The sequence below is a fragment of the Nicotiana tabacum genome, chromosome 9 (assembly GCF_000715075.1).
Source record: "Nicotiana tabacum cultivar K326 chromosome 9, ASM71507v2, whole genome shotgun sequence".
Lineage (NCBI taxonomy): Eukaryota > Viridiplantae > Streptophyta > Magnoliopsida > Solanales > Solanaceae > Nicotiana > Nicotiana tabacum.
Genome location: NC_134088.1, coordinates 124,809,780 through 124,872,908, shown reverse-complemented (window position 1 = coordinate 124,872,908; position 63,129 = coordinate 124,809,780). Strand labels below are relative to the sequence as shown.

Genomic DNA, 63,129 nt, shown 5'->3' with positions numbered 1-63,129 from the left:
ATGTCAAGTAACAATTAAGTCACATAAATCAAATAAGCATGTAGCAAATATAGCATAGATTCAAGGCATAATATTGAGCAAGGAATATGAGAGAAATAATTAATATAATAATTAATTCATGATTTAAAATAATTTATGAATTCAGATAAATGTGCAAACAATCAATTTGACGACGTATAGGCGCTCGTCACCTCGCATATACGTCGTTACACATGAAATTCACGTAACAATAATTCAAGGGTTCTATTCCTTCAAGTCAAGGTTAACCACAATACTTACCTCGCTTCGCAACCAAATTCAAGGTTCCAATAAACCTTTGCCTCGCGAATTGATGTCCGAAAGCTTCAAATCTAGTCACAAAGAATTCAATATTCTCAACACGAATCGTAGGAATTAATTCCATATGAAATTACTAATTTTTTGGATTAAAATTAAAAATTTATTTCAAAAATCGACAGTGGGATCCACATCTTGAATCCCGAAAAAACTCACAAAATTCGAATACCTGTTCCGATACGAGTTCAACCATACAAAAATTATCGAATTTCGACATTGGATTGACATTCGAATCTTAAATTTTCGTTTTTGGAAGATTTTATAAAAATTTAATTTTTCTTCCATAAATTCACGGATTTATGATGTAAATGAGTATGAAATAATGAAATATAACTAATTTCGGATAAAGAATCCTTACCCAACTCAAACTCGTGAAAAATGCCTCTGAAATCGCCCAAACCTGAGGTCTAAAACTCTAAAAATGAACAAAAATATCGGACTCCGGACATATATATATTTTGTCCTGGCAAGTCGCATATGTGAGATGCGACTTGTCTCAAAGTTTTCAAGCCAACAATTATGATACCAACATTCAGTCAATCGATCATAACTTTCTGTACAAATGTCCAAATGATGAATGGTTTATCTTTCTGGAAACTAGAATCAAAGAGCTACAACTTTCATGTTTTGATAATTTCTAGATTCTTTATAGATTGCGAAATAAAAGCATCCAAAGTCAGCCCTGTGCATCAGAAATTTCTGGTGATGCACATTGTCGGGCAAACAAAAACTGCATTACCAGCCCTCAGTCAATTGATCATAACTTTTTTGTACAAATGTCCAAATGTTGTATGGTTTATCTTTATGGAAACTAATATCAAAGGGCTACAACTTTCATGTTTTGATAATTTCTAGATTCTTTATAGATTGCGAGATATAAGCTTCCAAAGTCAGTTCTGCGCATTAGAAATTTCGAACACTGCTGTCAAAAACCTGCAGTTAAAAATGACCTAAAAATGGTCCGAAACCACTCTGAAACTCACCCGAGCCCTTCGGAGCCCCGTCCGAACACACCAACAAGTCTCAAAACATATTATGGATCTACTCGAGGTCTCAAATCACATATAACAACGGCGAAACTACAAATCGCGCGTTGATTCAGACTTATGAGTTTATGAAATTTTCAATTCTATAACTCGCGCCGAAACATGCCAAATCAATTCGGAATGAAATCAAATTTTGCAAGCAAGTCATAAATGATATAATGGAGCTGTTCCAATTTCTAAAATCGATTTTCGATCCCGATATCAATAAAGTCAACTCCCGATCAAACTTTCCAAAAATCTTCTATTTTTCAACTTTTGCCAAAATGCGCCGAATTGTCCTACGGACTTCCAAATCCAAATCCTGTTACGACCCGAAATTTCCCCCTTTGGACTGTGATGACGCCTAATATTTCACTTGCTAGGCAAGCCAACGTTAGAATAATATTAACCAATTTTTAAACAATCTTTAAATTTATTAATATCAAAGAACGATTGCGGAAGTAATGTCTGAAATATTGTGAATAATCTATAAAAAAACCAACAGTATCTAAATACCATCCTAGAATTTGGTGTCACAAGTGCACAAGCTTCTAGAATAATATAAATAAAGGTCTGAATAAAATAAAGTTGTCTGAAAACAAACTCACAACTAAAGTAAAGTAGACGGGGACTTCAGAACTGCGAACGCCGTGCAGTTATATCTCAAGTCTCCTCTGAGTAGCTGAAATCCGAGCAAGTCTATGGTACGCCGCTGGGACCAACTCCAAAATCTGCACAAGAAGTTCAGAGTGTAGTATCAGTACAACCGACCCCATGTACTGGTAAGTGCTGAGCCTAACCTCGACGAAGTAGTGACGAAGCTAAGGCGTGTCACTTACATTACCTGTACGCAATATTAGTAACAACAACAATAATAGAAATAAATCAGGTAACTCATTTATAATAATTGAAGCCAACTCAGCAGTCATAACCAATTATCATTTCCATCAATTCTGTTGCAGCGTGCAACCCGCTCTCACAATATATTCACATTCAATTTTGTTGCAGCGTGCAACCAGCTCTCACAATATATTCACATTCAGTTCTGTTGCGGTGTGCAATCCGCTCCTCCAATATATTCATTTTAATCAAGTCTATTGCAGAGTGCAACCCGATCCCCCAATATATATATATATATGTATGTCGACTTTTAAATAAGTTTGTTGCGGCGTGCAACCTGATCCTCCAATATGGACTTTTAATAAGTCTGTTGTGGCGTGAAACCCGATCCTCCAATATGAACTTTTTAATAAGTTTGTTGCGGCGTGCAACCCGATCCTCCAATATATTCATTATAATTAATTCTGCTGCGGCGTGCTACCCGATCCTCCAATATATTCATTATAATCAATTCTGTTAGAAGAAATTTCCCCAATAAATACAATAATTAATATAAAATTATAAGACAACAAGCATACAATAATTATGATTTAATTATGAAACAAACAAAGGCAAATAGAAAATTATTATGGAAATCAGAGAGAAAATATGCAGTTTAATATTTAATATGCTAAATGTCACATAACAATTAAGGCACATAATTCAAATAGCACGTAACAATTAATGTAGGAATTCAAGAATTAATATTTGACAAAGAATAGGAGAGAAACAATAATAATAATAATAATTAATTAATAATTTAAAATAATTTATGATTTTTCAAGTAAGCAGACAAATAATTAATTTGACGACGTATAGACACTCGTCACCTCACCTATACATCGTTCACATGCAATTCACATAACAAATAATTTAAAGGTTCTATTCCCTCAAGTCAAGGTTAACCACGACACTTACCTCGCTTTGCAAATTTCAATCAATTACTCGACCACAACTTTTCCTTTTAAATTTGTCTCCAAAAGTTTCAAATCTATTCGTAAACAATTCAATATACTCAATACGAATCATAGGAATTAATTCCATATGAATTTACTAATTTTTCGGATAAAAATCCGAAATTCATTAAAATATTCGACAGTGGGACCCACTTCTCAAATCCCAGAAAAACTCACGAAATCCGAACACCCGTTCCTCTACGAGTTCAACCATACAAAAATTATCCAATTCCGATGTCAAATGGACATTCAAATCTAAATTTTTCATTTTTGGAAGATTTTTAGAAAAATCTAATTTTTCTTTCATAAATTCACTGATTCATGATATAAACGAGTATGGAATCATGAAATATAATCAATATTGGATAAGGAACACTTACCCTAATATTTTCCGTGAAAATCGCCCAAAAATTTGCCTTAACCGAGCTCAAAACGACCAAAATATGGAAATAATATCGGACTCTTCGATTTATACACTGCCCAGGCATTTACGCACCTGCGGTGCCTGGGCTCGCATTTGCGAAAAAATCTCACATCTGCGAAAAGGGGCTGCCAGGCGAGGCCTCGCATCTGCGGAGGAAAAATGCGCACCTGCGCTAACCTCCGCTTCTGCGATTATTGTGTCCGCTTTTGCGGATGCGCGGGTGCGTGCAGGTTTCCGCACCTGCGGACTTTTGCCAAGCCACGCCCGGGAACATCTGCGATGGAAGGCTCACTTTTGCGAGCTCGCACCTGCGGTCAAAAATCCGCAGGTGCGATTACAATAGAAGGCAAAATTTCAGATTTTACTTAAATCCAATTCTTGTTTCGATTTCGATTCGAATCACACTCGGGTACTCGGGACCCCGTCCGAATATACCAACAAGTCCTGTAACATAATACGGACTTACTCGGGGTCTAATATCACGTCAAACAATGCTGAACTTACAATTCACACCCCAATTCGAACTTAAGAGTTTTAAACTTTTCAATTTGCAAATCTCATGCCAAAACATATTAAATGAATCCGGAATGACTTCAAATTTGGCATACAAGTCCTAAATGACGTAATAGAGCTATTCAATTTTTCAGAATCGGATTCCAGCTCCGATATCAAAAAGTCAACCCCGTGGTCAAACTTAAAAATCTTTAGCCTTTGAATTACTAGTTTCCGTTAAATGGTCATAACTTGAGATAGGGACCTCCAAATTAAATTTCGGGCATACGCCCAAGTCCAAAATCACGATACGGAACTACCGAAACTTTCAAAATACTGATCCGGGTCCGTTTGCTCAAACTGTTGACCAAAGTCAACTCAATTGAGTTTTAAGGCTTTATTTCACATTTTAATCCATTTTTCACATAAAAACTTTTCGAAAATTTTTACGAACTGCGCACGCAAGTCGAGAAATGATAAATAGTGCTTTTCGTGATTTTAGAATGCAGAATTACTTATTAAATTTAAAGATGACATTTTAGGTCATCACATTCTCCACCTCTAAAACAAACATTTGTCCTCGAACGGAGTTAGAAAAAAAATACCTCAGCTGGTGAATAAGTGTGGATATTTACTCCGCATGTCCGACTCGGACTCCCAGATAAATGCCTCTACCAGCTGACCTCTTCATTGCACCCGAGTTGAAGGATAACTCTTAGACCTCAACTGTCGGACGTGCTGGGCTAGAATAGCCACCGGCTCCTCCTCGTAAGTCAAATCTTTGTCCAAGTGGACTGAGCTGAAATCTAACACATAGGACAGATCACCATGATATTTTCGGAGCATAGACACATGGAACACCGGATGAACCACTGATAAACTAGGTGGTAATGCAAGCCTGTAGGCTACTTCACCCACCCTTTCAATAATTTCAAAGGGTCGGATATACCTAGGGCTCAACTTGCCCTTCTTTCTGAACCTCATTACACTTTTCATAGGTGAAACCCGGAGCAGTATTCTTTCTCCAACCATGAATGCAATATTACGAACTTTACGGTCGGCATAACTCTTTTGCCTAGACTGAGCTGTGCGAAGTCGATCCTAAATAATCTTGACCTTATCCAAGGCATCCTGTACCAAATCTGTACCCAACAACCGAGCCTCTCCCGGTTCAAACCAACCAACTGGCGATCGGCATCGCCTTTCATATAGTGCCTCATATGGAGCCATTTGAATGCTCGACTGGTAGCTATTATTATAAGCAAACTCCACAAGTGGCAAGAAATGATCCCAAATTCGATTCCGGGCATAAGCCCAAGTCCCAAATCACAATACTGACCTACCGTAAATGTTACAACACTGTTCCGGGTCCGTTGGCTCGAAATGTTGACCGAAGTCAACTCAGTTGAGTTTTAAAGCTCTAATTCATATTTTAATCAATTTTTCATATAAAAACTTTTCGAAAATTTTTACAGATTGCGCACGCAAGTCAAGGAATGCTGAATAGTGCTTTTCGAGGTCTCAGAACATAGAAATAAATATTTAAAATTAAAGATGACATATTGGGTCATCACATTCTCCACCTCTAAAACAAACGTTCGTCCTCGAATGGAGTTAGAAAAATACCCGAGCTGGTGAAAAGGTGGGAATATCTATTCCACATGTCCGACTCAAATTTCCAGGTAGCTGCCTCAATTGGGTGACCTCTCCATTGCACCCGAACTGAGGGATAACTTTTAGACTTCAACTATCGGACCTACCGGGCTAGGATAGCTACCGGCTCCTCTTCAAAAGTCAAATCTTTGTTCAATTGGATTGAGCTGAAATCTAACACATGGGACGGATCACCATGATATTTCTGGAGCATAGATACATGGAACACCGGATGAACTACTGATAAACTAGGTGATAGTGCAAGCTTGTAGGCTACTTCATCCACCCTTTCAAGAATTTCAAAGGGTTCGATATACCTAGGGCTTAACTTGCCATTCTTTCCGAATCTCATTACACCTTTCATAGGTGAAATCCGGAGCAATACTCTTTCTCTAGTCATGAATGCAATATCATGAACCTTACGGTTGGCATAACTCTTTTGCCTAGACTGAGCTGTGCGAAGTCGATCATGGATAACCTTGACCTTATCCAAGGCATCCTGTACCAAATCAGTACCCAATAACCGAGCCCCTCCCGGTTCAAACCAGCCAACTGGCGAACAACATCGCCTCCCATATAATGCTTCATACAGAGCCATCTGAATGCTCGACTGGTAGCTGTTATTATAGGCAAACTCTGCAAGTGGAAAGAACTTATCCGAAGAACCTCCAAAATCTATAATGCAAGCGCGAAGCATTTCTTCCAATAACTGAATAGTGCACTCTGATTGTCCGTCTATCTGTGGATGAAATGTTGTACTCAACTCAACCCGCGTGCCTATATCACGCTGTACAGCCCTCCAGAAGTGCGAGGTGAACTGCATACCTCGATCTGAAATAATAGACATGGGCATACCGTGAAGGCGGACAATCTCACGAATGTAAATTTCAGCTAACCGCGCTGAAGAATAGGCAATTGCCACTGGAATGAAATGTGTTGACTTGGTCAACCTGTCCACAATGACCCATACTGCGTCAAACTTCTTCTGAGTCCGTGGGAGTCCAACAACAAAATCCATAGTGATACACTCCCACTTCTACTCAGGTAATTTTACTTCTGAAGCAAACCACCATGTCTCTGATGCTCGTACTTAACTTGCTGACAATTCAAACACCGAGCTACATATGCAACTATATCCTTTTTCATTATTCTCCACCAATAATGTTGCCGCAAATCTTGATACATGTTGGCGGCACCCAGATGAATAGAATACCGGGAACTGTGGGCGTCTTCAAGAATTAATTCACTAAGCCCATCCACATTAGGAACACAAATACGACCCTGCATCCGCAAAACTCCATCATCTCCCACAATAACCTGCTTGGCACCACCGTGTCGCACTGTGTCCTTAAGGACAAGCAAATGAGGATCATCATACTGTCGCTCTTTGATACGCTAACATAAAAAGACCGAGCGATTGTGCAAGCTAGAACCCGACTGGGCTCCGAAACATCTAACCTTACAAACTGATTGGCCAAAGTCTGAACATCTGCAGCTAGCGGCCTCTCACCAACTGGAAAATACGCAAGGCTGCCCATACTCACAGCCTTTCTACTCAAAGCATCGGCCACCACATTAGCCTTTCCCGGGTGATATAAAATGGTGATATCATAGTCTTTCAACAACTCCAACCATCTTCTTTGCCTCAAATTGAGATCTTTTTGTTTGAATAGATACTGTAGACTACAATAATATGTGAATACTTCATATGACATGTCGTAAAGGTAGTGCATCCAAATCTTCAGCGCATGAACAATGGCTGCCAATTCTAAGTCACGAACAGGATAGTTCTTCTCGTGAACTTTCAACTGCCGTGACACATATGAAATCACCCTGCCATCTTGCATCAATACTGCACCGAGTCTAATACGAGATGCATCACAATACACCGTGTGCGATCCTGAACCTGTGGGCAACACCAATACTGGCGTTGTAGTCAAAGTAGTCTTGAGCTTCTGAAAGCTCAACTCACACTCGTCTGACCATCTGAATAGAGCACCCTTCTAGGTCAGTCTGGTCAATGGGTTTGCTATAGATGAAAACCCTTCCACGAACTGGCGATAATAACTTGCCAGACCTAGAAAAATCTGAATCTCTGTAGCTGAAGTAGGTCTAGGCCAGTTCTGAACTGCCTCAATCTTCTTAAGGTCCACTTTTATGCCTTCTGGCGATACAACATGCCCCAAAAAGGCAACTGAGTCTAACCAAAACTCGTATTTTGAAAATTTGGCATATAATTGATTATCCCTCAAAGTCTGAAGCACAATCCGAAGATGTTGCTCATGCTCCTCTCGAATGCCAGAGTAAATCAAGATGTCATCAATGAATACAACCACAAAGGAATCCAGATAGGGATTAAACACCCGTTTCATCAAATCCATAAATGCTGCTGGGGCATTTGTCAACACAAATGATATCACTAGAAATTCATAATGCCCATACCGAGTCCGAAAAGCTGTCTTAGGGACATCAGATGCCCTAATCTTCAACTGATGATAGCCAGACCTCAAGCCAATCTTTGAAAATACCTTGGCACTATGAAGCTGATCGAATAAGTCATCAATTCTTGGCAATAGATACCTGTTCTTGATAGTAGCCTTGTTCAACTATCGATAATCTATACATATACGCATTGAACCATCTTTTTTCTTCACAAACAACACTGGTGCACCCAGGGCGAGACACTAGGTCTAATGAATCTCTGATCAAGCAAGTCTTGTAACTGCTCTTTCAATTCTTTCAACTCCGGCGGGTCCATACGGTATGGTGGAATAGAAATGGGCTGAGTGCCTTGAGCCAAATCAATACAGAAGTCAATATCTCTGTCGGGTGGCATCCTCGACAAATCTGCAGGAAATACTTTTGGAAATTCACGAACAACTGGTACTGAGTCTATAGAAGGAACATCTGCACTAGGATCGCAAATATAAGACAAATAGGCTAGACACCCCTTCTTGACCATACGCCGAACCTTCATATAAGAAATAACTCTGCTGGTAGAATGGCCAGGAGTTACTTTCCACTCTAATCGAGGTAACCCCGACATGGCTAAGGTCACCGTCTTGGCATGACAATCCAATATAGCATGATAAGGTGACAAACAATCCATACCCATTATGACGTCAAAATATACCATGTTGAGAAGTAGAAGATCCACACTAGTCTCAAGACTCCCAATAGTAACCACACACGAACGATAGACATGATCTACCATAACAGAATCTCCCACCAGCGTAGATATATATACAGACGCACTCAGAGAATCACGAGACACAACCATATATAAAGCAAAGTAGGAGGACACATAGGAGTAAGTAGATCCTGGATCAAATAGAACTGAGACTTCTCTATGGAAAAATGGAATAATACATGTGATCACGACATCGGATGACTCGGCCTCATGCCTAGTTGGGAAAGCATAGAATCGGGACTGGGCTCCACCAATCTGAAATACATCTTTGGGATAGGCCATAGCTCGCTCGCCTCTACCTCTAACAGTCTGACCTCCACATCTAACAGTCTGACCTCCACCTCTAACAGTCTAACCCCTTCCCCTAGCTGGTCGGGCGGGCAGTGGAGCAACCGATACCGGTATGATGGCACGAGAATTCTATTGAGATCTATTACTCAACAAACTAAGGCAATGCCTCCTGATGTGACCAATGTTCCCATACTCATAACACCCATCCTGCTGTCATGGCTGTTAAAGCTGAAGCTGACCCGAACTGGTCGGATAGCCGCCATAGTAACTCTGGAGTGGTGGTGTACTAATAGGAGCTGAATGTGCACTGAATGATGGCTGTCTAGGGTAAGGAACATAAGGACCTTGACTCCCTGAAGCACGTGAGAAGTCTGAAGTGCTGAATAAAATGGCTTGGGAGGATAACCCCTACCATAAGTACTCCTTCCTCCAGATGAGGCGCCTCTGAAATTACCGGAATGACAGGCCTTCTTATCTGACACTGGCCCCCTCTCATGTGAAAGAACCATCTCGATCCGCCTGGCAACATTAGCAGCCGTCTGAAAATAAATCTCACTCCCGGTCTCCTTGGCCATCTGTAGCTTGATAGGTTGAACGAGTCCATCAATGAACCTCCTCACCCTCTCTCTCTCGGTAGGAAGCAGAAAAAGAGCATGGCGAGCTAGATTCGCAAAATAGGTCTGATACTGAGTGACTGACATACTGCCCTGCTGGAGGCGCTCAAACTGCTTGCGGTAATTCTCCCTCAGTATGATAGGAAGGAACTTCTCTAGAAATAACTGCGAGAACTGCTCCCAGGTAAGTGCAAACGAACCAACTAGTTTAGTAAATATATAATCTTTCCACCTCTTGGCGGAACCAGTCATCTCAAACACAGTAAAACCAACCCCATTGCTTTCGACTATTCCCATGTTCTGCAATACTTCATAGCAGTGGTCAAGAAAATCCTGTGGGTCCTTAGAAGATGTACTACTGAAATGGATTGGAAATAGCTTGGTAAACTTGTCCAACCTCAACAAAGCCTCGGAAGACAAAGCATGCCTATCACTGGCCTGTGCTGCAACAACTGGTTGAACTACCCCAACTGCATGGGCTACTAGAGCCTGAGATTGGTGAGTTGTCTGCCCCAGAGCGGGAGTAGTGGGAGTTTTTACTCCTCCCCCAGCCTGTAAGATGGCTGATGCCACTGTAAATGTACCATTTTGGGCCACACCTTCCATAAGACTCACTAAACGGACTAGAGTGTCCTGAAGTACTGGAGTGGCTATGAATCCTTCCGGAACCTGAACTGGTCCAACATGTACCGTCTGAGCTGGAACCTCCGCTTCTAAATCCACCTGAGGTTCTACAACAGGTGCTATTGCTCGAGCTCTAGATTGAGCTCTGCCCCTACCTCTACCTTGGCCTCTGGCGCGACCTCGGCCTCTACCCCTAGTCGTATCTCTCACTGGGGGCTCTGGCTCCTTTCCAGCTGTAGATGCAGTGCGTGTTCTCGCCATCTACGAGAGGACAAGAATAGAAGAGTTCAATCGTCAATGATAGAATAAAATCGCACGACAGAGTAGAATTGAAGTGAAATTGTTCCTAAACTCCATAACCTCTGGAAGATAAGTACAAGCGTCTCCGTACCGATCTTTTAGAATCTACTAAGCTTGCTCTTGACTCGTGAGACCTATGTAATTTAGTGCTCTGATACGAACATGTCACGACCCGAAATTCTCACCTTCGGGACCGTGATGACGCCTAACTTTTCACTTGCTAGGCAAGCCAATGTTAGAATAATTTTAACCATTTTTTTAACAATCTAATTTAATTAATAATAAAGAAACTAATAACTAGAATAAAATCTGAAATAAAGTGAGTAAACCATTGTCACGCCCCAAAACCGAGGAGCGCGATCGGCGCTCAACCGAGTGAACCCGGCCGAGCAAGCCTATTAGATTTCCTTCTACCCAAACTCATTCATGAATAAAGAGAATATATATATTCGTTAATCAAATAATAAAGTGATCATATCTGTAATACCAATTTCTTACCATTAGTTACTTTAATCAAACAATAACGTGATCACGTCTACAATACCAATTCATTTCCAATAGCTTCATCATTTTTAAAGTCTCAACGGACAGGTAATACAACCACAACATAACATATTTTGTCTTCCCCAACACCAATACACAACCCACACTATATCTACAGAGCCTCTATAGATAAAGAAGAGTACAATGATAATGCCGGCAATAAGGTCCCGCCTATACCCCAAACAAAATACACAAAGAACAAAGGATTCATGACCCCGGAATGAAGTGGGGCTCACCAAGTCAGCTGGGAAGAAGGTGTACTGCTATCACTGATCAATGTCTCCTGCTGTGGAACCACCTGCATCCATTTAAAGATGCAGCGCCCCCGGAAAAAGGGACGTTAGTACCGTCGAATAGTACTAGTATGAAAACTAAACACCAATTTAAGAATTTAGAAATACAAGATAATTATGATGAACCAGTGCAGCAATAGAATAATGTAGATAACTGTCTCAACCATAGCAAGCTTATTAAAAGCTATCAACAACATTTATAGGATTTAAGATGAGATCCTATGTAACCATCTTCACACAAAGCGGCCCCGTCGCCTCACCCGATGTATGCAGATGGAGGTGTACGTACAATACCACAACTCTAATCAAGCGGCCCTGCCGCCTCACCCCAATGTATGCGGGTGGATATATAACCACAATATTAAGAACTTATACAAGGCGACTATGCCGCCTCACCCCAATGTATGAGGGTGGATATGCATCAACGATACCAATACCAACACAAAGCAGCTATGCCGCCTCACCCCAATGTATGCGGGTGGAAATGCATCAACGATACCACTACCAACACAAAGCGGCTATGCCGCCTCACCCCAATGTTTGCGGGTGGAAATGCATCAACGATACCAATACCAACACAAAGCGGCTATGCCGCCTCACCCCAATGTATGCGGGCGGTGGTGCAACAACAATACCAAAACTATACACAAAGCGGTCGTACCGCCTCACCCCAATGTAAGCGGGTGGAGGTGCAGTCCCACAATACCATAATCCCTACACAAAGTGGTCATGCCGCCTCATCCTAATATATATGCAGGTGGAGGTGTATCACAGTCACAATCTCTATACTATAATTCCCACACAAAACGGTCATGCCGCCTCACCCCAATGTATGCGGGTGGAGGTGTATCACAATCACAATCTCTATACCATAATCTTCACACAAAGCGGTCATGCCGCCTCACCCCAATGTATGCGGGTGGAGGTGTATCACAATCACAATCTCTATACCATAATCCCCACACAAAGCGGTCATGCCGCCTCACCCCAATGTATGTGGGTGGAGGTGTATCACAATCACAATCTCTACACAACTTGACATAATACCTTTCACATAAATCACGACTAGAAATTATAACATGTGGATACGTAATCCATGGTTTGGGACACATCCTCAATTTATAATGCAATATGATAAGAGCATTTGAAATATGTATTGGACATATATCTTCATCACAAAACTTATCGGAATACTTGATTTATAATCAACATCTCGGAACTCACAAGGATAATGAGAATTCCAACTCTTAAAGAAGAGTTTAGCCAGCATACCTCAAATTCTTCCCTTAATGATACTACAACGATGCACTACACTAATCAACTTCAATCTACAATAACAACATCCAATGAGACCAATATTAGTAACAAATCCCATAGGTTCAATGTATTCATAAATTTCATCGCCAAGATTACAATTCACCTTCTCCCTTATTTTCTCAAAAGTACTATTCATGCCATGAACTAGATTTTTATAATCCAATCTTTCAACCCTTAAAACTTGCAACAAATGCTTCAAATACTTCTAACTACTCATATTAAATGAGTTTGAAGCATTGGAATTACCTATAGTAGATCAAGCTTGAAAAATCACAACTTTGGTGATTTTTGTGTTCTTGAGGATTTGATGATGAAATCTTGTATTTGGATGTAAGAATGATGTTAGAAATCATGTATATTGAGTAATAATTAACCCAAAACATCATTAACAACTTACCTTGGTTGATTGGACTTGATTTGAGCTCAAAATCGTCCCTTCACCTCAAGAACCCTAACTCCCAAATACTCAAAATATCCCCCTTCCCCGACCTTGTATTTATAGGCCCAGATTTCTAGGTTTTGGATGCGGCCCTGGATGTTTCGCATCCTCACTTCACTCCTCTTTGAAGCTCAGATGCGGACCTGGACACTATGGCAGCACTTCACTGCCAGCCTCTCTTTCGGACGCGGCTTCGGATGCTTCGCATTCGCAGGCTCCTCCGCCAACCTTTGGTAATTTGATCATAACTTCTTGTAGGAATGTCCGAATGATGAAGGGTTTGAAGCATTAGAAACTAGATTAAAAGGTCTTTAATATTATAGGTATATCACCTCATAAGTCATTATACTTTGGTAGCAGCATACATTTGAAGTAGGATCTTGTGCGAATTGAGACATCCTTTCCACTTAATGTATCCTACTTGTTCCACACGAATTCTTTCCATTCATAAAACTCCTTAGTATGTTTCAACACACCTTAAACATATACGTTTCATTTAGAAATAATGTGTTTCTATCCCATGAGTCTCCTTTAATACTCTAACACGTTATTCCCAAATACCGTTGGCGTGCTTTAAAATATTAAATCGTAAATTTTTTGGGGCCTTACATTCTCCCCCGCTTAGGATCATTCGTCCTCGAATGAGGGTAAAAAAAACCTTCATTAGTATCTTACGCTACTCAATTTGTTTCATACCATGTTCGAGCAACCCCAATTTGACTAACTCCCAAAATTTTCAAAACTTTCGCCAGAGTTTCCCTTGTAACTAGGCCTATCCACATGTCAGAGAGCCCCAGAAACACATCCTAACAACATATACGTATTCCAACGACGTAACATAATGCAAAACAACACCAAATGTGGTCTCATAAGCAATATATATCCAGAAAGGAACACCCTCAATGCCAATTGTTCACATGATACAAAATTCATAAAAAGTAAGTTTTATAATTTTCCTAGATCACGACTTAAAATACATGGTCATTCAAACAAATAAGGATACTTTTTCTTCATTTCTTCCGCGGCCTCCCAAGTAGCCTCTCCAACCTGTTGGTTTCGCCACAACACTTTTACTGAGGCAATTTATTTATTCCTTAATTTTCGGACTTGCCGATCAATAATAGAAACCAGAATCTCTTCGTAATTCAATTTCTAATTTACCTCAATAGTCTCAACCGGAACAATGAGTGTCAGATCTCCAACTACTTTCTTCAACATAGACACATGAAACACCGGGTGCACTAATGACATCTCATGTGGTACCTCAAGCTTGTACGCCACCTCACGATCCTCTGAATGATTTTGTATGGTCCGACATACCTCGGACTCAATTTTCCTTTCTTACCAAATCGTATTACACCCTTCATGGGGGAAACTTTCAAGAATATCCAATCATCTTCTTTGAATTCCAAATCCCTACGACAAACATCCGAATAAGATTTCTGACGACTTTGAGCATTCTTCAACCGTTCCTTAATGATTTTAACTTTTTCCATAGCCTGATGCACAAGGTCTGGCCCTATCAAATCTACTTCCCCAATTTCGAACCACCCAATGGGAGATCTACATCTCCTACCATATAAAGACTCAAATGGTGCCATCTGAATGCTAGCATGATAGCTATTGTTGTATGCAAATTTTATAAGTGGTAAATAATCATCCCAACTACCTTTGAAGTCTAGAACACAAGCACGCAACATATCCTCAAGCGTTTGAATAGTTCGCTCTGCCTGCCCGTCAGTCTGCGAGTGAAAGGCCGTACTAAGATTCACCTGAGTACCCAAACCTTGCTGAAATTTCTTCCAGAAATTAGCAGTGAATTGTGATCCCCGATAAGAAATGATGGAAACTGGGGTGCCATGCAACCTGACTATTTCTTTGATATACAACTGAGCATACTGCTCCACTGTGTCGATAGACTTAACCGGCAAAAAGTGTGCAGATTTCGTGAGTTGATCCACAATCACCCAAATTGAGTCAAACTTGCGCGGAGTATGCGGTAATCCTACCACAAAGTCCATATTAATCATTTCCCACTTCCACATTGGAATTTCTATGTTCTGTGCCAACCCGCCGGGCCTTTGGTATTCGGCCTTCACTTGCTGACAATTCGGGCATCTTGCTACAAAGTTCGCCACATTACTCTTCATATCATTCCACCAATAGACTTCCTTAATATCATGATACATTTTTGTAGAACCTGGGTGCACAGAATACCTAGAAGTGTGAGCTTCAGTCAAAACTCTTTCACGGAGACCATCCACATTTGGAACACATAGTCGCCCTTGGTACCTTAGTGTACCATCATCCATGCCAAGAGAAAAGGCCATGGTCTTATGTTTATGAATTCCCTCTTTCAATTGTACCAACAATGGGTCGTTGTATTGTTTTTCTTTGACTTCCACTACAAGTGATGATTCAGCCCTATTTTGTACAATTACCCCTCCTTCACTAGAGTCCGCAAGACGAACTCCCAAACTAGCCAATCGGTGGACTTCTTTGGCCAATGGCCTTTGACATGCCTCCAAGTGTGCTAAGCTACCCATATATTTTCGGCTGAGAGCATCTGCCACAACATTAACCTTCCCTGGATGGTATAAAATATCAATGTCATAATCCTTGAGTAATTCAAGCCATCTTCTCTGCCTCAAATTCAATTCCTTCTGTTTGATAATATATTGAAGGCTCTTATGGTTCGTGAATATATCCACATGGACCCCATATAAATAATGACGCCAAATTTTCAATGCAAATACCACCGCCGCAAGTTCTAAATCATGTGTTGGATAGTTCTTTTCATGATTCTTTAATTGCCTAGAAGAATAAGCTATCACCTTTCCATGTTGCATTAATACACACCCAAGCCCGATTCTTGAAGCATCACAATATACCACAAATCCATCTATACCCTCTGGTAGAGTCAACACCGGTGCCGTAGTCAATCTTGCTTTCAATTCTTGGAAACTCTTTTCACAAGCATCTGGCCATTGAAACTTAATTGCCTTTTGCGTCAATTTAGTCAATGGAGAGGCAAGAGTAGAAAACCCTTCCATAAACTTTCTGTAATACCCAGCTAAGCCTAAGAAACTACGAATCTCTGTTGGAATTGTAGGCCTCGGCCAATTTTTCACCGCTGAAATTTTCTGAGGATCAACCTTAATTCCCTCACTAGAGACTACATGACCCAAGAATATAACCGATTCAAGCCAAAATTCACACTTTGAAAACTTTGCATATAACTGGTGCTGCTGCAGGGTTTGCAAAACTACCCTAAGATGATCGACATGATTTTCTTGACTTTGTGAATATACAAGAATATCGTCAATAAACACTATCACAAAAGAGTCGAGGAATGGCTTAAAAATTTGATTCATAAGATCCATGAAGGCTGCTGGGGTATTTGTTAGCCCAAAAGACATCACCAAAAATTCAAAATTCCCATACCGGGTCCTTAAAGTTGTTTTCGGAATATCCCGCTCCCTGATCTTCAATTGGTGATACCCAGATCGTAAATCAATTTTGGAGAAATACTTAGCACCTTGCAATTGGTCAAACAAGTCATCTATCTTTGGCAGTGGGTATTTATTTTTGATTGTTACCTTATTAAGCTGCCGATAGTCAATACACATACGTAGTGACCCATCTTTCTTTCTTACAAAGAGAACAGGTGCGCCCCAAGGAGACACACTAGGTCGGATGAAACCCTTTTCTAACAAATCTTTCAATTGTTCCTGACTCATTAACAAGTATAAAACACTTTTGCAAACCTTACTCTTAGTTTCTAGTGTCGTTGACCTTGTCATGTATATTGCCACGTACAAAGAATTTACATTTCCTAACCTTCCACATTATTTTTGTACTAGTGGTTTATCTTTTGCATTTCCTTTCAGAGAATCACGTTATCCCTTACCACTTTTCTAGACTACACATGTCTTCAACAAAATATCCAAACATCATAGCTACATGGCCCTACTCTCGTTTTATTGCACTTAAGTAGCCTCACCATGGTCCTTTCCTCCCCACTTGGGGTGAATGTTTCACATTTCGACATCAGTCTTGAATTTAGCAATTTGACGGAACATGTTTCACATCTCTAGTCCTCTTGTATATGATTGACTATTAGGGATATTTAATTCCCCATGGTATTAACCTCATAAGTTCTTTACTCTTATTCAGCCACACAGGCCTGGGATCCAAATCCCTCATGTCAATATCCTTTTTGGAGTGTAACACTACTTCGCACATTCCTGGGATTTTTATAATATTCATAGTGCTAGGGTCTTCTCATTGTGGGTTCACTTAACTCTCCTTTCATAACTTCTTGTCTCCCATGAGAGAACTACACATTTATCATTACTCTCTAGGCCATGCCTTTCATATATCACGTGCCTATGTAACAAATTTACATCTTAGAATCATACACATAGTTCCCACACTATTCACATGTACTAGTTAAGCTTAGGTCTCATTTATCACGTCAATGCCTCTTTGGAGGTGGGTAATCACTTCTAGCACTCTTCTCATATAAAGTATGCTCATGGTAATATATACTTGTCTCATATGGCCATACCATTTATTCAACATGATACATGTGCCATCTGTTTAATATTCATACCTTTACCCATTCGTCATGTCACATGACAACATTACATGGAATAAACCAAAAGAGCATTTAAACTTACCTCGAACCTCAACGTATGAGTTAGAGGAAGAACAATTTCACAACCAGTTTCATCGCACGATTCAGAATATCAAAGAAGGGTATTATTCCTAAATGCCCATGTAGCATCCTAATTATAGATGTGGTCGACAACACACCGATAATAAGGACTCTACTAGACACGGCTCCGAGACATTCTAGGACACTTTAAAACCTTAGGCTCTGATACCAAGTTTGTCACGCCCAAAAATCGAGGAGCGCAATCGGCGCTCAACCGAGTGAACCCGGCCGAGCAAGCCTATTAGATTTCCTTCTACCCAAACTCATTCATGAATAAAGAGAATATTTATATATATATCTCTTCGTTAATCAAACAATAAAGTGATCACGTCTGCAATACCAATTCATTTCCAATAGCTTCATCATTTTTAAAATCTCAACGGACAGGTAATACAACCATAACATAACATATTTTGTCTTCCCTAGCACCAATACACAACCCACACTATGTCTACAGAGCCTCTATATATAAAGAAGAGTACAATGATAGTGCCGGCAACAAGGCCTCGGCTATACCCCAAACAAAATACACAAAGAACAAAGGATTCATGACCCCGGAATGAAGTGGGGCTCACTAAGTCAGCTGGAAAGAAGGTGTACTGCTATCACTGATCAATGTCTCCTGCTGTGGAACCACCTGCATCCATTTAAAGATGCAGCGCCCCCGGAAAAGGGACATTAGTACCGTCGAATAGTACTAGTATGAAAACTAAACACCAATTAAAGAATTTAGAAATACAAGATAATTATGATGAACCAGTGCAGCAATAGAATAATGTAGATAACTGTCTCAACCATAGCAAGCTTATTAAAATCTATCAACAATATTTATAGGATTTAAGATGAGATCCTATGTAACCATCTTCACACAAAGCGGCCCCGTCGCCTCACCCGATGTATGCAGATGGAGGTGTACGTACAATACCACAACTCTAATCAAGCGGCCCTGCCGCCTCACCCCAATGTATGCGGGTGGATATATAACCACAGTACTAATAACTTACACAAGGCAACTATGCCGCCTCACCCCAATGTATGAGGGTGGATATGCATCAACGATACCAATACCAACACAAAGCGGCTATGCCGCCTCACCCCAATGTATGCGGGTGGAAATACATCAACGATACCAATACCAACACAAAGCGGCTATGCCGCCTCACCCCAATGTATGCGGGTGGAAATGCATAAACGATACCAATACCAACACAAAGTGGCTATGTCGCCTCACCCCAATGTATGCGGGTGGTGGTGCCACAACAATACCAAAACTATACACAAAGCGGTCGTACCGCCTCACCCTAATATAAGCGGGTGGAGGTGCAGTCCCACAATACCATAATCCCTACACAAAGCGGTCATGCCGCCTCACCCTAATATATATGCAGGTGGAGGTGTATCACAGTCACAATCTCTATACCATAATTCTCACACAAAGCGGTCATGCCGCCTCACCCCAATGTATGCGGGTGGAGGTGTATCACAATCACAATCTCTATACCATAATCCCCATACAAAGCGATCATGCCGCCTCACCCCAATGTATGCGGGTGGAGGTGTATCACAATCACAATCTCTATACCATAATCCCCACACAAAGCGGTCATGCCGCCTCACCCCAATGTATGTGGGTGGAGGTATATCACAATCACAATCTCTACACAACTTGATATAATACCTTTCACATAAATCACGATTAGAAATTGTAACATGTGGATACGTAATCCATGGTTTGGGACACATCCTCAATTTATAATGCAATATGATAAGAGCATTTGAAATATGAATTGGACATATATCTTCATCACAAAACTTATCGGAATACTCGATTTATAATCAACATCTCGGAACTCACAAGGATAATGAGAATTCCAACTCTTAAAGAAGAGTTTAGCCAGCATACCTCAAATTCTTCCCTTAATGATACTACAACGATGCACTACACTAATCAACTTCAATCTACAATAACAACATCCAATGAGACCAATATTAGTAACAAATCCCATAGGTTCAATGTATTCATAAATTTCTTCGCCAAGATTACCATTCACCTTCTCCCTTATTTTCTCAAAAGTACTATTCATGCCATGAACTAGATTTTTATAATCCAATATTTCAACCCTTAAAACTTGCAACAAATGCTTCAAATACTTCTAACTACTCATATTAAACGAGTTTGATGCATTGGAATTACCTATAGTAGATCAAGCTTGAAAAATCACAACTTTGGTGATTTTTGTGTTCTTGAGGATTTGATGATGAAATCTTGTATTTGGATGTAAGAATGATGTTATAAATCATGTATATTGAGTAATAATCAACCCAAAACATCATTAACATCTTACCTTGGTTGATTGGACTTGATTTGAGCTCAAAATCGTCCCTTCACCTCAAGAACCCTAACCCCCAAATACTCAAAATATCCCCCTTCCCCGAACTTGTATTTATAGGCCCAGATTTCTGGGTTTCGGATGCGGCCCTGGATGCTTCGCATACCCACTTCACTCCTCTTTGAAGCTTGGATGTGGACCTGGACGCTATGGCAGCACTTCACTGCCAGCCTCTCTTTCGGACGTGGCTTCGGATGCTTCGCATCCGCAGGCTCCTACGCCAGCCTTTGGTAATTAGATCATAACTTCTTGTAGGAATATCCGAATGACGAACGGTTTAAAGCGTTAGAAACTAGACTCAAAGGTATTTAATTTAATAGGTATATCACCTCATAAGTCATTATACTTTGGTAGCAGCATACGTTTGAAATAGGATCTTGTGCAAACTGAGACATCCTTTCCACTTAATGTATCCTACTTGTTCCACACGAATTCTTTCCATTCACAAAACTCCTTAGTATGTTTCAACACACCTTAAACATATACGTTTCATTTAGAAATAATGTGTTTCTATCTCACGGGTCTCCTTTAATACTCTAACACGTTATTCCCAAATACCGTTGGCGTACTTTAAAATATTAAATCGTTAGAAAAACTTTTCAGGGCCTTACAACCATAATACTAGTGATGTCTAAATACCATCCCAGAACTGGTGTCACAAGTGCACGAGCTACTAGAATAATACAAATAAGGGTCTGAATGAAAATAAAACTGTTTGACAGAAATACACAGCTAAGATAAAGTAGATAGGGACTTCAGAGTTGCGAATGCCGTGCAGCTATACGTCAAGTCTCATGTGGATAGCTGAATCTGAGTAAATCTACTGTACGCCGCTGGAACCAACTCCGATATCTTCACAAGAAGTGTAAAGTGTAGTATGAGTATAACCGATCCCATGTACCCACCTCGACGAAGTAGTGACGAGACTAAGGCAGGTCACTTACATTAACCTGTACGCAATAATAATAATATCAACAATATAGGAGAACAAGAATAGAAATTAAACTGGTAAATCATATAAAAAATCAAGCCAACTCGGCAGTCATAACCAATTATTACTTAAATTACTTTTCGTTGCGGCTTGCAACCCGATCCCACAATATATTCATATTCAATTCTGTTGTTGCGTGTAACCCGATCCCACAATATATTCATTTTTATTTAATTCCATTGCGGCGTGCAACCCGATCCTCAATATATCTTTTCAATCAATTCTGTTGCGTCATGCAACCCGCTCCTCCAATATATTCACTTTTATTTCTGTTGCGGCGTGCAACCCACTCCTCAATAATATAATTTACCAATTCTTGTAAAAAAAATTATTCCAATAAATGCAACAATTAATATAAAATTGTAAAACAACAAGCATATAATAATTATGATTTTTTTAGAAATAAGTGATGATAAGTAACAATTAATTATAGAAATTAAGGAGGAAATATGCAATTTAACCACGACACTAACCTCGCTTCGCAACCAAATTCAAGATTTCAATAAACCTTTGCCTCGAGGATTGATGTCCGAAAGCTTCAAATCTAGTCACAAACAATTCAATATTCTCAACATGAATCGTAGGAATTAATTTCATATGAAATTACTAATTTTTCGGATTAAAATATGAAATTCATTTCAAAAACTAACAATGGGACCCACGTCTCGAATCCCGAAAAAACTCATAAAATTCGAATACCCGTTCTGATACGAGTTCAACCATACAAAAATTATCTAATTCTGACATTGGATTGGCTTTCAAATCTTAACTTTTTATTTTTGAATTCTTTTATAAAAATCTAATTTTTCTTCCATAAATTCACGGATTCATGATGTAAATGAGTATGGAATCATGAAATATAACTAATTTCGGATAAAGAATACTTACCCAACTCAAACTCGTGAAAAATGCCTCTGAAATCACCCAAAACCGAGGTCTAAAACTCTAAAAATGAACAAAAATGTCTGACTCCGACCATATATATTCTGTCCAGGCAAGTCGCATATGTGAGATGCGACTTTGTCAAAATTTTCAAGCCAAAAATTATGATACCAGCCTTCGGTCAATCGATCATAACTTTCTGTACAAATGTCCAAATGATGAATGGTTTATTTCTATGGAAACTAGAATCAAATGGCTACAACTTTCATGTTTTGATAATTTTAGATTCCTTATAGATTGCGAGATATAAGCTTCCAAATTCAGTTTTGCGCATCAGAAATTTCGCGCACTGCTAACAATAACCAGTAGTTAAAAATGACCTAAAAATGGTCCGAAACCACTCCGAAACTCACCCGAGCCCCTCGGGACCCTGTCCGAACACACCAACAAGTCTCAAAACATATTATGGACCTACTCGAGGTCTCAAATCACACATAACAACGACGAAACTATAAATCGCGCGTCGATTCGGACTTATGAGTTTATGAAATTTTCAATTCTATAACTCGCGCCGAAACATGCCAAATCAATTCAGAATGAACTCAAATTTTGCATGCAAGTCATAAATGACATAATGGAGCTGTTTCAATTTCCAAAATCGAATTCTGACCCCTATATTAATAAAGTCAACTCCCGGTCAAACTTTCCAAAAATCTTCTATTTTTCAACTTTCGCCATAATGCGTCGAATTGTCTTACGGACTTCTAAATCCAAATCCGAACATGCGTCTATGTCCGAAATTACCATACGAAACTATTGGAATCATCAAAATTCTATTCCGGGGTCGTTTGCTCAAAAGTCAAATCTCCGGTCAAACTTTAGAAATTCAAGCTTTATAAAATCAAACCTTTTATTTTTTTTAATAAAAAAACTAAAGGAAAACGTGCCTACGTACCTCGGAATAACTTCAAAATTTGTACATAAGTCAAAAATATTATTACGAAGCTGATCGAACTCTCGGAATCTAAATCGGGATCCGTTATTAACAAAAACCCAATTATGACCAAATTTAGGAATTCTTAAACCTTTAAATTTCTAGTTTCCGTTAAATGTCGATAATTTGAGTTAGGGACTTTCGTATTCGATTTCGGGTATACGCCCAAATTCCAAATTATGATACGGACCTACCGGAACTATCAAAATACTAATCCGTGTCCGTTGGCTCAAAACGTTGACCGAAGTCAATTTAGTTGAGTTTTTAAAGCTCTATTTCATATTTTATTCAATGTTTTATATAAAAACTTTTCGAAAAAATTTACGGACTGTGCATGCAAGTCGAGGAATGCTGAATAATGCTTTTCGAGGTCTCAGAATACAAAAATAAATATTTAAAATTAAAGATGACATATTGGGTCATCACATTTACTCCACTTGAACTCGTATATACTAAATCATGTTAGGTAAAGATGTATATTAATTAACTATTATTAAACGACAAATTATTTATCAAATTCATACGCTACACACTTAATAATTTAATTCATGCATTAAGTATGAGTAAATATTTTTTTACAGCAGGCATCATCCGAATGACTCAACAACTGCAAGAACCAAACCTGCCAATAAAACCAAATTATGCAATTTTCTCTCCAAACATTAATAAAAATATGAAAAAAGGAAAGATGAATCTATTTTACAAACTCACCCCTCAAATATAGAAGCATATCCAAGATTTAAAATTTATAGTTCTTAAATTGCTATTGAATTCATAACTCGTTGAGTGCAATTAAATATTTTTAAATATTTAATTTTTTTTAATATAAATATAAAATCTAATCAAAAGCTAGTGGGTTATTCATAACACATATCTGCTTAGTATACATTTAGCTCATAAGCCTTAGAAACAGTTTGTTCATATACAACACCGCCATAATGTTAGAGCTAAAGAAAAACTTGTTTTCACCAACTTTCAAGGCTCCATCTTTTAGGACTCAAAAAACCATGGCATTAACTTTTAGTATCACATTCATGTTTGTTACCTGTGCTGTCTTTTTTGTGTTCAATAATCCTTCACTTAACAGTTCCTCTGTTTGGTTCAAGAAAATATTGGCAAAAAGGTCACATTTTTCCACATTTTTCTCTCATTATAATTTTTCTTCTGTTTCTCAAAATGGGGTTTCAATATCACTTGATAAAACCAATATCTCCCAAAATGGTCAAAAGGGTTTTAATAATAATGAGAACTTACAAAATATGACAAATGATAAAGATACAGGAAATGAAAAGAATGAACCTTGGTGGGGAAAAATGAGTCATTGTGATATAAATGGGTGAAAGATGAATTTGGACCTTTATATGAACCTGGTTCATGCCCTCTTATTGATGGGCCATTTGATTGTTACAAAAATGGAAGGCCAGATAATGGTTATGAGAAGTTCAGGTGGCAGCCTAATCACTGTAATATTCCAAGGTAATTACCAAAACTTTGATGAAAAAAACTATGTTTTGGTTTCTTGATTTGTATGAAGGGTAGCCTTGGCGTAACTGGTAATGTTACTGCCATGTGATTAGGAGGTCACGAGTAAGTTGTGAAAACAGCCTCCTGTAGAAATGGAGGGTAAGACTGCCTACAATTGTCCATTGTGGTCCGGTCCTTCCCGGACCCCGCACATAGGACCTTAGTACATTGGAATGCCCTTTTCTTGATTTTTATAATTGAGTTCAATTTAGTGGATGTTCCTTTTTTGATATGGTGTTTTGATTCTTTTTGAAGGTTCAATGCTAAAGAAATGTTGGAGCTGCTGAGAGGAAAGAGATTAGTTTATGTTGGTGATTCTTTGAACAGGAATATGTGGGAATCAATGGTGTGTTTGCTTAGAAACTCTGTTGAAGACAAGACCAGAGTTTTTGAGGCCTCTGGTAGACATGATTTCAAGAAAGAAGGTGCTTACTCTTTTATATTCTTGGTAAGGTTTTCTCCTTTGACTGTTGACTTAATTAACATAATTCTCATATTTGTCGAGAAAGACTTAACGTAACTGGTAAAGTTACTGCTATGTGACCAGTAGGTCACGGGTTTGAGTCGTGGAAACAGTTTTTTGCAGTAATGCAGGGTAAGGTTGTGTACAATAACCCCGTGCACAACGGGAGCTTAGTGCACCGAGCTGCCCTTTTTTTCTCGTATTTGTCAAAAAGTTAGCAAATCTTAGTAAAAAGACATATTGAAAGGGGTGAGAGGAAGCCTAAATTTCAGTAAGAATGTTGTCCAAGACTTGTAAATAATGAATCTAATTTGCTGGAAACTTAGTTTTATGGTATGAATGACAATGTGGCATAGATTTAATGAACAAATTAGGTGTCTTGTATGCCAAATGTTTATGATGATTCATTAAATGAAGCAACATCATTAGCGAGGATTCATATAACCGACCCCATTTGCTTAGAATTCAGGCGCAGTAGTAGTAGTTGTTGTTATTAAGCTTTTGCAAATGAGAATGAAATGTGCTGATTATTTGAAGGATAACAGTTTTTTTATAAGAGTTCTATATTATATGCTGCAAACAAAGCTTATGGTGTGATTGGAAATAGAGCTAGATTTGATGTCTTGTGTGTCAGATATTTATGTTGATTCATTAAAAGCAGTGACATGATCAGTGAGGATTCACATAGCCGTCCCCAACTTGCTTGATATTAAGGCGTAGGAGTTGCTGTAGAACAATATTGATTAGACTTCTATATTACCTTAATAACCAACCAATTTGGTTTCATTAAGTCCTTGAAATAATTTGCTAATCTGTTGCTGATCAATATTTGAGCAGGACTACAATTGTTCAGTGGAGTTCGTTCGTTCGCCTTTTCTGGTTCAAGAGTGGGAAGTACCTTGTTGAGAGGTCATGCAACAAATACAAAGGCGCTGACATTCTTGTATTTAACACGGGGCATTGGTGGACTCATGAGAAAACATCTGCAGGGTACCTTTCTGTTTCTTCATTTCTATTTGGATTTATGCATCTCTTTTTGCTAAATCTATGAATAGGAATAGGATATCTATTTTCATATATATATATATATATATATATATATATATATATATATATATATATATATATATATATATTTCCTCGCATAAATTTTTGATGTGGTCGGTTCTTTCTTTTGAAAAGACTACCAAATCGTCCACATAAGAATCACATATATGTCACTGAAAATTTCTGTCGTCGCTCTTTGATTTAGCCATGTGTTGACAAACTTTGTAGGAAAGGTTACTATCAAGAAGGTAGCCATGTTTATGGTGAACTAAATGTAGTCGAGGCGTTTCGCAAGGCAATGACAACATGGTCAAGATGGATTGAGACCAATGTAGATCCAATGAAAACTCAAGTTTTCTTCAGAGGTTATTCAGTCTCTCATTTTAGGTAACTGTATTCTATGTTGCTCGGATTCTTCAAAAATAGTGACCGGTGCGTGTCGGATCCTCCAAAAGTAATGCATTTTTGGAGGATCAGACACATGTGCGACAATATATTTGGAAATTCTCCTGTAAACTCTACATAATGAGAGCTAAAACTTGAAAATGACAAGTAATCTAGGCTATTTTTCTGATGCATTTGCAGTGGAGGGGAGTGGTATTCTGGCGGAAAATGTGACAGTGACATTGAACCACTGAAGGATGAGAAAGAATTGTCGCCTTCTCTGTATCCGCCAATAATGGGAATGTTAGAGAATGTGATCAGGTGGATGAAGACGCCGGTCTACTACTTGAATATTACTAGAATGACAGATTTTCGCAAGGATGGACATCCATCGGTATACAGAAAGCCAAACATGACAGACGAGGAGAGGAAGTCGACATTAAGGTACCAAGATTGCAGCCACTGGTGCCTTCCTGGTGTACCAGATACTTGGAATGAGCTCCTATACGCGCAACTTCTGATGAAACATTATCAGAAACAACAACAACAACAGCAGCTGCAGACTGGTTCTTAGGTTAAAATAGCTTTGTCAATGTGCCAAGTTTGCAGCCATTGGTGCCTTTACTGATGAAACATTAATAGACATATCACGGGCAACAACATCGCGTAGGTTCTTAGGCAAACATAGCATCACTAGTGTAACAGCTCAGTGCACAAAGCTCCCTTTATGCGTGGGTGTCTGGACCACATTGAATTTATTGTATGTAGCCGTCTTACATTTATGTAAGAGGCTATTTTCACGGCTTGAACCCGTGACCTTCTGGTCATATAGTAGCAACTCGTACTGTTGCTTTATAGCGTCACTAGTTTGTATATATGATATAGTCAGACAGAAAGTGCCTCTGTTGTTTGTAGTTTTTGCTCATGGGAAGTGAGGGAAGTACAAGATATACTCTTCTTTCCTTCTTTATTTCCAGTTAGATAGGAATAGAAGAGAAAAGAAAATCTAACTCTTTCCATGTCAGTTATCATACTCTAAAGTATGTCCCTTTTGTGCTTTTGGCCTAAATTGTCTGAAAATTGTCTGAAGTATGTTAGTAGGATTTTCTTGCCATTGATTAATATTTGACTTCAGATACCTGTTAAAAACTCTTCTTCTCAAGTTTATCAAAACATCAAGAAGCAATATTGTCGTCTCAATAATACAATAATTATAGGTAGGGGTGTTCATGGTTCGGTTTGGATCGGTTTTTTCCTAAAAAAGAACCAAACCAAGTAAGTCGGTTTTTCAAATTTTGGAACCAAACCAAACCAATTAAGTCGGTTTTTTATTGATTCAGTTTTTGTCGGTTTTTCGGTTTTTTCGTTTATTTATCGCTTTTTTCTTAAATATATGACATATACTACCAAACACATATTGCGGTGACTACATTTTCAACATACATATCAAACCAATTGCTCTTTGAGAAATCTATCATTTATCAAGATATATTGATGATAATTGAACCAAATAATAATGAATAATTTTAGGACTCAATTAAAAATAAATTATTTTTAACATGAAATAAATTCTTGTACTTAGCAAAAGAAAATTATCAATCAAACTAGAATGTAAAGGCAAATAACTAAATTATTATAATAGCAAAAAAATAGACTAAAAGTGAAAACTTTTAAAATGTAACATAAAATTTTAGAAACTTTGTATAAAAATATACATATATATAGGTATAATAATAAATTTTAAATAATTATTTCTATATTCGGTTTGGTTCGGTTATTTTTTTTATTAAAACCAAAACCAAACCAGATTTGGCCGGTTTTTAAAATTCAAAACCAAAACCAAACCGAAAAAGTATCTGTTTTTAGTCGGTTTGGTTCGGTTTTCGGTTTGCTTCGATTTTTCGGGTTTGTATAAATACCCCTAATTATAGGTAGTAATCTACAATAAACATTAATTAGTAACCGCATAAAAATGATAACTATTCTATTATCGGTGGACAAGAGGAGTTGCTCAGATGGTCAACACCCCCCACCTACAACCCCATGATCGTGGGTTCTAGTCACTAAAGAAGCAATATAACTCCAACAAAGAGGATCAAAGGGGAATCAAATGGGGAGGGGAATTAAAAAAAAAATAAAAAAATCTATTATCGGTGACTCATATAGTTATCATCTGCTAGCAGATATTAATTAAACTAAACTGAAAGTGTAAAGTCATTTAAGTTGTTATATATTGTCTCATAATATATAGTATTGTATTGTATTGTACTATATCGCTTTGATGTATACAATATTTGGATAGATTGTATTGTTTTCCGTCGCTTCATGATGTAATCTACCAACAATATGAAGATTAAATTTGTAATATTATTAAAAAAAAAAGTACAAGGTAGAATATATAAAAAAGTAGGGTAAAAGATAAAATATGATTATTTAATAATATGGAAAGGAAATATGAGAGGAAAAAAATAAGGGAACGACGCGATCACACTAAATCGATCGTTCTATAAAGTGACACTTTTCGTCGTTACGTAACGAGGATTTAACGTTATAATCCAAACAAGCTGTTAATTCTTGAGCATAACGAAACCCATGCAATTTTGTAGCCATATACGTGTAGATCGAAAACAATAAATACAGAGCTTTTGTGGAAATAATTAAGCAGCTGCACTTTCTTAAATAGTTCTTAGCACGTGTTTCTTTTGATTGTGATGTGATTTCATGATGTTACATTATTTAACCAATTCATTATTGATTAGGAGAAGTTAGTAAATTTGGAGTAAACATAAGTCCGTAATAATACCTATTTGACATAATGGTAAAATCAACATGTATTTATCTTTTCTTAATCATATTGTTTTTTCAAGCTAAGTTTGACTATTTTCACTTAAATTCATCGTACGTAAGTGAGATGGTAAAATCAAAACGAATTTATCTTTGTCTTGATCATATAATATTAAAGAAACTGGTGTCGAAAACATATTCGACGTTAGAATCGATTTTAACATCCTAATATCATTCTCAGAAGAGAAATGACTTTTTCTATATCTATATCTATGCAACTAGTTCTTTTTAACTCCATCTTATTGGGAAAAAAAGAAGATAAACAACGACATACACTTATCAACTCGTATAAACAACATACACTTGTCAACTCGTATATCGAATCTACTTTGCTTTATCCTATCATTTTTCTTCCTTTGTGATTCAATCACAGCTGATATTTAGTCAATTGTGGTACGTCGTACACCAATAACTCCTATTCTACAAAGCACAATCAAATCATAATTTGAACAGTTTTTCTGTCAAAATTAGAAAATAAGGGACATTCAATAATTATTTCTACCAACAGTTTTGGTCCATGTAATCACAAGGTAGCCTATTGAATTCCTACGAGTTGATCAAATATTTCTTAGGACTAGACATCCATGGTCCAATCTTATAGATTCAATCAATGCAAAATTAAAATTCTTAACTAATTTTCTTCGCTTTGTTTTATTAAAATAGTGACATATCTGGCGGCTAATTAGCTGTCTCCCTATTTTCTTCATAATAACTAATTTGATAGTGACCAGCCGAGTAGTGGTATTAATAATCTGTGTTCAAAATCAAAATCAGAAAATTAGAGAAGGAAAACATTAGTTCAATAAACAAAATATAAAACAATTTCGAGCACACAAGTTGCTTGTGTGTCCTTAAAGAATTTAACCCACTCACTAGTGCCCAAGGTTATGAATTAATTCCTCCAGGATAGAACATAATAACTATTTTGTGATAGCGGCACTACAAATCACAGAACTTTAGCAAACTCAACAAACGGAGCAAATCACACTTGACACTTATATTTATTTGAAAAATAATACAACAATGTAGAAAGAGGGGAGAAATTTTCAGATTTTTCATGTTTCAAAAATGAGGCCAAACCTATAAATTTATAGATAATGAAAGGGTGAGATGAAGAGGTAAAATCCAAGAGGTGCCTCTTCCATTTTCCATTTACACTCTTTAAATAAAAATCCAACAATCCCCCACATGAATTGGGAATGGCTATATGATGAAAATATGCATAACAAATTGCGTGATTCGCAAGTAAGGATTAATTGCATCAGGATAAGTAGGTTTTCCTTTGAACTTTTCGTAGTGAACTTATATCGGATATACTCGGTCAATCGATATCTTTGATATCTTCAAATCATCGAGTTTTGGTGTATACCTAGACAACTATAAGTCACACAATCAAACCTTAACCGTCTTTAGTTCTCATTGTTGTGTTCGTTTTAGCCATGAACTCCGCATGGTTCATAAGTGCATAGAAAATTTGCCTTACTGAATTCTCCTTGAAGCGGCTTACACTTCACACTTACATAGGTGATTCCTAAACATATTGTAACGACCCGACCGGTCGTTTTGATTTCTAGAATTCTGTTTCCCTAAATAAGACTTCCCGTACATGCTTTTACTGTTTTATGACTTGCGGGGATGGTCAGTTCCGGATTTGAAAGGGTTCAGCTTGAAATCGGAACACTTGGTTCCTTATGTTGGCCTTATAAGGCTAAGTTTGACTTCGATCAACATTTTGAGTAAACGACCTCGGAATCGAGATTTGACAGTTCCAATAGGTTCGTATGACAATTTTAGACTTGGGCGCATGTTCGGATCGAGTTTTGGATGATCTGGGAGCGTCTTGACGCCTAATAGTGAAAGTTGGCTCTTTGAAGGTTTTACAAAAATCTTTAAATTTGGTTTGGAGCGGGTTTTGGTGTTATCGAGGTCCAAACGGAATTCCGATATAGGGAATAACTCTGTAATATCATTTAAGACTTGCATGCAAAATTTGGTGTCAATTCGAGTAGTCTAAATACGTTTCGGCGCATTTTGAGTGAATAGAAGAACTTGAAGTTCACAAGTTTGATTCAATTGGTTTTGGGGTGTGATTCTTAGTTTTAATGTTGTTTCGGGCTTTCTGAGAGCTCGAGCGAGTCCGTTTTATGATTATAAACTTGTTGGTATCTTCTAGCGGGGTTTCGGGCCCCCCGAGTGTCGATCAGACGAGGCTCAGACCAACTTAGGAGCATGGAGCCACAACTGAAGCTCCCAGATCTGTCATAATCGCACTTGCGTTTGGCCAGCCCTGGAACCGCAAATGCGGAAGATTGGGCGCACCTGTGCGACCGCAGGTGTGACTAGGCCCGTAGAAGCGGCCCCTTCTGTCCGCAGATGCGGAGACTAGCCAGGTGAGGGAAAAGCGCACCTGTGAGGCATTTGTCGCAGGTGCGAGATCGCAAATGCGGCCAAGGCACCGCAGGTGCGAAAGTCGCTGGGCAGTGAGGGTTCATTTAATACAGACTTAGGCCATTTTTATCACATTTTCTCTCACTCTTGGGCGATTTGAGAGCTTTGTAGGTGGGGATTTCGACCTAGCTTTGTGAGGTAAGTAATTTCTACTTAATGTGAGTTTAATACATAGATTATGGATAGATCTTAACATAAAAATTTGTAGAAATCAGGGGTTAGATGAAAAACCTAGGTTTTGATTAAATTGGGATTTTACCACGAAAATGATTATGGAACTTAGTGAAAATCATATATTTATGTTCCTATGGTTATGGGTAACAACTTTCTTCGAAAAGTTTCGGAATCCGGGCACGTGGGCCCGGGGATGAATTTTAGGAATCTTGAATTTAGGGTTGGATAATTGCTTTAATAGCGGGGGTATGAACGTTTGAGCGTAAATTGATTAATTTATATAATGTTTGATAAATTATGAGTCGTTTGGCACCAAATTTGGAGGTTTGAGCACGTTCTTGAATCGGAAAATGGGCTTTAAGATGAGGTAAGTCTCCTTTATAACCTTGTAAGAGGTAAGTTTTTCCATAGGCGAATTAACTAATATATGTGACTATTTGTGGGGGGCTACGTACGTACGAAGTGACGAGAGTCCGTGCGTAGCTACTACTTATGCTAAAGTCCGGGTAGTCTAGGACCCCCCATCATGCCATACTTGAAATAATTGCGCCTTTACTTGTCGATTGAATTGCTTAAATCATAATTTCCAAAAATTGTAAGAGGATCCCAAAGGGATAAGTTTCACTTAATTGAGGGTATGGATAGAACACTTGACTGCAATTGAAAAACTTGTGTTTCTTTAAGTGTTTTCTATTATGGGAGCGGGCCGAACGCCTCAGCAGATTAAATAGATGTATCTATGGTTCACGTCGTTCGACCCTCGGCAGTGCAAAATTTAAATATCGTTATGTTGGTTCGGGCCGTACGTCCTCGACATTAATTGCGCATGAATATTATTTTGGGATTTTATACTCATATTTGATATTTCTCCAATGTTTAAATGGAAGATAAATTTGGGATTAATAATTGTGAAAAAGGGTATTTTCCATCACTTACTGTTGAGTTTTAGTATATTTATTGTAAGCTATGCTCAATTATGATTTAAATTTATTATTATTAGCCTTAGTAAGTGTCAAGTCGACCCCTCGTCACTACTTCTTCGAGGTTAGGCAGGATACTTACTGGGTACATATTGTTTTATGTACTCATGCTACATTTCTGCATTTAACTGTGCAGGATCTGAGGCAGGAGCATTTGGATATCCATTCGGAACACATTCTTGATCTGGGTTCGAGATTCCACGGTGAACTGCCCTTCCTAGTCGTTCAGCAGCATGCCAGAGTCCCCCTATTATTTTGTTTCTATCTATTCCTTTTCAGGCAGTAGGATAGATATCTTTTGTATATTCTACTAAGTTGCCCATATACTTGTGACACTAGATCTTGGCACGCCTTAGTAGACTTGTGATTTTGGGTTTTGTTCTTACGGTTATTAATGTTCTCGCTGTTTTCATTTAATAATTTAAATCGGTTTTCATTAAATCTTTTAAGTAAAAGAAAAAAAAAGATCACTATGTGGGAAATCATTAGGTTATTAATTGTTGGCTTGTCTAGCAACGGGGATGGACGCCATCACGACCTGATATGGAATTGGGTCGTGACACATGTAATCCCATAGATACACTATTTGATATACCATGTATCAAACTTAGAAACCATTAAAAAGCCTTAAAGTTTTATCCTTGATACTGAACATTGTCTCATCACGAGAATGGATCAAATATTTTTATTTGACAATGTTGAACCATCACTAATAATTTTGTTTGAACTCCTTGATCCTAGATCTTGGGATCTCCAGTATTTTAGGTAGAATTACCGCCATAATGACTTGTCTGCGGCCATAGTCACATTCTCCTCGATGATTTTTCAACTACCTCTCTAGTTAGGCCTTTTATAAATAGATCTAACACATTATCGCTTGCATTCACGTAGTCAATTATGATAATTCTCCTAAAGAGTTGTTGTCTAACAGTTATATGTCTTCATTGTATATGACGAGATTTTCCGTTATTCATAATGCTCCCAGCCCTTTCTATTACCGTTTGACCATCGCAATGTATGCATATATGTACCAATATTTTGGGCTAAGATGGAATTTGTTGAAGGAATTGTGGAGCCGTTCAGTTTCTTCACCGACCTTGTCTAAGGCTATAAAGTCGGCCTTCATTGTAGAACGAGCAATGTATGTTTATTTGGATAATTTCCAAGACATCACTCCTCCGACTGTAAAAATATATCCACTTGTGGATTTATAAACAATTAAACCAGTAATCTAATTTGCATTAGTATACCCCTTCATTATCTCGAGATATTTATTGTAGTGCAAAGCATAATTTTGAGTATATTTCAAATATCTCAAAACTCATTTCATTGTTACGATAGTTCAATGCGAACTTTCTTATGTCGTAGACTAATATGTCTCGACTTTCTATTGCATATCAGATTATTGACTACACTTAATGTAGCAATATTATATTATATCAACAACTGGAATAATTGGTATTGGTTGTGGCCACAACCTTTTAATATAGAACATATTTCGCAACAACCCCACCTTTTTTCTAGCATTTGTATGCTATTTATTATTATTCCAAAATGTAATACAGGTCTACATGTAACGACATGACTTGTCATTTTAAGAATTTATATTCCGTTCGGTGGCTTAAGGTCTCAAGCAACTTTGAAATGTGTATTATGACTTGCGGGGGTGGTCAAGTTTGGTTTTCAGATGATTTAAGATTTAATTGAAAGAACAATTCTTGTTTTGGAAGCTTAAGTTGAAATAATAGACTGGATGGTGAATTATGTGTAACGATCCTAAAATAAAGTTTTGATGATTCCAATAGCTCCGTATGGTGATTTTGGACTTAGGAGCGTGTCCGAAAAATATTTTGGAAGTCCGTAGTGAAATTTTGCTTGAAATGGCGAAAGTTAAATTTTTGGGAAGTTTGACCGAGGAGTTAACTTTTTGATATCGGAGTCGGAATCAAGTTCTAAAAATTTTCATAGATCCGTTATGTCATTTATGACTTGTGTGCAAAATTTGAGGTCAATCGGAATTGATTTGATAGGTTTCGGCATCAAATGTAGAAGTTGGAAATTCTTAAGTTCCTTAAGCTTCAATTGGGGTATAATTCGTGGTTTTAGCATTGTTTTATGTGATTTGAGATTTCAACTAAGTTCGTATGATGTTTTAGGACTTATTGATGTATTGGGTTGAGGTCCCGAGGTCCTCGGGTGAGTTTCGGGGTGGTTTCAGATCATTTTTAACTGCTGGTTTGTTTGATAGCAATGTGCGAAATTGATGATGCGCATAGCTAATTTTGGAAGCTTATATCTCGAAATATATAAGGAAAATGGAAATGATCAAATCATGAAAGTTGTAAAACTTTGATTCTAGTTTCTAGAATAATAAACCATTTATCATTCAGACATTTGTACAAAAAGTTATGATCGATTGACTGAAGCTGGTACTGCAGATTTTGGCTACAGCAGTGTCCATCGCCAGAAATTTCTGCTGCACAGGGATGACTTTGGGAGCTTATATGTCACAATCTATCATGAGTTAGGTGATGAGAAAAACATGAAAGTTATAGACCTTTGTATCTAGTTTGAAGAAATTTAAACTGTTTGGCAGTTGGAGTTGAGTACAAGAAGTTATGATTGATAAACTACAGACTATCATGGAAGCGTTTGATGTTTTCAGCATAAGCATGTATGATCCAAAGGTCCATTTTTGGTTCTATAGATCAAAATTAGATTTTGAGACTTCTGAGATTTTGATAATGAATTATAAGAGTGATGTGGAAAGTTTGATATAATTTCATCGAGTTGCGATTGGATTTTTAGCGTGAAACATGAGTTAATTATTTAACGAGCAAAATTGATATCGCATTGAGCAAATGAGCTCCAAATTGAGTTTCGATTGAACGACTAGGTTCGTATTATTATTTGTGACCCATAGGAATAAGAATCGTCAAATTCCGAGTTCGTATGATGGAGTTAGAGCCTGTTTAGTGAAAATAAATAACTGTTGGTGCAAGCAAGTTCTGGTGTGGACTTTTAGTGACGGAAAATGAACTTTTAGTGACGGATGGGGAGAAACTTAAGGACCAAAAATGGTAATTTCCTTCATTTCATTTTGGATTTTTAGAGCACGATTCTTGGGCGATTTTGAGATTTTTTTTACGGTTGCGAATTGGGTAAGTGTCCTATATCCAAAAGTGATTATATTTCATAAATCAAGATTTTTACAAAACTTTTCAAGAACGAAAATTTTAGATTTGGAGATCTAGTTGTTATCGAAATTTGATAAAATTAGTATGTGTGGACTCGTAATTGAATGGGTTGTCGGAATTTGTGAGTTTCGTCGGATTCCGAGATGTGGGCCCCACAAGCGACTTTTTAGTTAAATTTCTGATTTTGTTGGAAAATTAGTATTGTCATATGGAATTAATTCCTAGAATTAGTATTGACTAAATTGAGTTAATTTGGATAGATTTGAGCTGTACGGAGGTCAATTCAAGCAAGAAAGCAATTTTGGAATATCGGCCTAACTTCAAAAAAAGAAGAAGTAAGTATCTTGCCTAACCTTGAGTGGGAGAAATTACCTCTTAGGCATCGAGTCTTATGTGCCATTTGTGAAATGTGAAAAGCCGTGTACGCGAGATGACGAGTACGTACCCGGGCTTATATGTGCAAATTTTATTGGGTTAAAGTCTTAGGCATTATTGTGTAGTAAATTGGATAATTGTTGGCATTTATTAAATCATCTATTTGCTATGCCTAAATCCTTGTTTGTTGAATTTGTTTTTATATGACAATTTGATGTGATTGTTACTTGAATATTTATGTAAATTCCGTGAGTTTGTTGATTTGATATTTCCTGGAAATAATTCTATTATGGATTTTCCATCTGCAAATAATTAATGAACGAAGCTTAAACTGAGGCGTTAATATAATTATCAAGAATTTGGATTAATGAAGGCGTTGCCCTGTACTGAGTATTTTCTATCCCTGTTAATTGTTTTTGAGGTTTTATATACGTTGTGTGGAGCCTTGGGCTATTTTTGAGAAATTTATTGATTTTACTATATCATTGGAATTGGTTGTGGTTGTTGGGCAAATTGTGATATGAATTGATTGTGTTGTGTTGTCGTGATAATATTCCGTGTAAATTGTTGTGTGATTTGAGTTTTTCTTATGAGGATATAAGGGTGGCATTTCACTGTTGATATTATGTGGGTATAAGGGTGGCATTTTACTGTGGTTATGTGTGTTGGGATATTGTCTGGGTAGAGTGATAAGGGTGGCTATTATACGGAGCGATAAGGGTCTGGACTGTAATTTTGACCTTAGTCAGAACAGTGTGAAGATGACTCCGTAAAGGAGTTCCGTTTGCTCCGTTGGATGATTTTGGACTTCGGAGCGTGTCCGGACTGTGAATTTGAGGTTTGTAGCTGATTTAGGCTTGAAATGGCAAAAGTCAAATTCTTGGAGATTTTGAACGGTAGTGGACCTTTTGATATCGGGGTCGGAATTCGATTTTGGAAGTTGGAGTAGGACCGTAATGTCAAATACGACTTGTGTGCAAAATTTGAGGTTAATCGGACATGATTTGATAGGTTTCGGCATCGATTGTAGAAGTTTGAAGTTTCAAAGTTCATTAAGTTTGAATTGGAGGGTGATTCGTATTTTTAGCATTTTTTGATGTGATTTGAGGGCTCGACTAAGTCCGTATGGTAATTTAGGACTAATTGGTATGTTTGGTTGAGGTCCCGGGGGCCTCGGGTGTGTTTCAGATGCTTAACGGATTGAGTTTTGGACTTATGGAATTGTTGAAGCTATCTGAGTTATGGTGTTTTTGCACCTGCGGTGGGGAGACCGCAGGTGCGGAGTGAAGGGCGCAGGTGCGCTGTTGGTCAAGAAGGTTTGTGAGCGAAGGTGCAGAAGTCAAGCCGCAGGTGCGGGCTCGCTGGTGTGGCCCAAAGCTCGCAGATGCGGTCCCAGCCATTTTCGCACCTGCGATGAGTTTTCAGCAGGTGCGGGTGAAGGCTCGTAGAAGCGAGTTTGCTGGGCAGAAAATAGGATTTTGAGGGTTTATTTCCCATTTCGATTTTAGAACTTTTTGAGAGCTCGGATTGGGCGATTATTTGAGGGATTTTCAGAGAAAACTTTTGGGTAACGTTTCTTAACTCATTTATGGTTATATTCCACTAATATATGGTTGATTTCATCATTTAATTTTGGATTTTGGGTTTTGAATGAGATTTTGTCATCAGATTTGGATAATTTTGGTACGAGTGAACTCATGAGTGAATGTGTGTTTATATTTTATGACTTTTACCCGATTTCGAGACGTGGGCCCGAGAAGACCTTTTGGGGTGATTTTTTAATTTTTCGCTTTAGCTTTGATTTCATTAACTATATTAGTTTCTTATAGTTATATTTTATGATATGTAATTGATTTTTGCTAGATTTGGACCATTTGGACTCGGATATTCGTGGAAAAAGCATTGTTACAGATTGATTTGAGCTTGGTTCGAGGTAAGTGGCTTGCCTAACCTTGTGTGGGGGAAATCCCCTTAGGATTTGGTACTGTTGTCATATGTGAGCGCCGTGTACGTGAGGTGACAAGTACGTACACGAGCTATTTGTTGAAAAACCCGATTTATTTTACTGAGTAGCAACCTGTTTTCCCTTTAAATTGAGTTATATCGTTTAAATGAGTATTAGTCTATTTTCATTCTTAATTAAGATATTCCAACATGCGTAGTTATCCTATTTAGTCTAATATCACATGTCTACGTGCTTTAACTGCTTATTTGAACTCTGTGACGCATGCCTAGTAGATTTCCTGTTTTTCCTTGTTCTTTAGCAGTCTTTACTGTAAAATTCTTGCTGTTAACTATGGTATTTATTGGTTGAGTTGTGTGTTTACTTTTGAGACTACGAGGCGGTTCCTTGAGAGTTCTCCCTGCACATTTACTTTTGAGACTACGAGGCGGTTCCTCGAGAGTTCTCCCTATATATTTACTTTTGAGATGACAAGGCGGTTCCTCGGGAGTTCTCCCTGTATATTTACTTTGAGACTACAAGGCGGTTCCTCGGGAGTTCTCCCTGCACATTTACTTTTGAGACTAAGAGGCTGTTCCTTGGGAGTTCTCCCTGCATATTTACTTTTGAGACTACGAGGTGGTACCTCGGAAGTTCTCTCTGTATATTTATTTTGGGACTACGAGATGGTATCTCGAGAGATTCCCTGCTGTTTACCCCTGTGTGTTGTACTGTTGCCTTGCTGTGTTTCCTTTTGTTAAATTCTAGTCTCTTATTATATTGTATATTCTCTTGCTTTATTTATTATATACCAGTGGGCCTGACCTGACCTCGTCACTACTCGACCGAGGTTAGGCTTGGCACTTACTGGGTACCGTTGTGGTGTACTCATGCTACTCTTCTGTACATATTTTTGTGTGCATATCCAGGTATTACTTATCAGCCCTGCTATTAGCTAAGAGTTCTTGCTGCCGTACGGAGACTTCAAGGTACATCTGCCGCGTCCGCAGGTGTGATGACCCAAAATGTCAACTTTAAATTTAATAATTAATTTTGTATTCTAAGACCTCGAAAAGCACTATTTATCATTTTTCGACTTACGTGCACAGTCCGTAAAATTTTTCGGAAAGTTTTCAGGTGAAAAATGAATTAAAATGTGAATTAGAGCTTTAAAACTCAACTGAGTTGACTTTGGTCAAAATTTTGAGCAAACGGATCAGTGTTTTGATAATTTTGGTAGGTCCGTATCGTAATTTGGGACTTAGGCGTATGCCCAGAATCAAATTCCAAGGTCCCTAGCCCGAGATATGGAATTTTGATAAAAATTAAAAGTTTAAGTTCAAATAGTGACCGGATGTCAAATTACGTGCAAACGGCCCCGGAATAGAATTTTGATGATTCCAACAGCTCCGTATGGTGATTTTGGACTTAGGAGCGTGATCGGAATTTTATTTGGAAGTCCGTAGTAGAATTAGGCTTGAAATGCCGAAAGTTGAATTTTTGGGAAGTTTGACCGAGAGGTTGACTTTTTGATATCGGGGTCGAAATCCGATTCTGAAAATTTTTATAACTCAGTTATGTCATTTATGACTTGTGTGCAAAATTTGAAGTCATTACGAATTGATTTGATGTGTTTCGACACAAGATATAAAATTTAAAAGTTCAAAGTTCATTGATTTTGATTTGAGGTGTGATTCGTCGTTTTGATATTGTTTGATGTAGTTTGAAGGCTCGACTAAGTTCGTATGGTAATTTGGGACATGTTGGAATAATTGGTTAAGGTCCCGAGGGTCTCGGGTGGATTTCGGAAGGTAAACGGAATGGATTTCGGACAAAGAGTGCTGGAAATTTCTGTTGCAGAAATTCCGTGCGTGTAGCCAAATTTGGAAGCTTATATCTCGCAATTCATAAGGAATCAGAAAATGTGCAAAACATGAAAGTTGTAGTCGTATGATTATAGGTTCCAGAAAGTTAAACTATGTATTATTTGGACATTTGTACAGAAAGTTATGACGGATTGAATGAAGGCTGGTAGAGCAGTTTCGCCAGAAATTCTGATGCATGCAGCCGACTTTGGGAGCTTATATCTCGCAATGCATAAGGAATCAGAATAATTGCAAAACATGAAAGTTGTAGTCGGTAGATTCTAGTTTCCAGAAAGTTAAACCATTTATTATTTGGACATTTGTACATAAAGTTATGATCAATTGAAGTAAGACTGGTAGAGCTGTTTCTGGTAGACTTTTAGTGACAAAAAATGGACTTTTAGTGACGGATTGGCAGAAACTTAAGGACCAAAAATGCTCATTTCATTCATTTCGTTTTGGATTTTTGGAGCACGGTTCTTGGGCGATTTTTGGACAATTTTTACGGGAAAACATTGGGGTAAGTGTTTCTTATCCTATATTGATTATATTTCATGATTCCATACTCATTTACATCATGAATCAGTGAATTTATGGAAGAAAAATCAAGATTTTTGCAAAATCTTCCAAAAACGAAAATTTAAGATTTGGAGGTCGAGTTGTTATCGGATTTTGGTAAAATTGGTATGGGTGGACTCATAATTGAATGGGTTATCGGATTTTATAAGTTTCGCCGGATTCCGAGATGTGGGCCCCACGGGCAAATTTTGAGCTAATTTCGGATTTTAATGAAAATGTATTATTTTCTTATGAAATTGATTACTATAATTTTTGTTAACTGTATCGAATTAATTATGACTAGATACGAATCGATCGGAGTCAGAAAATCGATAAAAAAGCATAATACTTGGTTAAATTGGAGCAAGTCGAGGTAAGTGACTTGTCTAACCTTGTGTGGGGGAAAATTCCCCTAGGATTGGTATTGATGTGATTATTGAAATGTGTTGAAAATCGTGTGCACGAGGTGACGAGTGTGCACACGGACTAAATTGTGAAAGATTATATTTTTAAATTGTATAGATCACTGTTGCGCATTTATTAAATTAATTTATCTTGTTATATTCTTCATCATTGATCTGAGATATATACTTCAAATTTGTTTGATCTTTTCTTACTAATTGTTTTACCTGTTTAGTTGAAACTTGGTTTCTTTTATTCTGTGCATTATTTGAAGGTTGATTTTTTTAAAATTAAATATTATTAATATGAAGTATTTGACATTTTTAAACTTGATATTGAAGCAACGTAGTAAAGATTTTAAAATATTATTTTCCTAAATTATTTACTCCTGAATATTTTTATACTTATTGTGAGGGAGCCGTGAGCTCTTTATTGTGAAAAAATATTATTGTTGAATTATTTTGACATGAGCCGTGAGCTCTTTATTATGGAAAAATATTATTGATGAATTATTTTGACATGAGTCGTGAGCTCTTTATTGTGGAAAATTATTATTGATGATTTATTTTGGCATGAGCCGTGAGCTCTTTATTATGAAAAAATATTGTTGTTGAATTATTTTGACATGAGCCGTGAGCTCTTTATTGTGGAAAACTATTATTGATGATTTATTTTGGCATGAGCCGTGAGCTCTTTATTGTGGAAAAATATTGTTGTTGAATTATTTTGGCAAGTTAAATTATTTGAGCACTTGAGGTGTAAATTGTGATATATTGTGATATTGATACGCATGCGGTGGTATAAGGTCTGGGTGTTGAAACGCATGCGGTGAGATAAGGGTGGCTTGATACGCGTGGCTAGTAGGGGTGACTACTAGAAGTCATGCGGTGTGATAAGGGTAGCTAAAACGCGGGATGCTATTTCGGGAAAAATATTTTCTTTAAATAAATTGTGAAGGCTCCCGCGGTGATATAAGAAAATGAGATATTGTGAATGTATTTATGATTTGGGACTACGAGGCGGTACCTCGGGAGTGCCCTTGTTGATATTGATTTATGGCCGTAGTTGCCTTTGATTATTATTGTGATTTTCATAAAGTTGAAGGAAATTCTGTTTTGATTTCCACGAGATATTATTTGCAATTATTTGGTGTCATTAAATATGACATACTATTTGATTCATTTTCAATGTCATTTTATTTTACTACATTGATAAACGCTTTACCATGCCATTATTATATTCCAGTAGGGCCTCACCTGACCTCGTCACTACTCTACCGAGGTTAGGCTTGGCACTTACTGGGTACCGCTGTGGTGTACTCATACTACGCTTCTGCACATCTTTTTGTGCAGATCCAGGTATATTTTACCAGCCTAGACGTCAGTGAGTTACTTGCGCATGGAGACTTCGAGGTATATCTGCCAGCGTCCGCAGACTCCGGAGTCCCCTTCTATCATTTTATGTTGCTTCCTTATATTTTATTTAGACCTTGACATATAGAGACATTGAGAATAAATTCTTAGAAGCTTGTGACTTATTTCTACCGGGTTTTGGGAGTTGAAATTATTTGAATTGTAGTTTATTTATTTCAGATATTTATTATTATTCCGCATTGATAGGCTTACCTAGTCTCTACTCTTAGAGACTAGGTGCCATCACGACATCCTACAGAGGGAATTTGGGGTCGTGACAAGTTGGTATCAGAGCACTAGGTTCATAGGTGTTATGAGTCACAAGCAGGTTTAGTAGAGTCTTGCGGATCGGTACGGAGACATCTGTACTTATCTTCGAGAGGCTATGGAACTGTTAGGAAATATTCACTTCTTTGACTCCTTATCGTGCGGCATTGATTTAGCTTGAAACATATATCTTATATTCCTTTCTATCCACTCATGTATGACATTGCGCACTCGGTATCAGTTGTGCGTCGACGGTTGTAATGTCGTATATGGACTATGAGGGAGCCAGAGAAGCTCAAACATCGCCTCAACGTGTGGTTCCGACTGAAGATGCGGACGTATTGAGAGATCACCTAGTGAATTATGTGGGGGTGCAACGGACGTTGGCGTCTGGTTGATTTATACAAGCTGTGAAGGTTATTATTGAGGATCATTGGATGTTGTGACCTATGACTTCGTGCTGAGTAGGGGGAGTCCACTACCAATGGGTGGATTGCGGGTCATGTATTATATCAGTTTTGGCCTGAAATGTATATATGTGGTACTGAACGGTTCCCTAAAATTTACAAATGTTTAAGACCTGAGATTTTGTAGAGGATAAGGTTGGGACTTGCGGCATGTCCGTCTCCTTAATAATCCTATACTTCAATACCATTATAGAAAGAACTCTAAATTTACAGAAGGTCTACTCAGCGTGGACGCGACTGTTGCGGATTTTGGAGTGCTTCGGAGTAAGTATAGTTGTTGACGAGATTCTGGACTATGTGGTTCGTGCCAAGATTTGTCTGTATGGAGCTCTACTTTTGTGATCGTTGTGTATAAATAGGGGTAAGGGTTACCCCAAAGAAGAATCAAAGAGTATGTTAAGAAATGGGTCAGCTCAACACTGTAGAGTCAGTATAACAAAAGAAGAAATTTGCATTGGGAGAAATAATTCTCCACCAGTGTTCGTGGCAAGCCTATGAAGAGGGCAGACCAGCCAATGCAACACCGCCCACTTGGCTCAGTTCTCAGAAATGCTTTTGAAAGAGTTTGTTTTCTGGACTCTCCGTAATGCGTGGCGCATAGGGTTTGAACGGTTGCGTCATGTCACCATTGACGATTTCAAAATATGCCATCAAGTTCAATAAGTTAGCCCATCATACTCCTACTTTGCTTCCTACACCTAGAGGGCGAGTCCATAGACTCATTAAAGAACTCAATTATGATCATAAAATTTTGTACGACTCGGGAGCTACAAGCTGATACTTCATTTCTGCTAGTTGTACAAATTGCCAAGATATTAGAATGTGTTCGGGGTGGAAAAAAAAAGAAAAAAAAAAAAAGAAAAACAAAAAAAAGAAGGGAAACTAAGGAGAACAAGACGTCTCAAGGTTCTGGGGGATTCAGTGGATTCTACTCTGCAAGTATAAATCATTATGGAGGGGGCTCGGGCAGTCGGCCAGCCGAGTCCGCACATCGGATTACTCGGGGTGCTCCAGTAAGTTCTTTTAATGCACCACCAACATGAGTTCCTACAATGGTTATTCCAGTTATCTGCACAGACTCAATATGAGCAGCCTAACCCGCAAAAGGGTTGTTATGAATACGGTGATACTAGGCACATCATGAGAAAATTATTTGAAACTTGGGAGAGGCATATTTCATCAAAGCACTCAGGCTACGTGCCCTATTTTAGTTACTACACCACCCACACGACCAGTTAAGGGTGGAGGACATACGGGTAAAAGGCGTCCTAGAGGTGGAGACCCAGCCGTTGATATATTTATTTTACGGTATGGCGGAGGTCGCTACATCAGATGGTGTCGTTACAGGTACGACCTCGATTTAATATAAAAGAATAATTTCCTTAAGTTGATTCGGTTCTCAATATCGAAACGAGTCTTCCTATTGTGCTCCACTTATGAGTGAGCTTCATAATTCTATAATCTACTTATGTGTTTACCCTTGTTAGGAGATTTTATGGAGATAACTATGCCTATCATATCTTGTTGGTCACTAATAAGAGCTGCGAGGCTAAATGTGACTTTCTGTTACTCATTTCGGTAAATTTTGATATAAATTCCGAATAATTAATTACAAATTGTGAATTATATGCCTTACCGGTATGGGGTTCATTATGTGTTGTGATTTGGTGTAACCGAAATTATTTAAAAGGAGAAAATAGAAATTTTCAATTGGCACAATGTGCATATTACTTGTGATTCAGAACCGAGGACGAGATCCTCGCATTTTAATATAAACTGATATGTTTAAACCGGGCTACGAGCTGCAGTGGAAGTTATATAAGGACGAGATCCTTGTGAGGAAAATTCTTGTGTTTAAGTTCTCCCTTGTGAAATTAAATTTGTACTATAGTACTAATAGGGAGTCATGCCTGTTAGGCTTATTTGAAAATTCTTATATGAAATTCTCTGTGCATAGTAGTCAAATTCGTGTGGTAATTATTAATTTTTAACCTACGAGGTAGGTGCCCGCCTAGGTGGCGTTAAATGTGACTCGTTAATTTGGGTAAATAATTTTGAGGTCTTCATGCCTCGTGTCTCGTTATCAGTATTGTGAAAGTTTGAAATGAGATTTTCGTTAACATGATGTTAATTGATGATTCTGTAATTGATTATGAACAACTATTCAGACCAGATTGACCCAGAAGGGTGCTCCATTCAGATGGACCGAGGAATGTGAGAAAAGCTTCCAAAAGCTCAAGACAGCTTTGACTACAGCCCCAGTATTGATATTACCTATAGGTACAGGATCTTATACTGTGTATTGTGACGCGTCACGTATTGGTCTCGGCGCAGTGTTGATGCAAGACGGTAGGGTGATTGCTTACGCGTCCAGACAGTTAAAGGTGCATGAAAAGAATTATCCTGTACATGACCTGGAGTTAGCAGCTATTGTTCATGCCTTAAAGATTTGGCGGCATTATTAGTACGGTGGCCATTGTGAGGTCTACACCGATCACCGAAGTTTACAAAATTTATTTAAACAGAAGGACCTTAATTTGCGGCAGCGGAGATGGTTGGAGTTGCTTAAGGATTATGCTATAACCATTCTCTATCATCTTGGGAAGGCCAATGTAGTGGCCAATGCCTTGAGTCGTAAGGCGGAGAGTTTGGGCAGCATAGCATATTTACTGGAAGTAGAGAGGCCTTTGGCCTTGGATGTTCAGGCCTTGGCCAACCAGTTTGTCAGATTGGATGTTTCCGAGTCGAGTCGAGTTTTGGCTTGAGTGGTTTCTCATTCTTCTCTTTATGATTGTATCAGGGAATGTCAGTATGATGACCCACATCTGCTTGTCCTTAAGGACACAATTCAGCACGGCGATACCAAGGAAGTCACTATTGGAGATGAAGATGTATTACGGATGCAGGGTAGGCTATGTGTGCCTAATGTAGATGGTTTTCGTGAATTGATTCTCCAGGAGGCTGATAATTCACGGTACTCCATACATCTGGGTGCTACGAAGATGTAGCAGGACTTGAGGCAATATTATTGTTGGAGGAAGATGAAGAAAGACATAGTGGAGTATGTAGCTCGGTGTCTAAATTGTCAACAAGTGAGATATGAGCATCAACGACCTAGTGGATTGCTTCAGAAGTTAGTGATTCCAGAATGGAAATGGGAGAGGATCACTATGGATTTCGTTGTTGGGCTCCCACGGACTCAGCGGAAGTTGGACGCAGTTTGGGTGATTGTGGATAGGCTGACCAAATCAGCTCATTTCATTCCTGTGATTACTACTTACTCTTCAGAGCAGCTGGCTCAGGTATATATTCGCGAGATTGTCAGACTTCACGGTGTACCAGTATCTATCATCTCTGACCGGGGTACACAGTTTACCTCACGGTTTTGGAGGGCAGTACAGCGTGAGTTGGGTACCCGGGTAGAGTTGAGTACATCATTTCACCCTTAGATGGACGGGCAGTCCGAACGCACTATTCATATACTGGAGGATATGTTTCGTGCGTGTGTGATAGATTTTGGGGGTGCTTGGGATCAGTTCTTACCACTTGCGTAGCTTGCTTACAACAACAGTTGTCAGTAAAGCATTCAGATGGCTCTGTATGAGGCCTTGTATGGTAGGTGGTACCAGTCCCTAGTGGGTTGGTTAGAACCGGGTGAGGCTAGGCTATTGGGTACAGACTTGGTTTAGGATGCCTTGGAAAAGGTTAAGTTGATTCAGGATTGACTTCGTACAGCCCAATCTAGACAGAAGAGTTATGCGGATCGGACGGTTTGCGATATTGCATTCATGGTTGGTGAGCGGGTATTGCTCAGGGTTTCGCCTATGAAGGTTGTGATGAGGTTCGGGAAGAAGGGCAAGTTGAGCCCTAGGTATATTGGGCCTTTTGAGATTCTTGAGAGAGTTGGAGAGGTGGCTTACAAGCTTGCACTACCACCTAGTCTTTCTGCGGTTCATCCGGTATTCCATGTTTCTATGCTTTGGAAATATCACGGCAATACGTCTCAAGTGTTAGACTTCAGTTCGGTTCAGTTGGACAAGGATCTATCTTATGTTGAGGAACCAGTGGCTATTTTAGATAGGCAGGTTCGAAAGCTGAGGTCAAAGAACATTGCTTCCGTAAAGGTTCAGTGGAGGGGTCATCCAGTCGAGGAAGCGACTTGGGAGGTCGAGAATGATTTACGCAGTTGTTATCCACACTTATTCACCAGCTCAGGTACTTTTTCTAACTCCGTTCGAGGACGAACATTTGTTTTAGAGGTGGAGAATGTGATGACCCAAAATGTCAACTTTAAATTTAATAATTAATTTTGTATTCTAAGACCTCGAAAAGCACTATTTATCATTCCTCGACTTGCGTGCACAGTCCGTAAAATTTTTCGGAAAGTTTTCAGGTGAAAAATGAATTAAAATGTGAATTAGACCTTTAAAACTCAACTAAGTTGACTTTGGTCAACATTTTGAGCAAACGGATTCGGATCAGTGTTTTGATAATTTTGGTAGGTCCGTATCGTGATTTGGGACTTAGGCTTATGCCCAGAATCAAATTCCGAGGTCCCTAGCCCGAGATATGGAATTTTGATGAAAAATTAAAAGTTTAAGTTCAAATAGTGACCGGATGTCAAATTATGTGCAAACGGCCCCGGAATAAAATTTTGATGATTCCAACAGCTCCGTATGGTGATTTTGGACTTAGAAGCGTGATCAAAATTTTATTTGGAAGTCCGTAGTAGAATTAGGCTTGAAATGCCGAAAGTTGAATTTTTGGGAAGTTTGACCGAGAGGTTGACTTTTTGATATCGGGGTCCAAATCCGATTCTGAAAATTTTTATAACTCAGTTATGTCATTTATGACTTGTGTGCAAAATTTGAAGTCATACCGAATTGATTTGATGTGTTTCGACACAAGATATAGAATTTAAAAGTTCAAAGTTCATTGATTTTGATTTGAGGTGCGATTCGTCGTTTTGATGTTGTTTGATGTAGTTTGAAGGCTCGACTAAGTTCGTCGTGTATTTTGGGACATGCTGGAATAATTGGTTAAGGTCCCGAGGGTCTCGGGTGGATTTCGGAAGGTAAACGGAATGTATTTCGGACAAAGAGTGCTGGAAATTTCTGTTGCAGAAATTTCTGTTGCAGAAATTCCGTGCGTGGAGCCAACTTTGGAAGCTTATATCTCGCAATTCATGAGGAATCAGAAAATGTGCAAAACATGAAAGTTGTAGTCGTATGATTATAGAATCTATAAAGTTAAACTATGCATTATTTGGACATTTGTACAGAAAGTTATGACGGATTGAATGAAGGCTGGTAGAGCAGTTTCGCCAGAAATTTCGCCAGAAATTCTGATGCATGCAGCCGACTTTGGGAGCTTATATCTCGCAATGCGTAAGGAATCAGAATAATTGCAAAACACGAAAGTTGTAGTCGGTGGATTCTAGTTTCCAGAAAGTTAAACCATTTATCATTTGGACATTTGTACATAAAGTTATGATCAATTGAAGTAAGACTGGTAGAGCTGTTTCTGGTAGACTTTTAGTGACAAAAAATGGACTTTTAGTGACGGATTGGCAGAAACTTAAGGACCAAAAATGCTCATTTCATTCATTTCGTTTTGGATTTTTGGAGTACGGTTCTTGGGCGATTTTTGGGCGATTTTCACGGGAAAACATTGGGGTAAGTGTTCCTTATCCTATATTGATTATATTTCATGATTCCATACTCATTTACATCATGAATCAGTGAATTTATGGAAGAAAAATCAAGATTTTTGCAAAATCTTCCAAAAACAAAAATTTAAGATTTGGAGGTCGAGTTGTTATCGGATTTTGGTAAAATTGATATGGGTGGACTCGTAATTGAATGGGTTGTCGGATTTTATAAGTTTCGCTGGATTCCGAGATGTGGGCCCCACGGGCAAATTTTGAGCTAATTTCGAATTTTAATGAAAATGTAATATTTTCTTATAAAATTGATTATTATAATTTTTGTTGACTGTATCGAATTAATTATGACTAGATACGAGTCGATCGGAGTCGAAAAATCGATGAAAAAGCATAATACTTGGTTAAATTGGAGCAAGTCGAGGTAAGTGACTTGTCTAACCTTGTGTGGGGGAAAATTCCTCCAGGATTGGTATTGATGTGATTATTGAAATGTGTTGAAAATCGTGTGCACGAGGTGACGAGTGTGTACACGGACTAAATTGTGAAAGATTATATATTTAAATTGTATAGATCACTGTTGCGCATTTATTAAATTATTTTATCTTGTTATATTCTTCATCATTGATCTGAGATATGTACTTCAAATTTGTTTCATCTTTTCTTACTAATTGTTTTACCTGTTTAGTTGAAACTTGGTTTCTTTTATTCTGTGCATTATTTGAAGGTTGATTTTTTTAAAATTAAATATTATTAATATGAAGTATTTGACATTTTTAAACTTGATATTGAAGCAACATAGTAAAGATTTTGAAATATTATTTTCCTAAATTATTTACTCCTGAATATTTTTATACTCATTGTGAGGGAGCCGTGAGCTCTTTATTGTGGAAAAATATTATTGTTGAATTATTTTGACATGAGCCGTGAGCTCTTTATTATGGAAAAATATTATTGATGAATTATTTTGACATGAGCCGTGAGCTCTTTATTGTGGAAAATTATTATTGATGATTTATTTTGGCATGAGCCGTGAGCTCTTTATTATGGAAAAGTATTGTTGTTGAATTATTTTGACATGAGCCGTGAGCTCTTTATTGTGGAAAACTATTATTGATGATTTATTTTGGCATGAGCCGCGAGCTCTTTATTGTGGAAAAATATTGTTGTTGAATTATTTTGGCAAGTTAAATTATTTGAGCACTTGAGGTGCAAATTGTGATATATTGTGATATTGATACGCATGCGGTGGTATAAGGTCTGGGTGTTGAAACGCATGCGGTGAGATAAGGGTGGCTTGATACGCGTGGCTAGTAGGGGTGACTACTAGAAGTCATGCGGTGTGATAAGGGTGGCTAAAACGCGGGATGCTATTTCGGAAAAAATATTTTCTTTACATAAATTGTGAAGGCTCCCGCGGTGATATAAGAAAATGAGATATTGTGAATGTATTTATGATTTGGGACTACGAGGCGGTACCTCGGGAGTGCCCTTGTTGATATTGATTTATGGCCGTAGTTGCCTTTGATTATTATTGTGATTTTCATAAAGTTGAAGAAAATTCTTTTTTGATTTTCACGAGATATTATTTGCAATTATTTGGTGTCATTAAATGTGACATACTATTTGATTCATTTTCAATGTCATTTTATTTTACTACATTGATAAATATTTTACCATGCCATTATTATATTCCAGTAGGGCCTCACCTGACCTCGTCTCTACTCTACCAAGGTTAGGCTTGGCACTTACTGGGTACCGTTATGGTGTACTCATACTACGCTTCTGCACATCTTTTTGTGCAGATCCAGGTACATTTTACCAGCCTAGACGTCAGTGAGTTACCTACGCACAGAGACTTCGAGGTATATCTGCCAGCGTCCGCAGACTCCGGAGTCCCCTTCTATTATTTTATGTTGCTTCCTTATATTTTATTTAGACCTTGACATATAGAGACATTGAGAATAAATTCTTAGAAGCTTGTGACTTATTTCTACCGGGTTTTGGGAGTTGAAATTGTTTGAACTGTAGTTTATTTATTTCAGATATTTATTATTATTCCGCATTGATAGGCTTACCTAGTCTTAGAGACTAGGTGCCATCACGACATCCTACGGAGGGAATTTGGGGTCGTGACAGCAGGCCTCAGAGTCCCCCTCTATTCTCTCATATGACATTTACCTTCCGTACTTATTTTGTTAGACTCTGGTGTATAGGGATACCGGTTTCCTTCTGTAGCTTGTGACTTACTATGTTTCGGGTTTTGCGAAGACTGTGTATTATAGAGTATTGATTATTGTACATGCCGAGCGGTATTGCTATTAGTTATTCAGTTATCCACTGTTGTTAGTTGCCAAGTTTTACTTTTATTTTGTTATATTTCCGCAATTTATTAGGATTACCTAGTCGTAGAGACTAGGTGCCGTCACAACGTTATATGAAGGGAGCTCGGGTCGTGACAGAAGTTTTGATAATTCTAATAGACCCGTATGGTGATTTTGGACTTAGGAGCGTATTCGGAAAATTCTTTGGAAATTCGTAGTAAAACTTTGCTTGAAATGGCAAAAGTTGAATTTTTGGGAAGTTTGACCGAGGAGTTGACTTTTTTATATCGAAGTCGCAATTAAGTTCTGAAAATTTTCATAGATCCGTTTTGTCATTTATGACTTGTGTGCAAAATTTGAGGTCAATCGGAATTGATTTGATAGGTTTCGGCATCGAATGTAGAAGTTGGAAATCCTTAAGCTTGAATTGGGGTATGATTCGAAGTTTTAGCATTATTTTATGTGATTTGAGGTTTCAACTAAGTTCGTATGATACTTTAGGATTTGTTGGCATATTGGGTTGAGGTCCCGAGAGCCTCGGGTGAGTTTCGGATCATTTTTAACTGTTGGTGTTTTTTGACAACAATGTGCGAAATTTCTTATGAGCATAGCTGATTTTGGAAGCTTATATCTCGAAATTTATAAGGAATATGGAAATTATCAAAACATGAAAGTTATAGTTCTTTGATTTTAGTTTCTATAATGATAAACCATTTATCATTCAGACATTTGTACAAAAGGGTATGATCGATTGACTAAAGTTGGTACTGCAGATTTTGGCTACATTAGTGTGCATAAATATTTTTTCTGCTGCACGGGGCTGATTTTGAGAGCTTATACCTCGCAATCTATTCGAGGTTGGGATATGAGAAAAACATGAAAGTTGTAGCCCTTTGTATCTAGTTTGCAGAAATCTAAACCGTTTGGCAGTTGGAGTTGAGTACAAGAAGTTATGGTTGATATACTACAGACTGTCGGGGAAGAGTTTTATGTTTTCAACATAAGCATGTAATGATCCAAAGGTCCATTTTTAGTTCTAGAGATCGAAATTCGATTTTGAGAATTCTGAAATTTTGATAATGATTTATAGGAGTGATCTGAAAAGTTTGGTCTAATTTCATCAAGTCGCGATTGAGTTTTTAGCGCGAAACATGAATTAATTATTTAACGAGAGAAATTGGTATCACATTGAGCAAATGAGCTTCGAATTGAGTTTCGAGTGAACGAATAGGTTCGCATTATTATTTGACTCATAGGAACAAGAATCGTCGAATTCCGAGTTTGTATGTTGGAGTTAGAGCCTTTTTAGTGAAAACAAATAACTGCTGGTGCAAACAAGTTATTGTGTGGATTTTTAGTGACAAAAAATAGACTTTTAGTGACGGAAAATTGACTTTTAGTGACGGATGGGTAGAAACTTAAGGACCAAAAATGGTCATTTTCTTCATTTCGTTTTGGATTTTTGGAGCACGGTTCTTGGGCGATTTTGAGAATTTCTTCACGACTTCGACTTGGGTAAGTGTCCTATATCCAAAAGTGATTATATTTCATAAATCCATGGTTATATTCATCATTTATTTCGTATTTAAATTGAAGAAATCAAGATTTTTGCAAAATTTTTCAGGAACGAAAATTTTAGATTTGGAGATCGAGTTTTTATTGAAATTTGATAAAATTGGTATGGGTGGACTCGTAATTGAATGGGTTGTCAGATTTTGTTAGTTTTGTCAGATTCCGAGAAGTAGGCCCCGCGGACAATTTTTGAGTTGTATTGAATTAATTTGGATATATTTGAGCTGTCTGGGGGTCAATTCAAGCAAGAAGGAAATTTTGGAATATCGGCCTAACTTCAAAACAAAAAGTAAGTATCTTGTCTAACCTTGAGTGGGGAAAACTACCCCTGAGGCATCGAGTCTTATGTGCCATTTGTGAAATATGAAAAGCCGTGTACGCGAGGTGACGAGTACGTACTCGGGCTTATATGTGCAAATTTTATTGGGTTAAAGTCTTAGGGATTATTGTGTAGTAAATTGGATAAATGTTGGTATTTATTAAATCATCTATTTGCCATACCTAAATCCATGTTTGTTGAATTTATTTTTATATGACAATTTGATGTGGTTGTTACTTGAATATTTATATAAATTTCGTGAGTTTGTTGATTTAGTATTTCCTGGAAATAATTATATTATGGATTTTCCATCTGTAAATAATTAATGAACGAAGCTTAAACTGAGGCATTAATATAATTATCAAGAATTTGGATTAATGAAGGAGTTGCCCTATACTGAGTATTTTCTATCTCTGTTGATTGTTTTTGAGGTTTTATATATGTTGTGTGGAGCCTTGGGCTATTTTTGAGAAATTTATTGATTTTACTATATCATTGGAATTGATTGTGGTTGTTGGGCAAATTGTGATAGGAATTGATTGTGTTGTGTTGTCGTGATAATATTCAGTGTAAATTGTTATGTGATTTGCGTTATTATTATGAGGATATAATGGTGGCATTTCACTGTTGATATTATGTGGGTATAAGGGTGGTATTTCACTGTGGTTATGTGTGTTGGGATATTGTCTGGGCGGAGTGATAAGGGTGGCTATTATACTGAGCGATAAGGGTGGCTATAAGAGCAATAAGGGTGGCTATTGATATTGTGAGGGCAGAGGGATAAGGGAGGCTATTATAGGAGTGTTAAGGGTGGCTAAAGGAGAGATAAGGATGGCTATTGTCAGAGATGATATGTGATGATGTGGAGTTATTGTGTTGGTAATTTTTATGTGATGTTGTGATTTTCCTTATGTTTATTTTTATATCTTGTGCAATTTGTCTTGTTGTATCGATAAACTTGATAATAGTCTGATCTATATTTAAATTGGGAACCTGTGGCTATTGCCAAGCGGATTATAAAATGAAATGTGGGCACGAGGTGCCGTGAGTAAATAATGATGATATTGGCACGTGAATTGTCCGTGCAATCGTGATATGAAATGTGAGCACGAGGTGCCATGGTTAAATGATGATGATATTGACACACGAGTTGTCTGGGCGGTTGTGATAGAGAAATTGGCACGAGGTGCCATGAAAATATGAAAGTGGGTTGAGACCCGTATTTTATGATTTTAAAATGAGGTGTCACATGGTGACGTTTATTCGAAAGATATTTATTTGAAGGAATTATATTTGAAAGAGATTTATTTGAAAGATATTTATTTGAAGGAATTATATTTGAAAGAGATTTATTTGAAAGATATTTATTTGAAGGAATTATATTTGAAAGAGATTTATTTGAAAGAATTATATTTGAAAGATATTTATTTGAAGGAATTATATTTGAAAGATATTTATTTGAAAAGATTATATCTGAAACATATTTATTTGAAGGGAGTATACCCGAAATATATTTATTGGAGCATTATATCCTAAAGATTATTATTTGAGAAGCATATAGGCGAACGATTTATATTTGAAGGACTTGATTAATTGGGTATACTTGTACTTATTATTTGTTGAACAATGTTAATGGTGTTCTTGTTACTCTGATGTGTATATCACTGGTTGATTAGTATTGCCATTATTGTTATTTATTTTCCTATTATTTTTGTATACTATATTGCACAGTTTATTAGACTAGTGAGTGTGTTGACTGTACCTCGTCACTACTCCACTGAGGTTAGTCTTGATACTTACTGGGTACCGACTGTGGTGTACTCATACTACACTTCGGCACATTTTCGTGCAGAGCTAGGTATTGGAGATATCGGACTCGGATAGAGTTAGAGTGCGATCGCAAGGATTCAAGGTAGAACTGCTTTTTCATTGCAGTCCCTAGGAGTCTTTCTTTTTTTATTGTACTGCTAATTATTAATCAAACAGTATTGAGTATTCGATCCTTGAGATCATTTCATGTATTCAGTTAAAGTTCATGACTGAGTATTACCAGTCTTGGGAGGTTGTTTGTAATTATTTCCGTTGTTGGTTTCGATTATTTATTTAAAAACAAATTGGCTTGAATTGTAATTATAATCGGCTTGCTTAGTCTTAGAGACTAAGTGACATCACGACGCCTGTGGTGGGATTTTGGGTCATGACACTACATGAGAAATTATAGCACCTTCATTCATGAAATAAACTCAACTTGCTATGGATTTTTATCATTTTCATCAATTGGTTCACCACATTATAGACCAACATATTAATTCATTCGTTTTAGAAAGGCACATGAAAAACCTTCAAATTAGCAATTTCATCAACTAATCATCACTAAGATTGAACAAGTAATGAATTTACTAACTACCATATCAAAGTTATTTTAAATAATATAGACATTGCGTCTAACATTAGCTTTGTCATGCATAAGCTAAACACTCCCATATTTCAAATATTTCATGTGCCTTTTCTATTATTTCAAACAATGACTATATAATTTGGAGTATTTTTAATGTAAATACATTTGTTATACTCATTAATTTGAAACCATTTGATACTATTGTTTGGTCAAATTTTGCATGCCATTATTTTGAATACTTATTTCAATAAGCGACATATCAAGTCGACTATAACGACTCGATTTGTCGTTTTGAGAATTAACGTTCCGTTCAGTGACTTAAGGTACCGAAAAACTTTGTAATATGTATTATGATCCGATTGTGTTGTCAAGTTTCGTTTTTAGAAGATTCGAAATTTAATTGAAAGAACAATTCTTTTTTTTGAAGCTTAAATGAAAATTGTTGAATGGATTTTGACTTTTGAGAAAACGACTCCGGAATTGAATTTTGATGGCGTCAATAACTTCGTATGATAATTTTGGACTTAGGCCTATGTCCGGATTTAGATTTGGAAGTCCGTAGGACAATTCGACGTATTTTGGTGAAAGTTGGAAAATAATTTTTTTTTAAAACATTTGACGAGGAGTTGACTTTATTGATATCGGGGTCAAAATTCGATTTCGTAAATTGGAATAGGTCCATTATGTCATTTATGACTCGTGTGCAAAATTTGAAGCCAATCCGGATTGATTTGATACGTTTCGGCGCAAATTATAGAATTTGGAAATTTCATAAACTCATTGTTTGATTTGAGGTGAAATTCGTAGTTTCGGTGTTGTTTGATGTGATTTGAGGCCTCGACTAAGTTCGTAACGTATTTTAGGACTTGTTGGTATATTTGGTTGGGGTCCCGGGAGATTCGGGTGTTATCGGTTCATTTGGGCTACTTTGAATGCTGGTTTTCTGATGTCTAGTGTTGTTCTTCGCGTTCGCGAAGAAGGATTTGGCTTATGGGATTTCGTTCTTCGCGTTCGCGATGAAGGAATTCCCGTTGTCCATCACCCAACTTCTGAAGCTTATATCTTGCAATTTATAAGGAATTTGGAGATAATCCAAAAATCAAAGTTGTAGACCTTTGTCTCTAGTTTTCAGAAAAAACAAATCGTTTGGAATTTGGAGTTCTATACAAAATGTTATGGGGGATACACTGCAGGCTGTCTGGGAAGAGTTTGGAAATCACGAAGAAGAAATTTCTGCTGCAAGGAGCTGACTTTGGAAGCTTATATCTCAAAATATATAAGGAATTTGGAGATGAGCGAAACATGAAAGTTGTAGCCCTTAATATATAGTTATCAAAACATTAAATCATTTAACATTTGGAGTTTTGTACAAAAAGTTACGACCATTATACTAGAGACTACCTCGAAAGAGTTTGGAATTAGTTGTTGAAGAATTTGTTCATCTCGAACACGAGGGGAGGGTTGCGAACACAAAGAACAAACCTCTGGGCAGCTGAATAAAGTCAAAAAATGAAACTTCGTCTCATTCTTCCATTTTTGGACGAAGCAAGCTCGGGTGAGGCGCGTTTTTGAGAGTTTTTCAAGGAAAATATTGGGGTAAGAATTCCTAGCTCGATTTTGGTTAAAATACATGAATCTATTATTATTTTTATCATGAAATTAGTGAATTGAATTGAAAATGGTAGAAATTTTCTATACCTTAAATTGAGGATTTGGAGTTCGATTCATTATCGGAATTTGATAAAATCGGTATGGTTGAACTTGTATCGGAATGGGTATTCAGATGTCATGAAAATTATGTCAGGTTCCGAGAGGCGAGCTCCGTGTTGACTTTTTAATGTGAATTTTTAAGTCGGTATTTTATTATACAGAATTATTTCTGATGAATCTTAATGAAGTTATATAATTTATTTGGATAGATTTGAGCCGTCCGAAGGTCAATTCAAGCAAGAAGATTATTTTGGAATATCGGCATAACTTCAAAAAGGTAAGTATGTTGCCTAACCTTGAGTGGGGTAATTACCCATTAGGCATTGAGTCTTATGTGAAAATTATGTAATTGAAAACCATGTACGCAAGGTGATGAGTACGTACTTGGTTTATATGTGCAAATTATATCGGTTGAAATTCGTAGACGCCCTTATGTATTAAATTTAAAAATTGTTGGAACTTAGTAAATCCTTGATTTATCATGCCTCAATCCTTGTTTGTCGAGTTTGTGTTTTATATGATAATTTGATGTGATTGTCACTTGGATTTTTATGTGAATTCCGTGTGTTTATTTATTTGATATTTCATGGAAACATTATGGATTTTTCATCTGCAAATAATTAATTAAATAAGTTTTAATTAAGGCATTTATATATTTATCTAAAATTTGGATTAAAGAAGGTGTTGTCCTATGATGAGTTATTTTCCCATCCTTGTGGTTATTTTTGAGATTTTATATACATTGTGTTGAGCCGTGGACAATCTGTTGTGACATTAATTAACTTGCGTAAGGGTGACATTTTACTGTTGTTATGTGTATTGGATATTTTTTGGGTGGTGTGATAAGGGAGGCTATTAAATGGAGCGATAAATGAGACTATTATAGGAGTGTTAAGGGTAGCTATAGGAGAGATAAGGGTGGCTATTGGAGCAATAAGGTTGACTATTGTTATTTTCAGGACGGAGGGATAATGGAGGCTATTATAGGAGAGATAAGGGTGGCTATTGTAAGGGATGATATGTGATGATGTGGGTTATTATGTTGGTAATTTTTATGTGATGATGTGGGGTTATTGGTTGGTAATTTTCATGTGATGTTATAAATTTCATTGTGTTTATTATTATATCTTGTGTAACTTGTCTTGCTGTTTCTGTAAACTTGATACTTGTCTTTTCGATGAATGTTAATGAAGTTATATAATTTATTTGGATAGATTTGAGCCGCCCGGAGGTCAATTCAAGCCAGAAGGCTATTTCAGAATATCGGCATAACTTCAAAAATGTAAGTATCTTGCCTAACCTTGAGTGGAAAAATTATCCCTTAGGCATTGCATCTTATGTGAAAATTGTGTAATTGAAAAAATCATGTACGCGAGGTGGCGAGTACGTACTTGGTTTATATGTACAAATTATATCGGTTGAAATTCATAGATTCCCTTATATATTAAATTGAAAAATTGTTGGAACTTAGTAAATCCTTGATTTCTCATGCCTCATTCCTTGTTTGTCGAGTTTATATTTTATATGATAATTTGGTGTGATTTCCACTTGGATTTTTATGTGAATTCCGTGTATTTTTTGATTTGATATTTCTTAGAAATAATAACATTATTGATTTTTCTTCTTCAAATAATTAATTAAATAATTATATTTTTAGGCGTTTATATATTTATCTAAAATTTGGATTAAAGTAGACGTTGCCCTCTGATGAGTTATTTTCCCATCCTTGTGGTTATTTTTGAGATTTTATATATATTGTGTTGAGCCGTGGACTATCTGTTGTGACATTCATTAACTTTGTTGTACCTTTGTAATGTTTATGGCCTACAGGCAATTTGTATATACGAGTTGATGATGATGTGCTGTTGTGATAATATTCCGTGTGAATTATTGTGTGATTTGGGTTACTGTTATGCGGCATATAAGGGTGGTATTCCATTGCTTACATTATGCGGGCATAAGGGTGACATTTTACTGTTGTTATGTGTATTGGGATATTTTTTGGGCAGTGTGATAAGGGAGACTATTAAATGGAGCGATAAATTAGGCTATTATAGGAGCGTTAAGGGTGGCTATAGGAGCGATAAAGGTGTCTATTGGAGCGATAAGGGTGACTATTGATATTTTCAGGGCAGAGGGATAAATGAGGCTATTATAGGAGAGATAATGGTGGCTATTGTAAGGGATGATATGTGATGATGTGGGGTTATTGTGTTGGTAAATTTTATGTGATGATGTGGGATTATTGGTTGGTAATTTTCATGTGATGTTATAAATTTTCTTGTGTTTATTATTATATCTTGTGCAACTTGTCTTGTTGTTTCTGTAAACTTGATACTTGTCTTTTCGATGAATGTTAATGAAGTTATATAATTTATTTGGATAGATTTGAGCCATTCGGAGGTCAATTCAAGCCAGAAGGCTATTTCAGAATATTGGCATAACTTCAAAAACGTAAGTATCTTGCCTAACCTTGAGTGAAGAAATTACCCCTTAGGCATTGCATCTTATGTAAAAATTGTGTAATTGAAAAAACCTTGTACGCGAGGTGGCGAGTACGTACTTGGTTTATATGTGCAAATTATATTGGTTGAAATTCGTAGATTCCTTTACGTATTAAATTAAAAAATTATTGGAACTAAGTAAATCCTTGATATCTCATGCCTCATTCCTTGTTTGTCGAGTTTATATTTTATATGATAATTTGGTGTGATTTCCACTTGGATTTTTATGTGAATTCCGTGTATTTTTTGATTTGATATTTCTTAGAAATAATCACATTATTGATTTTTCTTCTTCAAATAATTAATTAAATAATTATTTTTTGAGGCATTTATATATTTATCTAAAATTTGGATTAAAGTAGACGTTACCCTCTGATGAGTTATTTTCCCATCCTTGTGGTTATTTTTGAGATTTTATATACATTGTGTTGAGCCGTGGACTATCTGTTGTGACATTCATTAACTTTGTTGTACCTTTGTAATGGTTGTGGCCTACAGGCAATTTGTAAATACGAGTTGATGATGATGTGCTGTTGTGATAATATTCCGTGTGAATTGTTGTGTGATTTGGGTTACTGTTATGCGGCATATAAGGGTGGTATTCCATTGCTTACATTATGCGGGCATAAGGGTGACATTTTACTGTTGTTATGTGTATTGGGATATTTTTTGGGCGGTGTGATAAGGGAGGCTATTAAATGGAGCGATAAATGAGGCTATTATAGGAGCGTTAAGGGTTGCTATAGGAGCGATAAGGGTATCTATTGGAGCGATAAGGGTGACTATTGATATTTTCAGGGCGGAGGGATAAATGAGGCTATTATAGGAGAGATAAGGGTGGCTATTGTAAGGGATGATATGTGATGATGTGGGGTTATTATGTTGGTAATTTTTATGTGATGATGTGGGATTATTGGTTTGTAATTTTCATGTGATGTTATAAATTTCCTTGTGTTTATTATTATATCTTGTGCAACTTGTCTTGCTGTTTCTGTAAACTTGATACTTGTCTTTTCGATGAATATTAATGAAGTTATATAATTTATTTGGATAGATTTGAGCCATCCGGAGGTCAATTCAAGCCAGAAGGCTATTTCAGAATATCGGCATAACTTCAAAAATGTAAGTATCTTGCCTAACCTTGAGTGGAAAAATTATCCCTTAGGCATTGCATCTTATGTGAAAATTGTGTAATTGAAAAAATCATGTATGCGAGGTGGCGAGTACGTACTTGGTTTATATGTGCAAATTATATCGGTTGAAATTCGTAGATTCCCTTACGTATTAAATTGAAAAATTGTTGGAACTAAGTAAATCCTTGATTTCTCATGCCTCATTCCTTGTTTGTCGAGTTTATATTTTATATGATAATTTGGTGTGATTTCCACTTGGAGTTTTATGTGAATTCCGTGTATTTTTTGATTTGATATTTCTTAGAAATAATCACATTATTGATTTTTCTTCTTCAAATAATTAATTAAATAATTATATTTTTAGGCGTTTATATATTTATCTAAAATTTGGATTAAAGTAGACGTTGCCCTCTGATGAGTTATTTTCCCATCCTTGTGGTTATTTTTGAGATTTTATATATATTGTGTTGAGCCGTGGACTATCTGTTGTGACATTCATTAACTTTGTTGTACCTTTGTAATGTTTATGGCCTACAGGCAATTTGTATATACGAGTTGATGATGATGTGCTGTTGTGATAATATTCCGTGTGAATTATTGTGTGATTTGGGTTACTGTTATGCGGCATATAAGGGTGGTATTCCATTGCTTACATTATGCGGGCATAAGGGTGACATTTTACTGTTGTTATGTGTATTGTGATTTTTTTTGGGCGGTGTGATAAGGGAGGCTATTAAATGGAGCGATAAATGAGGCTATTATAGGAGCGTTAAGGGTTGCTATAGGAGCGATAAGGGTATCTATTGGAGCGATAAGGGTGACTATTGATATTTTCAGGGCGAAGGGATAAATGAGGCTATTATAGGAGAGATAAGGGTGGCTATTGTAAGGGATGATATGTGATGATGTGGGGTTATTGTGTTGGTAATTTTTATGTGATGATGTGGGATTATTGGTTGGTAATTTTCATGTGATGTTATAAATTTCCTTGTGTTTATTATTATATCTTGTGCAACTTATCTTGCTGTTTCTGTAAACTTGATACTTGTCTTTTCGATGAATGTTAATGAAGTTATATAATTTATTTGGATAGATTTGAGCCATCCGGAGGTCAATTCAAGCCAGAAGGCTATTTCAGAATATCGGCATAACTTCAAAAATATAAGTATCTTGCTTAACCTTGAGTGGGAAAATTACCCCTTAGGCATTGCATCTTATGTGAAAATTGTGTAATTAAAAAAATCATGTACGCGAGGTGGCGAGTACGTACTTGGTTTATATGTGCAAATTATATCGGTTGAAATTCGTAGATTCCCTTACGTATTAAATTGAAAAATTGTTGGAACTTAGTAAATCCTTGATTTCTCATGCCTCATTCCTTGTTTGTCGAGTTTATATTTTATATGATAATTTGGTGTGATTTCCACTTGGATTTTTATGTGAATTCCGTGTATTTTTTGATTTGATATTTCTTAGAAATAATCACATTATTGAATTTTCTTCTTCAAATAATTAATTAAATAATTATTTTTTGAGGCGTTTATATATTTATCTAAAATTTGGATTAAAGTAGACGTTGCCCTCTGATGAGTTATTTTCCCATCCTTGTGGTTATTTTTGAGATTTTATATACATTGTGTTGAGCCGTGGACTATCTGTTGTGACATTCATTAACTTTGTTGTACCTTTGTAATGGTTGTGGCCTACATGCAATTTATAAATACGAGTTGATGATGATGTGCTGTTGTGATAATATTTCGTGTGAATTGTTGTGTGATTTGGGTTACTGTTATGCGGCATATAAA

General features: G+C 37.3%; 1 pseudogene; it reads left to right on the top strand.

The window, feature by feature from the left end:
- Nucleotides 1–24,229: 24,229 nt before the first annotated feature.
- On the top strand, nt 24,230–27,733 carry LOC107830677 (protein trichome birefringence-like; annotated as a pseudogene).
- The last annotated feature ends 35,396 nt before the right edge of the window (nt 27,734–63,129 follow it).